The sequence below is a fragment of the Ursus americanus genome, chromosome 14 (assembly GCF_024610735.1).
Source record: "Ursus americanus isolate L20-20 chromosome 14, mUrsAme1.1.p, whole genome shotgun sequence".
Classification (NCBI taxonomy): Eukaryota; Metazoa; Chordata; class Mammalia; order Carnivora; family Ursidae; genus Ursus; species Ursus americanus.
Genome location: NC_142140.1, coordinates 72447155 through 72517316, shown reverse-complemented (window position 1 = coordinate 72517316; position 70162 = coordinate 72447155). Strand labels below are relative to the sequence as shown.

The 70162-nt window shown below is 58.6% G+C and overlaps 1 protein-coding gene across 4 annotated transcripts; it reads right to left on the bottom strand.

Annotated features, from left to right (window-relative positions):
- Window positions 1–11471: 11471 nt before the first annotated feature.
- Window positions 11472–55381, bottom strand: KCNJ12 (potassium inwardly rectifying channel subfamily J member 12). Of its 4 annotated transcripts, none has more exons than XM_045778168.2 (3): window positions 54803–55381; window positions 23059–23191; window positions 11472–16550 (listed from the first exon to the last, which is right to left on the bottom strand). In XM_045778168.2, exon 3 carries the CDS (start codon window positions 16490–16492, stop codon window positions 15203–15205), a length of 1290 nt encoding a protein of 429 aa, XP_045634124.1. In that variant the 5' UTR covers window positions 16493–16550; window positions 23059–23191; window positions 54803–55381; the 3' UTR covers window positions 11472–15202. The 4 variants fall into 4 exon arrangements, with proteins under 4 accessions (XP_045634124.1, XP_045634122.1, XP_045634123.1 ...); XM_045778166.2 differs by having other exon boundaries at window positions 23070–23191; window positions 54803–55380; XM_045778167.2 differs by lacking the exon at window positions 54803–55381 and adding an exon at window positions 25011–25285 and having other exon boundaries at window positions 23070–23191.
- Window positions 55382–70162: the final 14781 nt, after the last annotated feature.

Here is a 70162-nt window from a genome sequence, read left to right as displayed (position 1 = left end):
CTCTCTCTCTCTCTCTCTCTCTCGGCAGCATGTTTTTCTACACTGAGCATTTCCCCATAGGGTGGGGGTGTCTGTACATAGATGTGCTTGTCGTGGTGCCACGACCCACAGCCCACCCGCATTTTCCAGGCACCACCAAAGCAGTGAGGGGAGAGAGCAGAGTGGACACAGCCGCTGAGAGATGCCCAGGCCTGTGAAATAAGCCCTGGTTTGTTGTTTAAATGCACATTCCTACTGCCCGTCCGCAGGAGTACGCCCAGCTCTTCTCTGGTCCGTCTCCCCAAAGCCCAGGAGCCCAGACATGGGGTTATCTCCCTTGAGCCATTGCAGCCAAGAGCCAATCAACAGCTTCTAGAAGTTGTCGAGAGGACAGGACGGGGAAGGGAGTGATTACTACCGACAAGTTCACTTTATCCAACTCAAGGATAAAGTTTAACAAGCAGAAATCAAAATGTTCCATAAGTCAGAAGTCCTGCCAGTTAAATTTTTTCAATAATTATGCATTTTGATGAAAATACAGTCAATATAACCCTTAATTCGTAATCCATGCACATTTTCTTCCTCTTACGATGCTTGAAGTGTATCCGTTTTCAGTCTGCTCCCACATAGACAGGAGCAGAAAAAGAAGTACAGACAGGATTTCAAAAGACCCTTCTGGTTTATTCTGTATGTATACACACCCTTCTCTAGCTCAGGGAAAGGGGGGTCGGGGTTCTTTGCCCCTGGGGCCTAGGGTCCTGCCCGTGGCGCTGGGCCCAGCAGCCCCCCTGCGTTCCCAGATCCATTCCAGGAGAGATTTCTGCTGAACGGGACCGGCAGTTGCTGGAGCGGCTGCAGGTGAGCTTGGAGCAGGTCGTGAATGAGAGGGGTCCTCTGTGCTGTGGACTTTGGCTCTGAAGAAGCGGCAAGTCACTACCAGGAGGGGCTGCAGCAGATCCAGGATCCTGAGGAGCACTGGAGAAAAAGTCAGGAGGTGCTTTTATGCGTTCTTCACTCTTCTGCCTGCCTGCTTGTCTGTCCTGTGCCTCTGTCTGTCTGCCTCTATGGCGGCCTGATGACCTGTCTGTCTTGCTCTCTGTTTATCTACCTTTCTATCTTCATGTCTACCTGTCCGTCTACCTGTCGCTCAATTAATGTCTGTGTGTCTCTCTGTCTGCCTGCCTTTCTCTCCTTCTGATCATTTGTCTGCCAATCTTTCTGTTAACTGGTCTATTTGTCCATCTTTCTGTCCGTCTGTCTGCCTATACGATGTCCATGTCTGTCTATCCGTTCATCTATCCATATTATATATGTACTTGTCTCTCTACCACCTTTCTGTCTGTCTCTGTGTTTCAATGTATCTATCCATACGTCTATTTGTCTATCCTTCTACCTGTCTGTGTGTCTCTGTATTATCTTTTAGGTATTTGAATATCTATTTGCATGTCTGCCCTTGTGTCTGTCTGCCTTCCTCTCTCATTAGTACATCTATTTATCCGTCTGTCGGTGGATCTGTCTGTTCATTCATCTGTCTGTACGCCTATCTACTTGTTTATCTGTCCATAACAGTGTCCATTTTCTGTCAGTCTGTTTCTCTCTCTTTATGTCTGTCTGTCTACCTACCCACCTGTCTGTAGATGTGTCTTTCTGTCTGTCTCACTCTCTGTCTATCCATTAATCTTTCTATATGGATTTGCCGGTATGTCAATCTTTCAATCTATCTCTTTCTGTATATTTGTCTGTCTACAAGTTGTCCATCTGTCACTCTCTCAGCCTACCTCTTTACCTGTCCATTTGTCAATCTATCTGCCTATCTTTCTGTCTGTCTCTCTGTCCATCTGCCCATCCATCCACCTGCCTGCCTATTTTTCACCCTCTGTCTCTCTGTCTTTCCATCTGTATTTCTGACTACGTCTTTATCTGCCCACCTACCAATCCGTCCGTGTATCTGACTGTCTTCCACTGCCTCCTTACCTAGCTGTATGACTCCCAGTCTGTCTTTCCATCTGTCCATCTGTCTCTTTTTCTGTATGTCTACTTGTCTTTCTGTCAGTCTGCTTTTCTAGCCATATATCTATATGTGTGACTATCTTCTTCTTCCTCAGTCAGTAGACAGATGATAGATGATGGATAGACAGACATCTCTCTCTTTGAGTGGCTGTGCCTCTGTCTCTTCTCTGTCTGTCTGACTCCACGTACACGGGCATATTTGTATGTCTACCTATTTCCTGTGTTTCTATAGTTGTCTGTCTACATGTGTCTCTCTGCTCATGTTCCTGTCTATGTATTGTCCATCTGTCTTTCTGTCCGTTAACATGTCTGTCTTTCTGATTTTACCTATTCGTCCTCCTACCAGGCTGTCTTTCAGTCTATCTGTCACTTTATCTATCTTATCTCTGTTCCTGTCTGTCTCTCTGTCTCTATTTTTTCTCTGTATATCTCTGTGTATACATACGTACAAAAATCTGTTTGTCTTTTCGTCTCTGTCTGTCTGTCTTATGTATATATGTGTCTCTGTCTGAGTGTTTTTCTGTTTACCCCTTTAGTGCTGTATTTGCGAGCAGCTGTGTTTTGTGATGTATTTGCTTGAGACCCTGTGTTTACTGGAGTCGGCGTGTGTGTGTCAGACAGAGAGACAGATCTGAGCCGCTGGCGTGAGTGTGGTGAGCTGTGCTCACGGACACGCACGTGGCGCCGTGTCCGGTGATGCACGCGAGAGACTCTGTTTAGCAGAGCGAGTGTGTGAAAGCTGTGTGTGCACCTCTTCTGGGTGCATGGCCTGTGGGTGATGGCACCCGTAAGAAAGCCTTCCTGTTGGACCCTCAAGCCTGTGGAGGTCTCTGAGCTCTTCGGGCCAATGCCCCCATCTATAGATGGACCACCGAGGCTGGACTGAGGCCTGAGATGAGTTGATACGAATCCCCTCTCCCTTCAGCTCACATCTAGGTCCCTTGGGGGGGGGCGGTGGCCGTGCGCCCCACAGGGACGGTGTGGCAGGAGGAAGAGTGAAGCTGAGGACACCCTACCCCTGCCTGGACAGCCTCTGTGTGGGATCCAGCTGGTCCGCCCAAAACCACCCCATTTTACTATGTGCCCCCTGTAATTATTAGTAATGATGCCTCTCTCCATTTGTAAAAGGGTCTGGACTTGGATCGATTATAGGTCACCCCTGACTTTTAGTCCCTTTTGAAGTGTCCTGGGGGACTCTAGGCTAGAGGGGAGCCCCTGCTCCTTGGTCTCTCTTCCCAGAAGCCCAGACGTCCTGGAGGGTCCTGGCCCTGGCCGAGGTGACCGGGGCCCATTTTGCTCCTGAAGCCTCACCTCAGGGGTCAGGGGAGGAAGCCCGGGCAGCACCACCTCTCCCAACTTTGGGGCACAACGATGGCGACTGTGCAGCGGAAGCCCCGACATTCTCAGCGCCGCGCTCCCTCCCACCACGTCCTGCTGCATCGCCCATGTCTCCGGCGTCTCGTGAGCCCTCGATCCCAGCCACGCGCCGGTCAGTCCCCAGTCCCGACCTTCTAACCTGCTCTCTTCTCCGAAATCCGACACATGGACGTGTCTGTGCACAAGTTGTGTTGGTGACTGCTTTTTCTTCCCCTTTATTTTTTGTAATAAGGTATAATTGACCTACATCCATCCTTCGTTGTGAGGGGTCCCGCGAGCCGTGACGAAATGTGCATATCTGGGGCCATCGTCAAATCTGGATAGACAGCATTTCGTCACCCCTCAAAGTCGTCTCCCATCCCGCTGGAGCCCTGCCTCCTTGACACGCTCCCCTCCCCCGGGCGCTGGCAACCACTGCCGTGCTCCCCATCCCTGTAGCCTGGGCTGTTCTGGAATGCCACGTACGTAGGATCCTTCGGAGTCTGACTTCGTCGCTCAGCAGCGAGCCTTCGGGATGCCTCACGTCACACCGCGGATCAGCAGCTGTTCCCTCTCGTTGCTCAGGATGGTTCCGTCACGGGGACAGGCCGCGGCACCGTCCCTCAGGACAGGTGAGAGACATTTGGGTGCCTTCCTGGTTTTGGCAATTACAGCTAAAGCTGTTAGGTCTTTGTGTGGAAATGAGTTTTCGTTTCTCTCGAGCAGTGTGTTCAAGAGGAGTGGCTGGATCTGGTCTTAAGTGTATGTGTAACATCATGAGAAACTGCCAACCTGCCTTCCGACGTGGCCGTGCCATCCGCTGCATCTCCAGATGCCCAGGGATGCCATCCCTCTGGTGCAAGCCGCCTCCCCCTGCTCTTCCCCGTCCACCTGGCGGCTCACACCAAAATCCACAGCGTCAGCTGATGCCTCCGTGTCCCCACGGGCCCCTCAGCCCAACCGCCAGGCAGCCTCCTAAGCCTGGCCCAAGTCCCCTCCTCTGTGCCCGCCACCACCCCGGCCGCTCTGTGCCACTTCCTCCATGGCAGCTGGAGTGATCTTCTTAAGAAGACACCCATTTCTCAGGCCTTTCTTGCTCCCCACACCTGGACCCCATCGGCAGACCCCACCCCAGCCTGTCCCTCCTCCTGTTCCAACTCTGTCCCTTTGCTGTCGCTGGTCCGGCCACCCTTGCCTCCTTCTGCTCCTCCACATGGAGCCCCAGTGCAAGGTGGCCCGCACCGCGGGTGCTCACCCCCAGACAGTGGCGATGGAGAGAGGGCCCATGTGGCCTCTCCGCGTGCTGCTGGTTCGTACTCATTTCCTCCTCACACTGCTTTGTGATTATCGGCCCCCTTTTACAGGGGAGAAAACTGAGGCACAAAGGAATTAGCTCACTGGGCTGGGGGCACAGGATTAGGGAGACGTAAAGCCAGGTCGTGCCCCGGGAGTTGGACTTTAGAGCCCATTCACACGCTCTGGACGATTTCAGGACAGGTGTGAGGGTCACCTCTCCAAGGGTCCTCTCCCCTGTGCTTTGCAGCCTCCTTTTGGCATTTATCGCCTCTTAGGCCAGGCACAGAGGGAGCACCCATGCGCCGGGTGAACGAAGGCCGCACTGCACCGGCCCTGCCTCTGACGGGGTCCTGGGGAGAGGTCACCACCACCTGACCTTTCCTGCTGCTCCATGGGGCCTCCTCGCTGGACAGACAGAGGGACAGAGGTAGCAGAAGGTTCAAGAAATGACCCCAGCCCCATCCATCTTCTATGATTGGAACTGCATGGGTGGGGGCCTCATGGTCATTTGGGGCACTTGTCTCAGAACTGGGATCCAGGGGCCCCATTCTGGGAGAAGCGGGGCTCACTGACCGCCCCCCCCCCACCCCAAACAAGGCTGTTTAGCAGAGTTCATTAACGCACCTTTCATCACCTGCCCGTCCGGCCCCCGCAGCTGAGCCCAGCTCTTCTTCCAAGGGGACGGGGCAAGTGGGGCCTGGTTCTGAGCGGCTGGGGGTAGGGGTGGAGGCGTCTGTTTGTGCCGAGCCATTCCTGGGAGGGCCAGAGCCCATGGCAAGCAGCCTGTCCGTGTCTCTGAACAGTGAGGGTCTTGTGTGTCATGTGTCCCTCTGTGTGGGGCTCTGTGAGGGGCTCACCAGAGCACGTCCCTCCCAACTCACCCCTCTGACCACCAGCTTCCTGTCCTCCGCCCGCAGCCAGCGCAGCCCACCCATCCTCCAGCCTCCTGGCCTCTCTCTGCCTGCCCCTTGCAGGCTCTGCCCCCAGCACTGGCCAGCAACAAGGGCAAGTCATTCACCTCCAAACTTCAACTGTGAAACCCCCTCTCTGCCAGGCAGGACACATAGACACGGGGCCTCCCCCTGTCAGACCCTTCCCCCCGATCCAGGAAGTGCCTGTTGTCCGAGCCCAATCCAGCCGCCTGCTCCTGCAGGAAAGTCAGTCACTGCCTGCTCCCGTGGGAAACCAGCATCCTGATGTCTAGCTCCCTAGATTAATGCTCACTCTGGAATTCCGTACGGACGGACTTAAACAGCATGCGTCCTTTTGTGTCTGGATCGTTCTGTTCGACATTGTCACTGTGCGATTCTTCCGGATTGTTCCATGCATCGGGGCTGTTCTTGCTGTGGCCGCGTAATATTCCAGTCGCACTCATATGTCTGTGTGTGTGTGTGCGTGTGTGCGCGCACGCGTCTGTGGGTCTGTGCCCTGGTAGGAGGCTGCACCACCTTTCAAACCCTTTCAAACATTTTCTAGCTAGTCCGTGAGTTCACCAGACAAGTCGTTGGCACCTGCAGGAGCGGCCCCCATCTGTGTCCCCCCCACCGCCATCCTGTATGTGTGTTGCAGACCCCACCTCATCGAGCCCCTGGGCAGCGTCTTCCGGAGCCCCGAGGCAGCGAGGAGAGGTAAAAGGCCTCAGAGGTCGCATGGTTGTACCTGTTGTGAATAGCTGGGTTTGTGTCATACACCACCTGTGCAACTGGACTGCTCCAGAGCCTGGCCTGGAGCCCGGCCCTGGCCCAAAGCTGCCATCTCAGAATTCCAGCCCAACCTCTGTACCAAGCCTCAGCCAGGAGTAAGAATGGCCCCAGGCCTCAGCAATGATCTCAGCATTGATTCAGGAAGGAAAAGAAAGAGCTCTGTGGCACCTGGGCCGGCCCAGCTCTCCGGGCCGTGAGAAAGCATCATTGCTTGAAGTCAGACTGTGGACGTGGCCCAGGGCGGGGCTGTAGCCGGTAGTGTCAGGGAGGATGGAACCAGGCGCCAGGTCACCGATTTGCTCCGTTTTTGTCCAAATGGTCCATCTGCGGGAGCATCCTCCCCGCAGTGCGTCAGGGGACCCGTGGGGTCAGGGAGCCCAGTTCCCCAGACCCACAGCCAGGGGACTCTCAAGCCTTGCCCAGGTGAAGAAGAGCAAGAGGGGCCTGGGGGCCAGAGAGGAGATAAGCAGTCATCCAAGAAGCGATGACGGTGCCTGGAGCAGTAGCAGGGGGAGGGAGAAACACCGTCAGGCTAAACAAATTTTAGAGATTAAAAAGGTCAGGGTGTGACGCTAGAGCGGGCCGCGAGGAGAGAAAGGGGCATCAAAACCCTGGCGTCAGCTGCAGGACGGGCGCTGGCCCACTCCTCTGCTCCTTGAACCTCAGCCCCTCATCCCTACAACGGTCCTGAGATGCTCTCAGCATCCTTTCGAGTTCCTCGGCCCTGACTTCTCCGCTGCGTGCGTCCGGGCGCGGGCTAGCAAACTCCTCTTTGCGTTTCTCTCCCTGTTCACCTTTTGTGCGTCTCATTTGCCTGGCACCAGGTAGAGAACCTAAGAGGGCAGAAGCGAGAAGAACTTTCCTCTCCTACATTGCAGAGGGGCCTCGCTGTAGGGAAGGGCAGGCCCCCTCATCACCCCCCTGCAAGGGGGCTGAGAGCCTAGCTTGGGGGTTTCACTCCCAAACCTCCAGGGCTCCATCCCCCGGCCCTGCAGGACACCTCCCAGGATAAGGAGCAGCAGTTCTTGGAGTGGCCACCCCACGACAGCAGAGCCTTATCTGGGATGCGTTAGAGCCGCAGTTTCCGGCCTGTCCCAGGTCGGCGGCATCCGAGGGAGGCTCCCGACGCAGCCGGCAGCTCGCAGCACGCTGCCCCCCGGCTAAGAGCCGTCCCTGCATTTCCCCACGATGGGGAAGGACTCAGAAGAAGAGTAGTATTTCATGGCATGTGAAAATTATAGGAAATTCACATGTCAGTGTCCATACATGAGGTTTTGCTGGAGCACAGTCCCTAATAACTAATGGATTTTATCGGAAGCCGTTAGCGTCTATACTGTCTATGGCGGCTTCCGTCCCACGGCGGCAGCGCCTGCAGCCCCGACAAACCTCACGGCCTGCAAATTTCTGAAATATCAACTATCACGTCCTTTGCAGACAGTTTGCCTGCCCTGCCTCCCGGCACCAAGGTGGTCCCCAAACAGAAACTGCGGGGGCCTGAGCTGGGACCCCACGCCCTCAAGGGCCCGGGGATAAAGTTAAGGGCACATGCGCCTGGATGTGAAGACTGTGCATCTCCGCGTTGCTTCACCCCAAAGAGAAATTCAGGGCTCTCCTCCTTTTCGGATGGAGGCGACCAGCTGTGGCGGGGCCTGGGAGTCTGCCACGTGCAGAATGGGGGCATCGCCCCGCCCCTCGTGTTGCTGGGAGCCCCTGGCAGCGAGGCTGTGCCCATCCCCAGGGAGGTGGCAGCTGGGAAGCCACCTGGGGGGAAGGGGGGTCTTGGTCAGGGGTGCCTGGCGAGGAAACACGGCCGCTAGCCGACCACGAATGTATTTGCTCGTATTGTGATAACTGCATGTCAATGAAACGGGTTTCCTATGTGACCCTATGAGTTTTATCTCGTGCATTTTGAAATTTTACTCCATTAAATTTTATTTTATAGCACAGAAGACCGTAAAAGCCTCTGTGCGCGGGTCCGTACACCCCAAGTCTGGAGATCCGCTCGTGCAGGGATAAGGATGACAGTAGGCTCTACTGACCTCTGACTTCTGTGGTCCTTTCACAGCTGTGGGGGAGCCAAAGATTGACTGAGCCCCTACTGGGCGCCGGGTCTCGACATCCTGGGTGCTGGGCACAGCCGTGAGCCAGGCGGAACAACAGTGCCCGCTCTCCAGAGGCTGATATTCCAGGAGTGAGACGCAGCGAGGCTGCCGCATGGGCCGGAGAGAGACTGAGGGCTAGGAATGGGGGCCAGGCCCCCCACGGTCTTCCCTGCCCCTCCCCACCCCGGCCCCCACCAAGCTGCTTCCTTTTGCTTCTTCTTGTGGTCTCCCACCTCAGGGCCTTTGCTCGTGCCAGCCCCTCTCCCTGGGAATTCCTCCTCATGTACTTGGAAAGGCCGACTCATCCCATAGATCTCAGAGGAAATGTCACTTCCTTGGGGGACCCACCTCGGTCCCTCTAACCAGGCCTCCCCTTGCTTTTCCTCCCATGGCGCCCTGAGTGTGTCCCATTACCACTCAGGGATCACTCCATATTGTCATTCCTTGGTGCAGAAGGCTCTGTCCAAGCCGGGTCAGTGGAAGAAGTGAGGGCTGTAGGTTGGTGAGACCCGCGGACCCCTCTGTGCGCGGGAGGCCCACAGGACCTGTACTCCATCCACCCAACCACCCATGAGGCAAATACACAAAAAGCACATATTGTGCCGGGCGCTAGAGACCCAGCAGCGAATGAAAGAGGTGACAAGCCCCTGCCTTCGTGGCTCTCTCACACTGGGTCAGGGAAGGCTTAGGTTGGAAGGATGAGGAGGTAGATCTGAAGGGGAAGTGCTCTGGGCAGAGGAAAGCATATGCAAAGGTCCTGGGGTGAGGAGAAAAATGTAGTGTTCTCAAGGCACTAAAAGGGGGCAGGGTGCCTAGAGCAGAGGGACAGGGGGAAAGGGTGAAGAGGATGAGTTGGGTGAGGTCAGGGCAAGATGAGACAGGACGTCAGAAGCTGGAGAAGCAGTTAGGATTTTGGGATTTTAGTTTCAGTGTAGCAGGAAGCCGGGGGAGCTGCAGGCAGTGGGGTTACAAGGCCTGATTCTGGCTTTAAGACCATTCTGGTGTTGGGTGGATGGTGGCTGTAGTAGGATGGGGTATATCCTTTGAAGCCCCCACTATCCCTGGGTTGCAAACAGACAGCTCTGATCTTGGTCCTTCCACACTGAGGGAAAACCCATGTGTGATTCCCTCCGAAGTCATTGGGGACCCCACTGCAGGAGATGGACTTTTGGAAGGAGAAACTGAGTCCAGGGCAGGCCCTCTGGCTGGGCTGTCATCCTCCCGCTGGCCGAGAATCTAACCCCCGCCCTGGACCCTGGGAGGCAGAGGAGGGGTCCAGAGCGGTTCGGTGCCTGTGAGGGTAGTGGCGTCTGGGTCAAATGAAGGCCGCAGGAGCACTGGGGGACCCCAGGCCTGGGTCGGATCCCAGCTCCCTGGAGAGTCCCTTAATGTCCCTGGACTGATTTTCTCCAAAACAGGTACAGCCGGCACTTCAGGGACCTCACACGTCAAGTCAGTGAGCGCTCAATAAACGGTCATCACCGAATCCCCCACTCCCACCCCTTTCTACCTTTTTTAAAGCAGATTCCAACTTGGACTCATCTCATCCTTGGGGAGGCAGGAAAGTGCGGGCAAGCTGTGGGCTCACCGCACACACTGGTGTTGCTGCAACCGGGGAGGGGGCACCTGCTCTCCCCACGTGCGCCGGCCCCACCTCGAGGGCTCGTGTTGCGTGTGCGCGAGGCGGCTGCCGAGTCGACGTTCTTTCCCCCTCTCGTTCTTTCCACAAGGGTGTGAGCTAGCATTTATGATGAACGTCCCCTTTCTTTATAGGCACAGCGACGGAGGCCACGGCGGGAAAGGAATTCGACACAGGTCACCAAGCAAGAGAGTGGCCTGCGGTCTGACTGAGGGTCACAAGCAGGACAGGGGCGCGTCAGGGCTGCTGAGCGCCCGGGCCGTCAAGCTGGAGTCCTAGATGGTTATCAAGCGCTGACTGGGGCCCCATTCCTGTCTGTGGAACCAGTTCCCGGGGGGCGGGGGGGCCCCAGCTGGCTTCGATTTCAGTATTGGGGTACCAAGGAGGGCTCCGGGGCTAGGGGAGGGAGCTCCACCCCCAGATCAAGCTCACCACCTTCAGGGTCTGCTGTTCTCCAGGTTCAACCCAGACGAACAACCTCCAGGAAGCCATCGTGACCTGCCCCAGCCCCTCCCGACCTCCTGTCCTTCATCCCCGCAGGTCGCCACTGCCTGGGCTTCTTATCCTGTGGTCTGGAATCATCGCCTGAATCCCGCAGAATGAAGCTTCCCTGGGGTCCCTCACTGATGCAGGGGAGTTCTCCAGGGAGGGAACTGGTTGGGGGAAAGGAAAGAGTTTTCTCTCCGTGAGCCTCTGCCAGAAGGCCACTGACACCCCAGAGACTGAGCCCCTGCTACGGGTAGAAATCTCCTTTCCCCCAGATGGGCCTCGCGTGTCTTCCTCCCTGCGTGTGCTCTCGCCCCTGCCGGCGGCACCTGTCTGCCCTCCGGCCCTCATCGCCCCAGCCTCACTGGGAGAACACCCCTCCAATTCCTCCCCATCACCATGCCAGGCTGCAGGAGGGGTCCTCGGGCCCCCCTGCCCACCGCAACTTTTTGTCCTGTCACCGTGGTGAGAACCAGGGCTGCTGGCTCGCGGGGCCTCCCCGGGGGAAGGAGTCCCAGGAAAGAGCTTCTGCTCTTCTGCACACAGCACACGGCTGCGTGTAGACGTGCTCACCGAATCTTTGCAGAAGGAAAAGTGGGGATGTCCTGGGCCCAGGGAGGACAGGGCAGTGGCCCAAGGTCACATGGCTGGGGAGGTGTCGCATCCAGGGTGAGGGGGTGGGCGGGCTCACTCCAGGGCCTGTGCGGGAGAGGGTGTGCGGTCACAGGGGACTGCTGGAAGAGGGCGCTGGGGTCTGCGAGTGGGTGGGGCTCGGTCCTCTCTTGCAGGGCTCCTACCAGGACCCCCCCACCCCAGGCCCCAAGCCCCGGGTCACAGTGGGCTGAGGGAGCCCAAGAATGCCAGGCAGGGATTTGCAAACACACATCTCCACACGGTGGCACTCAAAGAGATCAAAATGCATTTAATGTGGTCTAGTCTCGTGGCCTATGTCTTTAGATATGCTATGTATTGAAAATAACATGAAAATTCTCCAGTTTCACCGTTTAAAATAGATGTGACATTCTGTGACCTCACGCAGGACAGACACCCCTGTGCAGGGGCCTCCTTCCCATCAGGCCCCCGCTCCCGCCCCCCGGCCCCGCCGGGACCCTCGGGCAGGCAGGGACCGGGGTGGGGGGAGTGGGGGGCACAGCACCAGCATGGCACGGGGGGGCGGCCACCACGTCCCAAGCAGCACACGCAGGCGCGCACGCGGACACACCGTTTCCACGGACATTCGCGTGCACACAGCCCTGCGACCTGCACACGCTCACACGTGCCCACACACACGGCCCCCAGCAGGCGGGCACCAGCCCTGCTCACAGAGCCCGGCACCGCTGCCACACAAATGCACCAGAGGCGCCCGCGTGTTCACGGGGACACACGCGCGCAGACGCCATCCGCAGGCAAGCGCTCACCCACGCGTGCGGATATTAGCTCGTGCCCGCGTGCACAAAAGCCTCACGCCAGCATACGCGTTCCACGCATTCCGGCGTGGACGTGACCAGGGAAGACGGCGGGGTTCAGCTGTGCTGATGGCCACAGCCGGTGTCCGTCCTGAGCCCTGCGTGCCCAGCCTTACAGCCGGCAAGCATCACACCAATGCCCGCATACAGAACACGCACTCACGCACGCGCCTGTGGGCAAGTACATAGAACCATGCGTGTGTGTGTACACACATACACACCACATATAGCTATCATCGGCCCAGACTCACACGCACACGGAGATCACCGTGGGCCCGCGTCTGCACGACACTCCCACGAACTGCGAACCCACACGCTCGTGCAGATTGCCGTAACTGTACCCATTTGCTTGAACACAGAGGAGATGACTGCACATGGGAGTCCACACTCTTGGTGCTCACACACTCACACTCACACACACACACCGTCGGCACGGCCCCTTTCCCACATCAGCAGCTCAGTGTCTCAGGGAGGAGGGCACCGGAGGCCACGACCTTGGCCCATTCCAACCCCCACCCCTCCTGGTTCAGGCTGGCAAGAAACTTCTCGGAAATCTCGGTGCCTGGGAGGGGAGGGTGGGAGCAGATTGGTACACACACACACACGCACACTCAACACACACGCACATACATGGGCACCCCCCCCAGCACACACTCCCCAGGGACGACGGAACCCTTGCTCTGCACACACACAGCTCCTCCCATCCACCCTCCCGTTTCAAGTGCACTAAAGAGGGAAACTATTTTGGTCTTTAGCACAAGCAATAAATAAATAAATAAATACAGGGAAGGAAAAAAAAGAGGGCAGAAGAGTTTGAAAACGCAGCATCTGCCTTTGGCGAGAGATGAAAGGCAGCTCAGGGCTGCTCTCCCGCAGGGTCTGGGGCTGAACCATCCAGCCTGGGCCTCGGAGGGGGACAGGCCTGAGAGGAGGTGCACCGAGCCAGAGGTGGCATGGGCCTTGGGGGACCCAGAGTCCCTGGGCTCTGCTCTGGATGGTGGCAGTGGAAGCCTGGCCCACCCAGCTCTGGAAGGATCTCCAGCTGCTGGGCAGAGCAGAACGCAGGCTGGTATGCCAGCCCCAAGTGACCGGGGCCACCTCATCCTTCCCCGGCTCAGCCTGACAATCTGGGTGGGGGAGGGCAGGTAAGCCCTTCCACATCAGCCTTGCCCTGCTCCCCGCCCCCCCCGCCCCTGGAGCTAAAATGGAGAAAGCCAGCCAGGCTCAAGGCTGGAAGCCAGGCCCCAGGCTGGGAAGGAGCAGAGGCCCCTCCAGCAGATCCTGAGAGGAAAGAGCTGCTTCCACCGCCTGAATCATCCCAGCCAGAAACGAGGGCGAGCTTGAGGCCTGGGCGGGACGCTGGGAGTCAGGCATCCCTCAGGGCATGGGCCCAGGGTGTCCGTGGGTGGGAACTGATAGCTCACGCCCAGACCCTCCAAGGCCTCTGACCTCAGGCCAGGTCTCCAGCTGCCCCAGGGGTGGGTGGAGGAGGAGGGGTGAAGCAAGAGCCCCACCCCGGGGCCCTGGCCTCTCCCTGCCTCCAGAGACCCACCCAGCCACTGCATGACCTTGCACTCTGCCTCAGTTTCCCCACTTGGGCCAGAGCCCTGAGTGCCTAGCTGTCTTGGAGGGCACGGGTTGGAGCGGCCTAGGCGGGCAGACTGGGGAGACACGTATGGGCTTTCTAATTAAGGACTTCTTTACAGGCCTGGTCATTTGAGAGGACAACATTCTTCGCTGTCCTGGGAAGGGCCTGGCCAGCTCCATCCCTGCCAGCGGTGTCCTCTGCCAAGAACAAGCCCACGTTGGGCAGCTCGTGGTCCAGGGGCCCGCTTCCGGGCCAGCAGAGCCAACAGCTCCAAAATTCTTCCTGGTGAGGGTGCCTGGATGCAAGTGCCACTCCCAGTCATCTCAGCTGACACTTCCACACCTCTTCTAAGATCATTCCTCTGCCATTCAGCCGGGACAGCCTGGCTGGGACCCACCTGCAGTGCCCCAGGTGCGGAGAGAGTGCCAGGACAGCCCTGCCTCTGAGACACACAGGCTGGCGGGGACTTCACGGTGGAATGGGGGGCAGCTGGGAGGATGGGCGAGTCTGATAAAAACAGAAACAACTAGGGCTGGCCCACCCGGGGTCTCTAAGGCACGACTCACACTGGGGACCCGTGGGAATGGGGCTGATCTGCTTCCTGGTCGTCTGGGAACCCGGCCTCCCTTCCCACGGAGCCATCTACTCCAACATTTTCTGAGCGTCCCTCACTGTGGAAGGGGTGGAGGCCACTGGGCAGAAAAGGAGAGAGAAGTAAAACAGGAAGCTCTGGGGGGAGCGGGCCCTCCACGGCAGGCAGGTCCCATATCCAGCCCTGAGACGCATCTCTAAGGTACAAAAGTCAAACTCAAAAAGCTCAAACTAGTTTTTTCCCAGCCCCTACCCCCACCTCTAGGACTCTGGAAAGCTTTTATTATGATCATTAACACGGTCTTGGTTTTTCTATCACAAACATCATCCAATCGGCCGTGAGCCGAAGGAACCGCGGCTGAGCCCCGTGCCTGCGCGTGTAGACTGCCCGCCCGGCACACCCGGCCTTCACAGAGGAGAGGCCTATCCAGCCTCGGGGAACCTCGCGGAGCCCCCATCGAACTGCCTGCATCTCGGCAGACCAATGCAATTCTAACTGTCTTTTTTTATAACCCCCACAAATTAAATATTTTGTCAATCACGTGTTAAATTTTTTTTTTTTTTGTAAACAGTCTTACTCAAGCTAAGGTTGAGAAAGCCCAAACCGGTGTTTCTCCCCAAGTTAAAAACCAGCGGGGCGCTCTGTAGCCGCCAGCCTTCACCCGCAGAAGCTGGGTGGCTGTCGAGCCACTTCCGGGCAGGCTGCCGCTCTGCCCAGGCAGAAGGCCCTGGCTCCTGACCCGGACCCCTAGAGGCCACCTCCCTGCCCCTGCAGCTCCTCTGGCCTCCGAGGCCAGGGGCGGCCCACTCTGGCCACCCACTCTCCCGCCAACCTTACCAGGCCACTGTGAAGAAACATAAAACATCTAAAACGCTACTGAGTCTGCAACCGGGGCACCTGGCCCGTTCTGCCGAAACCCAGGGCCCTCGCGGGACGCCGGGCCTCTCCCTGGAGGGGCGGACGCTGCACCTTGGCCCATGGTGGCTCAGATCTCCGACTCCCGTCTGTAAGGCCGCTGCTCGAGGCCGCCACCCCCACCGGCCTGGGGTCTGTCAAAGTCGTGCCGGGCCTGGGGGCTGCGGCCATCCTGGTCGCCATCTGCCTCGTCCTCCTCATCGCGGCTCAGGAAGGCCAGCTCGTTCTCGTAACAGAAGGAGTTGGCGCTGGGCAGCAGGAATTTGTTCTCCACCAGGTCCTTGGCGCTGCAGCGGGGCGTGGAGGGCACCTCATAGGTCTTGTGAAAGTGGGAGTAGTCGATCTTGTACTGGTTCTTCTCCTCGAAGAGGACGGGCTCGAAGCGGTGGCCCCACAGGATCTCGTTGGCCAGGTAGGAGCTGCGGGCCTGTGTGGTCATGGCCGTGGCCTCCACCATGCCCTCCAGGATGACCACGATCTCGAAGTCATCCGTCTCCAGGTCCTGCCGGCTGATGCCGAACAGCGGGCTGGCCTCGTCGATCTCGTGCAGGATGGTGATGGGCGACACGAGGAAGATGCGGTCCAGGCCCTTGTCGAAGCCGACGTCGATGTCGATCTGGTCCAGCGGGATGTACTCGCCCTCCTCAGTGACCCGTGGCTTGATGAGCTGGGCCCGCACGTGGGCCTCCACGATGTGGCTCTTGCGCAGGTTGCCCACGCGCCACATGAGGCAGAGCTTGCCATCGCGCAGCGCCACCACGGCGTTGTGGCTGAACAGCAGCGTCTGCGCCCGCTTCTTGGGCCGCGCCATCTTGGCCATGATGGCGCCGATCATGAAGGAGTCGATGATGCAGCCCACGATGGACTGCGCCACCACCATGAACACGGCCACCGGGCACTCCTCCGTCACACAGCGCAGCCCGTAGCCGATGGTGGTCTGCGTCTCGATGGAGAAGAGGAAGGCCGCCATGAAGCCGTGCACCTGCATCACGCAGGGCGTGCGGCCGCGGCCCTCGGCCGGCTCCAGGTCGCCGTGCGCCACGGCGATGACCCAGAAGATGACACCGAACAGCAGCCAGGAGGCGAGGAAGGCCAGCGAGAAGATGAGCAGCATGTAGCGCCAGCGGATGTCCACGCACGTGGTGAACATGTCGGCCAGGTAGCGCTGCGACTTCTCATCCATGTTGGCGAACTCGATGTTGCACTGGCCGTTCTTCTTGACGAAGCGGTTTCGGCACCGGCGCCGCGTGTGCACCTTGCCGTTGCCGAAGCCGTTGGCCCCCGACATGGTGACCAGGTGTAGCCCGTCCTCCTCCGATGACACGATACTGTAGGGGTTGGCCCTGCCGGCCGAGGTCATCCCGGGGCTGGGGGGGCCCTGGCTCGCCCCCCGGGGCCGGCTCCGCGGGGGGCGGCTCCTGCAACAGAGAAGACAGACGGGCTGGTGGAGCACCGCCCCGGCCCAGCCTTCGGCCCCCACCCAGGGCCCTCGGAGGGGCTGGAGGCCGTCTCCGCCCTAACTCCCCCCCCCCAGCCGCACTCTCCGTCCTCCCTCCTCGGCTTGGAGAACTGACACTCGATCCTCCCAGGAGCTCGGCCCCAAAACCTTGGATTCATCCGCAACCCCTCTTAGCCCCACCCCAAAGGCTGTGCTCCAGAGTATATTTACGATCCTGCCTCTTCTCCCACCCTCAGGGCCTGAGTCCCCATCATCACCCACCTGCACCAGCACGGCGGCTGCCTCGCCAGCCTCCGCGCTCCTGCCCTCACCCCAGTCCAGAGGCAGCCAAGGGGAGCCTGTCCGTCCTCTGCTCAAAGCCAGTCTCTGCCGGCACCTGCGAGGCCCGCGTGAACGGAGTCCGGGACCCCTCGGATCTCACCTCCAGGCTCCTCCATGCTCACCCTGCTGCAGCTCACAGCCTCCACGCTGTTCCTCAGGCCTGTCCCGCGCACTCTCCACCCGGACATCCTCCCACTGCCTCACCTCCTTCAGTCCTTGGCCTCCATGTCACAGGAGCATCTTCCTGCACCCATGGGAGACTGTAACCCTCACCCAGTCCTCACTGTAACCCCAACGCACCGACTGCCGACCTCCTAACAGCAGTAACAGTAACAGGAGTGACATGCGCGGGGTTGCGCGCACCTGCCGTTCCTGTGAGACCGCTGGCCACCCGAGCATCGTGAGTTTGCTGTTTTGTTCACTGCAGTCTCACTCCCACGGCCTCGAACAGAGCCCGGCCCCGAGGACACCCACTCTCAGCACCCATACACCACGCCCTCTGCCTCCCCATCAGTAGCTAGGAGGGGGTGATGAGTCAGTGCCCAGAGGGGCCGCTGACTGACCCCAGCCCAGGGGCCTCCCCATCACTGCCTTTCTCGGCTCTAAATGACAGCACATAGTGAGCGCTCAGAAGCGTCACTGTCCTTGGCCCACTCATGGGAGCACTTGGTTGGCTTGCCACGCACACGCGCACACACACACTCACGCACACCGAGCAGTCTTAGGCTTGCCCCACGGCATAATACCCACAGCTGGACAAACACTGCGCTCATGGCCCCCAGACAGGCCGGCAGCTGCCCCTCCCCCAGTGTCCCGCCAGCTCCGGGCTGGCCTGTTGGTGCCAGGCTGAGGCATCTACACGCCGGAGGCCATGGTGCCGCAGGGCCCTGTGGGCACTGAGGCCATCTGGCCATTAGCATCGGGGCTTCAAGGGCTCAGGCCCTTGGCCTGGCTCAGTGGGGCTGGGCTGGAAGGAGGGGGAGAATCCTGGCTGGCTGACCTGGCCAGGGCGCTGAGCAGTTGGGTATATTCCTCTCCACCCATGGGGACCCCATCCACCCCTAATCCCCACCTGGTCACACTAGGAGGCAGTGTTAGACAAGGCTGGGAGTCCTCGAGTGCCCAGGAGACAATGAGGCCCCAGGTAAGAAGGTCACCAGGCAGCCGGGCCAGAAGCAGAGAGGCAGGTGACTGGGCACCCACCAGAGACCCAGAACCTGGAAGTGAGACAGTCAGGAGGAGGCAACACTGGGATTTAGCCCCAGTCTGTGTGACCAGAGACAGCCAGAGCCTCGGAGGGAGCGTGACATCTGACCTCTGCTTCAAACACCTGCGAGACAGCTAAGGGAGAAGTCCACGTGACCAGCCGGGCGGCAATCCCCTGCTAGGGTCTGTCTCCGTTGCCAGGTGTTTCTGGACCCCCAGAGCGAACACAGGTCTAACACTCACGGCTCTTACTCCCCACTCCTCAAACTGCAGATAGCAGGCCAGACACAGCAGCAAATGCTCTTAGATTATCCTCTCAAAACCCCAAGAATGTGGCTACCATCATTACTTCTGCTCTAAATGGAAGTTCAGAGAGGTTAAGTGACTTCCCCAAAGCCACACAGCCAATAAGCAAGAGAGCTGAAATTCGAACCAGTCTGTCTAATGCGAGGTCTCCTGCCGTGGGGACTTGAGGCTCTGCGGAGGCCTCTTCTCACACTGCCATCCTCCCCCCACAGCCACGCCAGCTGACCACCTCACCATGGGTCTGAGGAGCTGAGGCCTGGGGCTGTAATCGTGGACGCTGCTTTTGCCCAGGCCAGGAGGCAAGGAGCCGGCGGTTGTTGGGACCCCGGGTACTGAGCCGAGAAGATGGCTCCGCCCCAGATTCCTGGACCCTCCACGCAGAGGTGGCCAGGGCCTGGGTACTTAGTTGCCACCGGACCGCACGGGGCAGGTTTATGCGGCCTGGAGGCCTTGAGGGACGTCCAGCAGGTCATGGCTGCTCCACCTGGGGCTCTGAGCAGCTCGAGGCCTGCAAGGGACAGAATCGGAAGAATCAAAGGCCGGAGAGCCCAGCCCGGAGCGCTGCTCCCATCAGCAGGGAAGCCTCGCCCCTGGCCAGCTCCCAAGCCCGTGAGGGAGCAGCAGTGACTCCTGGTGTCTCTGCCTGGGCTGGGCACCTGGGACCCACCCAGACCGTGTCACACGGGCTTGGGAAACCCCTCTTCTGTGGAGGTTCCTCCTCGAACCACACAGAGAAAATCAATAAGGTCACGTTCACACCCTGCTCCCGTTTCTCAGCTAGAAACTGAGGCTATGAGCAGAGTCACTGTCCAAAGTCACACAGAAACTAAGGATTAGAGATAGAGTTGGAGCTCCAGCTATCAGGCCAGGAGTCCACTTCCCATGGCCCCATTCTGCCGTGTGTGTACATGCGTGTGAGTGCGTGTGTGTGATGCTAGGGGTGTGGGGACCCCCTCCCAGGCTCTTAGTGAATGCATCACCACAAAGAAAGATCCAGAACAGGACCCATGAACAGAAACCCCAGCACCACAAACTTGCCAAACGTCTCAAGCACACTCCATGGCCACAAACACAGGAGTGCCAGGAAAGTCACACAGCTCTGGAGTCCTTAAAGACTCGGTTTCAGAAATGTGGGACAATATCCTCAACCAGGGATATGCACACCTGTTTGACTCTTGCTCAAGGATGCATATAGTTAGATCAGATAAGAAATGTTATTAGATTGGTTTGGTAGAGGGGCGCCTGGGTGGCACGGCGGTTAAGCATCTGCCTTTGGCTCAGGGCGTGATCCCGGCTTTATGGGATCGAGTCCCACATCAGGCTCCTCTGCTATGAGCCTGCTTCTTCCTCTCCCACTCCCCCTGCTTGCGTTCCCTCTCTCGCTGGCTGTCTCTATCTCTGTCAAATAAATAAATAAAATCTTTAAAAAAAAAAAAAAAGAGAGACTGGTTTGGTAGAAGAGGCCTCAGCAAGTAAGGAAGCCGGCTCCCCATTTCACAGATTCGAGAACTGAGGCTGAGACTTGCCCCAGGTCACAAAGCAACTTGTGGGCTTGGATGAGGCAGTAAAGACAACAGTTAGGATCGCTGCTGGCAGATGCCCAGGTTGGCCAGTGGGGATGCCAGGCATCGTCTGGAGGGGACAGGGACAGAGGCTCCAGGGGTGTGCTACCTGAGCAGACGAGGTGACTTCGACACAGGAGGTGGGGAGCGAAGCAAGTCCAGCAGGCAGAGGGGGGGCGGTGGGGGGCGCAGACCAGACACGTCCAAGAGATGGTGAAGCTGTCCCCAGCCCGGCTGTTCTTGAGCCTGCTTCCCTGTGGCCACAGCTCTGGGGACACAGACTCCCGGCCACCGGGGCGTTCAGAGCAGGACAGGGCCTGGGCTGGTAGCTTTTAGAGAGGCAGCTGCCACATGACCCAAAGGTGGGGCCCAAAAGCCACAGGGAAGTGCCTCCGGATGGAGCAGGACACCCCATGCCCTGTCCCCTGAGGCTCTGGGCACCTCAGGTTTCAGTGACATCCGGGAGGGAAAGAGGGCAAGGTGGGGGCCTACAGTCTCAGATGTCAAGAAAGCACTAACTGTAAGAGCGGGAGGGGCTCAAGCCCCCCCCCCCCCGGCCCCGCCCCAGGCCTTTCCGCTGGCCAGAGCGCCTCCAGCGGCAGGAACGCGGGGATCGATGCCCACCGTGTGTTCACCACAGGCCCGGCCGGCTTCTAAGAGCTCCAGCAATCTCACTTAATCCCTTCAACAGCCTTATGACTATTACCCCATTTTCCAGATGAAGAAACTGAAGCTCAGAAAGACTGAGTCTTTCTGCCCAGGGTCACACGGCCACTAAGCAGCAAGTTCCCAGTCTGGAGGGTGGGAGAGAAACAGACCCCCATCGGCCCCAAGCCCCAGGGCCAGACAGCAGGCCTGACGCTGCGTTCCTGCCTCAGTCCTTCAGGCCCTGGCCGGACCGTGTGGTGATAAGACACACGAACGGCCCCGAATCCAGCACTAGAAGCAGAGATAAGCCCCTCGCCGGCACCCCCGACCCAGGGCCCTTCAGCCCTTGCTTGGAACGTCCAGGGACGGGGCACTCACTAGGTCATGATCACAGCCTGCAATGAGAGAACTCGGAGATCCCGCGGGTCAGGGAGAGCCAGTGCGTGGCCTCCGTGCAGCCGCACGTCCTCCTCCCGCCCGTGCCCGCGGCAGGCATCGCTGACCCATCAGAGAAGGCCTCCCGTGTCCTGGGACAGCCTCGGAATCTTTCCCACTCCGGGAACTACCCATCAGCTTGAGCGACAGAGCTTGACGAAGCCCATCTTTAATATGCGGGCTGGGAGGCTCCACGCAGGGCTCCCTGGCTCCATGACAGAGGAACTGAGAGGCCTGGGGGTGCAGCACAGCCAGGGGAGGGGCCCTGCCGGTGGCGGGGAGCACGGGGGGGGGGGGGGGGGGCGCGAGCATGCTGGCGCACTCGGGTGGCCTGTGAGGAGGCTGAGGTTGGCTTGGAGGGAAGAAGAAGGGCTGGGAGCACCATTTGCATTCTCACAATGGGGAAGAGGATGACAGTCTCCTTTGCCCCTTCCAGGCCCAGCTCCCTTCCCCTCCCCAGGTGCAGACCGCCTTTGCCCGAGGTGCACACCACGGCCTACACACACTCGGGGTCAACACGTGCCAAGCCCGTGCTGGGCACCAGGACAGAAACAGCCACGGTACAGGAGAGGACGCGGGAGCTCCTCCTGGGCCCCGGGCCTGCCCGCTCCCTTTCCGACCACTAACAGCAGTCTTTTCGCCCAAAAGCTCTCTGGCCGCGGCACACACTCTGCTCACACGTCGGACAGGCTAGGGAATGCTGCCCCCAGAGCAGCCTTCATTGAGGGGCGACAAGCGCACTCTGGGTGCCTGCTCTCTGCTGCCTCCCCAGACCCCAGCCTCCTGTCCCACAGCACCACGTGGCCAGCGCGGGGCCTCCTCTCCTCCCCAACATCTTCCGTCCTCCTACTCCCCTCCCCCTCCCCCCTCAGCCTCCCCCTCCTCTCCCACTTCCTCCTCTCTTCCTTCTCCCTCCTGTCCTCCCCCTCCTCCTGCCCCTCCTCATAGGGTCATTTGGCAACCTGACCACTTCCCCAGTTGCCTGAGCCGGAAGCCTGGTCTCCTCTCTCTCCTTCAGCCTCCATATCCACTCCCTCACCGGGTCCTGCGTGGTTTGACTCCTGATTTCTCATAGCTGCCCCCCATTTCCTCACCTACATCCTCCCTCCGGTCCAGGCCACTCCTGTCTGGACACACCACAGGCCTCTAATGGGTTGTGCTGTGGCGCCCCTCTGCCCCATGGGGTCTGACCCCCAAATCACAGCTAAAGCGAACCTTTATAATCCTCCCCTCTGTCAGGGATCAGCTGAAGGCCACCACTTCCACAGAACCCTTTCGGATCCTCTGGCCCCGGGCTTCTCCTGGTATGGCCGGACGTCACCTTCTACCCTCCGTGAGAGCTGAGCTTGCCCAGGCCCCATCTCTGGCCAACCTCAGAGGCCCAGAGAGGCTGGTACGGGCCTGGCACAGACTCGCCGACCAGACAAAAGGGTGAGGGAGCAGGCAGCGGAGCAGCAGACGGATGAGGACGTAGGAGGTGGACGGATCGTACGTGTACGATGGGGTTGATGTACGTGCGGGGTGGTCGGGCGCGTGATGAATAAATGGGACTGACGGGTGGATGGGCGGATGGGTGGTAGCCAGAAAGATGGATGGGTTAGGTGGATAGAAAATAATTCGATGGCTTCGGTGGATGGATTCGTGGCTGGATGAAGAGACGGAGAGATGGATGGATGGGTGGGTGGGCAGGCAGACGAACAGACGGATAACTAGACAGACGGACCGTGGATGGAAGGACAGATGGGTATTTGGGTGCACGGCTGAACCGCTGCGATGGTGGTGAATGGTTGGGAAATGGGTGAATACGTGGAAGGACAGACGGCCGGATGCGTTGGGTAGGTGAGTGGACAGGTGGGTGGATGGCAGGTGGATGGGGGCAGGTGTGGCGCCAGTGGGTGGACGATGGGCGAAGGAGAGGCCGGAGAGGTGAGCGGACAGAGGAGTGTTCGGTTGCCTGGATGACTAGACGGACAGAGGCACATCGCTGACCTTCGTCTTACCTCTTGGATCCTGTCTTCTAAGTAACGGTGCTGAGCGGGCACGTGGCTGTCCTCAAGGCTGCGTCTGCAGCAGCTGCCATTTCCCAGGCCCCAGCGGGAGAGGAACCGGTCGCCAGAAGCCCCTGAAGTTGACAGAGCAAAGCCGAATTACTGTGAGGCTGCTGCTCTCACAAGGGCTCAAGAGTCTGAAATTTCCACCGAAAGCCACATTTCTGCTGCTTCCGTGGGGGTCCCGTGGGGGGTGGAAGAGGCCTCCAGTCCAACGCTCTGATACCCACACCTTCGCAGCTTTGAGTCTCTTTATAAAACCGTTCGGAACCAAAGAAGGGCAGAACAAGGTAGGTCCCCGGAGAAAACAGCAGCTGATCGTTACGGAGTGCCTGCCGATTGCCCGACACTGGTAGGCGTTGTCCAGACATCGGCTCGTGTAACCCTCACACCCGCCCCACGAGGCGGGAACTACTGCTGTTCTCATTCCAGAGAGGCAGGTAGTGTGGTAATTTTCCTAAGGTCACCGAGGAACTCAGGTCCCTAACCGATGCTCCTAGCCACCACCTGCAGAGCCTTCCCCATGCCAACCGCGGGACTCAGGTCCCTAACCGATGCTCCTAGCCACTCAGGTCCCTAACCGATGCTCCTAGCCACCACCTGCAGAGCCTTCCCCATGCCAACCGCGGGGTTCAAGAGTGGACGGACAGAAGGACAGACGGATGGCTGGCTGGCTGCATCACGGATGGGTAGGTGGACGGATTATGGGTGGGTGAGTGGGTGGGTTACCAACGGGTGGGTGGGTGTGAGGATGGGCGAGTGGGATAGATGAATAGAGAAGTAGATGGGTGGATAAACGTCTCTATGGGTGGGTGCACGTCGGTAACTCGTCAGACACTTGCCTTGGCAAACACGCATCCCATGTGGTCCCAGCACCCCATAAGCCTCAGTTTTCCTACTGTCAAAGGGGCCCCCTGCTTGTCTCCCCAGCGTGCTGTGGGAATCGGAGGACAGCGTGGCGGAAAGGCGCTCCGTGCGGTTCCAGAGGCAAGCCGGCTTGAGAGGCCCTTCTCACCTTCTCCCACCTCCCAGCCACAGAGGCCACAGGGCCCCACCCCTTCACAGCCGAGCTGGCTGCAGTCCACTGTCGCACTGGCTTTTCTGGCTGGGGTCAAGGGAACCGTGGGTGAGTCACCCCCTCATCATAAGCGTCCTGGGGCAGGTGACAGCAGTGGGTTTAGAGGCCCACAGACCTGAGTTCAAGTCCTCTGCTCATCACAAACTGTGTGACCTTGGGTGACTCACTTCCCCCTTCTGGGCCTCCGCTTACTCCATACGGGCATGTCCTGCTGGTGTCTCTTCACCTTCCAGGCTCTTACCTCAAGACTCCCCATCCTCGGCCCCCTGCTTCTCCGTCCCTCATCATTCCCTGAACAGCTGCTATGGGAATGCAGGGTCCCCCTCTTAGCCCTGGCACCCTCCAAGTAATGGGGAAATTGAGGCTCAGGGGGGCTCCATCATAGACCCACATCACACGGCTGCAAATCTCCATGGCAAGGGCTCTGCCCAAGTCCTGGATCTTTGCCCTTGCCCTTGATGGCCCTACACTGTGCCTGGCCCTGACGGCTCAGCTCCTGATGTCAGTTATTCCAACCTTCACAGCCTCGCCTTGTGGGAGCGCTGCTTCTCCCGGCTTGACAGACAGGGGAACTGGGGCTCAGAGAGGCTAAGTCACTCGCCCCGGGTCACCTGGAGTTGGAACTCCAAAAGAGGAGATGTCCCAGGGCAATGGGAGCCAAAGAAGTTTAGGGAGAAGGATGAAAGACAGCCGGCCCCACCCCCCTTCCTGTTGGTCACTTGGCCTGCCCCAGGCTCCCTCAGCCTTGTCCCTGATGCCCTAGTTCCTAACGGGGCTTTCTCCAGACCCACAAATCCAATCACGTATGTTCTCACCTGTGAGGGGGGCGAATTAGCTCCATTCTACAGGGAAACGGAAGCTCAGAGCAGAGAAGTGACTTGGCCAAGGTCACAAAACCAATGAGCGAGTGGCAGTTTGGAGACAGGAACCCAGGTCTCTGGACACCCTGTCCGGTACTCTCCCTGCCACCCTGGGGTAGCCACAGCAGCCCGTGATGTGGATTCAAACCTCTGACGTTCACCGGATGTCTTCCTGGGTCACGGGCACCGCCCTGGAGAGGACCGTTTGCAGGCGGGGCGGGGCTAGCATGTAACACGGGAGGGCCCGGAGCCAGACCGGCCGGACTGGCCCTCAGACCCCAGCCAGCGGGGGCGGGGCCTGCATGGACACTGACACTTCCCCACTCCCCCTGCCAGTGCCAGTCTGTCAGCCAAGGCTGGGGCCGAAACTGCCTGGGGACAGGGCAAGGCACTTCCCCTTCCTGAGGCCCAGCTTCCTCCTCCACAAAATGGGCTGATGACGCCTGCCCAGCGATGTGCCCATGCACTTCAGGGTGGTGAGGGAGCTGTGCTCTGGGCACAGGGCCTGGAACAGCAGGGCTCTGGGAGAAGGCAGCTGTCATCATTGCGGACCGCAGTCCTCCCTGGAGGGGTGGGGCCCGAGGGGGCCAGCGAGCCCCGATTCCCTAATCCAAGGCCTGGCTGACCCCAGCTCACAAAGGGCCCTTCCTGGGCCTTGGCCTCCTCATTTGCAAAAGACGCAGACCCCACCTACTTTAGGACGCTGTCAGGGGAGTAAAGGGAGGCCCTGTCCCAGTACAGACCCAGGGTAAGGGCCGGTCCCTCCAGGGTTCTCTGGAGGGTTCTCTCTCCGGCTCTAAGAACAGAAATGGGGATTCCTGACAGGACGGAAAGGTGGCATATGTATCCCTGGCCCTCCCATGCAGTCGTGTGTGACCCTCTCCGAATGCACCCCAATAGGCAAGGAAGCAGGAGACCCAGGAGCTGGCACAGACTGAAGTCTGGCCGCCTCCTTCCTCTGTGCCTCGATGGTGCTGGCCGGCAGGCAGAGCCCAGCAGACGCTGGCTGCAGTCACCGCCTGCAACCCTCAGGCCCCTCACGGTCCACAGCCTAGCGGTAGGGGCCAGACACACTGATCCTGGGACAGGCTGGGCCAAATGGCCACGAGAAGTGGACATCTGCCTTCTGAGCCCCAAGGTGAAGCCAGGGCGGGAGGTTCTGGCCCCCAGGATGGACGACAGGTCATGCCAGACACCGGGGAATGTTTCGCAGGGTATTTTTATCTTGAGAACATCCTTCTACAGCAGGTGGGGACAGGAGGGATACAGGGTGTCCTTGGCCCCAGGCCTCTGGGAGTAGCCGAGGACAGAGGCCCCTGGGACCTCTCTACTAGAGTGGCCATTACAGACACTGCTCCGTCCCTAATATCCCGTCCCAGGGGCACGTGGGGCCTAAAGGGTCTTAGAGGTTTCATGGGCTCCCAGCTCTGCTCCCACTGAGAGCTCTGCTCTCAGTCACTGTGTGACCCGGGGCAGGTGTCTGCCCCTCTCTGGGCCTCCCTCTTGCAGTCAACTGAAGGTCTGCTCATGCCGGGCTCAGCTACGCACCAGTGACTTGGATGGACCAGCAAATGCCTGCTCGCGTGGGGTGCCCTGCCAAGCAAGGGAGATAGTGAGCAAACCAGCAATCACAACGAGGCTGGATCAGAGCCACGGTCAGAGCCCTCGGAGCCCCGGGGAGATGTCTAACCCAGTCGGGGTGCAGGGGGCTTCCCGGAGGGAGCAGCAGGAGAAAGCCCAGCCTGAGACGAACTGCAGTGCCCGTGAGGGGCACCTAGAGTTCCACGGATCCAGGTGCACACTGGACTCTGGGGCTCTCCTCACCTCTGAGCCTCCCTGTTTCCTATCTACAACCACAAAGGCTGGCCCTTCCAAGCCAACATTCCAGGATTCCAAGGCATTTGTGGCTAGGGAGGGTGTAGAGAGACAGGTGGGGACACACTTCATCACGTACTAACAGTGCATAGGCGCTGGGGCCAAGGCGTGACACAGATAGATGAAGAAACTGAGGACCTGAGAGGCACCAGATATCATACTAACGACCCTGGACTTGATCCCAAGGGCAATGAGGTGCCAGAAGGAAATCTGAAAGTATGAGTTCTGGGGCAACATGGCCTGGGTTCAAATCCTATCTCTGTCCCTTCCTGTGTGACCTTGGGCAAGTCATATAACCTCTCCGAGCCCATTTTCTGACCTGTAAAGTGGGATTAATAATGGTATCCATCTCATGGGGTTTCATCAAGTTAATACATGGAGGTTGCCCAGCTGGAAATTTCCTGGTCCCCCACCACCTCCCATCATCACATATCTGAGCCCCGACTCACTCTAGAGAGGGTGCATAGGCCCCTGGAGGGCCTGGGTTGGACCTCACTCCAGGCAGGAAGGAATGAACAGACAGAAAGAATGGGAAGGAACCCCAGGGGGAGGCAGACAGTGAGCAAAGGCACCATGGCCTCTATTTGTCTTAAAGCTGTAATTTTTCATGCTTCAACTTAATTGGAGTCTCAGATATTTCCTAAGTACCCAGCATGTTCGCAGGACAGCAAAGATCTGAGATAAAGTGACAAGAACAGCCTGGGACAAGGAAGGCCATGAAAGACAAAGCAGGAAAATTTACCAACATAAAAATACTTACGGCGTTACTTATCAAAACTCATCGTAAGCAAAAAAGGTAAATGAAAACGTTTGTTATAAAAAAGACTGGTGTGCTTAATATATAAAAAGTTCTTATAAATCAACAACAGAAAAGGACGTGATAGGAATGAACACAGTGCTAGAAGTAGGCTCTGCCCTGAAGACCAGGTGACCCCCAACAACTGATGACTCAGGAACATCCATGCCTCAGAGCCTCAGCATGAGATGGCCTCTCGCAGTGGAATGCCTTGAGCCGCTTTCCAGAACTCAATGCATCCTTCAAGCACGAAGGGTGCCTCCTCTATAAAGCTTTCCAAGACTTCCCTGGGTCCCCTTTTGCTCCTTGCCGAGTTCTCACATGTCTTGGGCCCTGGAACAGAGTGCCTGGCTTTGGCTGAGTACCTTGCATTGCATTAGAGAATGTTCCAGGTGGCATAACACAAGCATTTGACAGAGGAGTAAATAAGGCACAGAGAGGAGCGCGGCCATGTCCAAGGTTACCCACCTATGAGCCGATTCTAGGAGCCCGGTGTCCTGCCTCTGGTCCCTCTATGCTCCAGCCACCTCTTCCCTCAGGAGCCCTCCTGCCCTGCCTTGCCCCCAGGAGGGAAAAGGCCCCACCTTGGGAGCTGCACTTCTTCATAAGAGGCTGGGCCCCACGTGGGGCCTCCCTAGAATAAAGCTGGCCAAGATAAGAGCCTGAGCCCCTGCCCCGGTCCCCCCGTGAGCCCAACACTCAGCTGGGGGGACACAGGGACAGTTGTTTCTCTTCCCCTTTTTTGCCTCCTCATTCGGTAAATTTGGCTTTATTTGGGGAACAGAAAATGCACTGGGAGGGCCTGGTGGATCTCTGAGGGGCCTGGGGTTCCTCCTGGCATGGACGAGAGGCTGAGCTTTAAGACCAGGAGTCCAGGAAAATAGAGGGGGCTTTCTAGAGGGACTGTCCCTTCACCCTCGCTCAGGTCTGGAGCGCTGCCAAGGTCCGGGGCCCTCACTTGCTCACCAGAAGCACATTTCACATTTACTCACTCACTCAGCAGGGGGCCACTAAGCCTCCACTGTGTGCAGACAGGATGCTTGGTGCCAACATTCAAGTGAAGCAAGACAGACAAAAAACACGTTGGCGGGGGGGGGGGGGAGCCCCAAGTAATTCCAGAGGCAAGGTGGGCACTATTCTAGAGGTCTTTCAGAAAATTGTGACATTTGACTTGAGAGCGGCACAAGGAGAGAATGTGGGAACAGTGTTCCTGGAAGGGGGAACAGCAAGAATGAAGACCCGGAGGCTGGACTGTTGCTCTCTGTGTTCAAGGAACCGGAGGGCGGGTGGTAGGGCCGCAGCTGAGTGCGCCAGGGAGAAGAGAGGAAGTGAGAGGGGACAGAAACAGCTCAGAAAAAGAGAGAGGACTTGGCTGGGGCCACACAGGCAGCTGGATGGATGGAGCACCTGGGGCTCTTCTTCGTCATCGGCCAGTGGCAGTAATAACCCATGTCCCAGCTGTAGTGCTCAGAGGAAATGCCTCCCATCTCCTTGCCTTGCCACCGCCAGACCCTTCGCCCAATGCCCTTTCTTCCTCATTCTCCCTTAAACTCCTATGCATCCTTCAACACCCACTTCCAAGCCCCCATGCCTTGCGCCTCCCTCTGTCTTTGATCGGACCATGCTAAGTGGCAACCACCTATCCCTCCCAGTCTCCCCACCAGGGCAGGGACCCCCTGAGGCCAGGGCCTGGATCTGACTGCCCCGAGCATGGGGCCGGGTTCTGGAAGAGACTAAGGAGGGCAATGCAGACTGAGCCTCAGAAGGCCCCTCCCGAATCTGCCACTGTGACCCAGGAGTACCCTTGAGGCCCGCACCGCAAGACCGCAGGCCCGGTGGCAGTCGACCCAAAGATCACTTCAGTCTCAACTTGTCATGGGACCTTGCCCTGTGTGGGCCTCAGTTTCCCCATCAGCCCAATGAGAGGCTTTTCTGGGTCTTGTTTTGTCTCAGGGAGAAAGCTGTGGCCTGAATGGGAGTTTCCCACTTCCTTCCCCTATTAACTGCTCACAGCAGCATGGCCCCGCGGGGAGCAGGGGCCAGGCTGTCATCATCGGAGCCCCCTCTGAGCTCTGGGCAAGCCCACAGAGCCGGACACATCAGCTTCCTCCTCCCACCTGCTGGGAAACATCCCAGTGCCTCCCCAGAACAGCTGGGTACTGAGGCACCGAGGATGCAGCGAACCCTGTCTCCCCACCACGGCCACGAAACGGAAGCAGAGGCCACAGCGCTGGACGCCCGTGTTGGTCCCCAAACCCTCCGGAGGGCTGGTCGGGGACACCAGAAGCAAAACAAAGGGGCCTGGGAGGGGGAAGCAGGGGTTGAGGGGTCTGGAGGATGATGCAGGGCGGGGGGCAGGGCTGCGTGGTCCCTGCCACACGTTAGCACGTTCCAGGAGGTCCTACCCTGGGCCCAAAAATGAAATCCAGGGCTCTCTGAACTCGATGGGAAAAACACAGGAACTTCACCTTGTCTTTCTGCAAAATGCACTGCTCCCTCTGCGACAAGTGGAGGCAGCAAAGGCCAGCAGCGTGGCGCTCGGTGCGGCCGGTCCTGGGGCCTCGGCCAGGCTCGCTATGGAAGGCGTCCTGAAGCCACAGCGCACAGATGACTGTGTCGCACATTCCACCAGCACGTGCTGCTAAATAGTCCCGTGTCTGCTTTCCTTTGTGGCCTTCTGTGGGTTCTCTCATGCGTCCAAAAATACCATCCTGAGCAAGGGGACATCAGAGGCATCCCCAGCCAGCCACTTGGGCCTGAGGTCTCCTCTGTGACACGGTGGGGTTGCCTGGGCCATTTGTCCGCTCAGTCATTCGTCCATTCCACAAGCCGGTGCAGCGAGCACCGACTCCAGAGATGCCCTTGTACAAGGGGTCGTGTGAACAGGGTGAAAAGCCCCTGTCCCCCCCGGGGGGGTTCATAACAGGCAGGAGGAGAGACAGGCATTTCAGAAGAAAGGAACAAATGAAGACGACTCAGGCGGCGCCAAGGGCTGTCCAGCCCCCGGGGAGGTGCGGCCTGGCCGCCGGGGAGAAAGCCAGGCCTCCACAGGGAGCGGCCACCACACAGGCCGGAGGCTAGAAGGAGCTACTATCCGAGGGAGGAGGGTGACCAAGAGGGAAGGGGCGAGGTGAGGTCTGAGAGGGCCTGTGACCCACCTATGATGTCCCAAGTCAAACCCAGAGTCACCTGGGAGTCCTTCTGGGGCCCACGCCAGGAACACGAACCTGAGGAATTCTCTGGAACACAGGGAGGAGTACTGACAGCATCTTCTCCCAACCATCACCTCGTCCAGTCCTGGGTGAGGAGCTGGCTCTCCTTGGCCCAGTGTCACAGTGAAACTGAAGCTCGGGCTGGGAAGGGACCCATAGCTAAAGGGCAGCTGACATTCCGCCCCCACAGCTGCCTCACCCCGACTTCACCATCACACACGCTTTTCCAGCCCCAACAAACGGGAACAGCACACCCACCATGCATCAGGCATGGCCAACATATGACTTCGTGGTACCGTTCCTCTTGACAGAGGCCAGAGACGGGCTCAGAGAGGGTAAGCAACCTGCCCAGGGTCACACAGCTGGTCCATAGCAGAAGACATGGGAACCCAGGACTTCCAGGGCCATGGGAACAGAGACCCTGGACTTGACCACAAAGCCTGGCCCTAATATCCCTAGGACAAACCACAGTCTCTCCAGGTGTCTCAGGACCACCTCCTACCGTAAGCCTTCCCTGGCCGTGTGCTGCTGTCTGCCTCTCCCTCACGGCTAACTGGTGCTGTGGGGAGCTTACTGGAGTCTGAACCCTGTTTGGCTCTGGCTGTGTGACCTGGAGCCACTGGCCCTCTCCGAGCCTGTGTCCAAGAGGATAAGGTAGGTTTGGAGACATTTGTCCTGGAACAGAGGGCGTGAGCAGCAGGTCTCTGCCCCAAGAGCAGGCAGCTGCTGAGACCCCCAGGAAAAACTTTCTCATGCCTGAAGCATTTATGTAGCACCTACTGTGTATGTCTCTCAACAACCCTGGGGGCCACTGCCTGCACATCCTGCCCCGAGAAGAAGAACCAGGGTCTGAGAGAGACCCCAGCATGCCAAAGCCACAGGCCAGCCAGTGCTGGAGGGCCGTCTCCTCCTCAGGCAAGGTAGCCTGAAGAGGTCACGTGGGTCCAGGGGCTGGCAGCTAGGAGGAGGAATGAGGCTGCTTCTTATTACTGTTCTCACACCAGCATCTGCCAGGCAAAGGGCGACGCTGGGGGGCTGGAGAATCTTCCCACACTGGGCACGGCCCTGCCGGCTCCACCTTGCCCTGCCCCCACCCGGAAGACACCTAATTCCAGGATTAATCCTTGCCTCGATTTCCACATCGGTTCAACAGACCTAGTTTTACTGCCTGCCTGGTACAGCTGTTGGGGAATTAACAGGGTTACTCTCTGCAAAGCGCCCGATTAGGGTCCAGCACACAGTAGGTGCTCATGTGTGGCCACAGCCTTGCATGGACGTAAGGCCTGGGGTATGGGTGCATGTGTTTCTAGAGGTGTCAGTGATGTGTCAACACCTGACCCCACAGAAACATATCTTGAGGGAAGGATTTGGGAGCGGGATCTTGGGAATGGGGGACAAACAGGAGGACGGCAGCAAGTCACAGGGGTGCAGCCAAACGAGTCCCTGCCAAGGGCACCTGGGCACCGGCCCGATCGTACCTAGAACTCCGGCCTTGGTTATGCCCCCAAGGGGCAAGGAAGTCCCCAGAGGGGTCGGTGGTGGTGCTGCGGGAGGCAGGGGTGCAGTGGCCTGAGGCTGTCCACCCCGCCAAGGGGTATAGGGCTGGGGAGGCGGGGGTTAGGGGGCGTCTGTCCCCAAGGCTGCACCCTCAGGCAGCTCTGGTGCCCAGAGGAGGCGCTCGTGCGGAGTCTGGGTGAGGGTGGAAGTGGGGGGTATGAAGTGAGCAGCCTGCCCTCCTGAGTCTCCTGCAGGGGTGCACGTATGTGTGCCGTGTGCGTGCTCTGTGCGCCCCTGGTCCTTCGCAGGAGCACAGGGTTGCCTGGTCCGGCTACCGCGTGTGCAGCGTGAGCACAGACACGGGCCTGCGCCTTCCCAAGGACGGATCTGTGCCTATGTTTGTGCGGGGCTTGGACACCACGGCCCAGGTCTCCGCGTGTCTGCTCTTGCACACGTGTGCAAGTATGTTTAAGCTTTACGAGGCGTGGCACGCACATGTGTGTGCGCTCAGGGTAGGTGCACACGCATGCACTATAGTCCCTCGCCCAACCCTGGTTGGCAGTGGCCATGGGATGGCAGAGATGGTCTGGTCACCTTGGCAACGGGGCAGGAGCTGGGTAAGCTGGGACAGCCTTGGTTCAAAGGAAAAAAAAAAAAAAAACCCAAACCACTGAACACAAAGAGGCTGGGAAGAGAAAAGGAGCTGGAGGGCTGGGAGGGGGCAAGGCTCAGCCCCCAAGCCCCAGGTTCTGCTCACAGCTACCCCACCCCCACTGGGTTGGAGGCCCAGTCCCGGAGCTTGCAAACCGCAGCCGGGAGCAGAGACCCAGGTCCAAGGTCCCATATCTGGCCCAGCTTGCTGAGTACCCCCAGCGTAAGACCCTTGGAGTCCTGGGAGCCCCCCTCAGAGGACGGCAAGCAGGGACGGGGTGGGAGCCCCAGGCCCTGACCGCTGGATCGGGGGGGGGGGGGGGGGGGGGGGGGGGGAGCCCACGCCCAGATCCACTCAGTGCCAGCAGAGGGCGCCGCGGACACCAGGCACTTCGCGAAGCAGGGGACACTGGGCCGTGCCTGCACAGAAGTCACCCTCTCTGGACAATTAGCGCAGTAATTGCACGCGCTGCCCCACAGCCAGGCCATTAGCCCAGATCCTGCGATGATTTATTCACGAGCTCCCATCCCCTCCTCATGCCCACGGCCAGCTCATCAGCTTCCTGGCCTATGCCGGGAGGGACGACCCACTGACGCTTCCCCGTCCTCGCTCAAAAACATGGCCTGCTATAAATATTTCATCAGACCGAGTGCATGGGGATGAAACTGCTGGTGATCTGCTCCCCGCAGGCTGCCGGGAGCTGAACCCCCCACAGGAGTGGCCTCCGGGAAGTGACCTCTGGCCCTCAGGCTGGAGATGGCCGACGTTGCCTTCACGCTGTCAGGGTGGCCCAGGCCCGAGAGCCTGTGACAGGACCTCTGCTCACATTTCCTGGGGCTTTACCCGGACTGCCTCCCTGCGTCCTGACAAGGCCCTGCAGGACAGAGTCTGCTACCATCCTCAGAGGAGGAAGCTGAGAGACGAAGGCACTTACCTAAGGCCACACGGCCTGTCAGAGGCAGAGCGGAACCGAACCCCGGCAGGCAGCCCCAGGGCCCCCAGCATCTGGCCTCCCTGAGTCCCAGAGCAGCCCTGTGACATGGGTACTCTCGGGATCCCTTATACAGATAAGGACACCAGGGCTCAGGGAAGTGACTTGCTCAGGGTCACAGAGCTGGGAATGCAAGCCAGGCAGGTGACCTTGATCGATAATGGGCTTGGATTCATGCCCTGGGTGACCCCACTGATGGGAAGGACATTGAAATCAGCCTCTTGTCATCGCCCTCACAGGGAAGGGGCCCCTCGCAGAGTCGCACAGACCGGGCCTCATCAACAGCGGGCTGAGGAATTCTGGAAACCCCGGGCCCGCTCCCAGGGCATCCCATAACCCCTGGCTTTCCTTGAGACCCCTGGAAGCAGAACTGGCTAGAACCCCAAATCCTGGCAACGGATTGGCCTCCTCTTCGGGCCTCAGTGTCCTTATCTGTAAGATGGGCCCTGACAATGCCTCCAAGGGCTGGGGTGGGCATGTGAGGCCTTGGTAGACAGCATGGGCCTGCGTGCCGTGATCCCCCAGCAAGGGGCCACTGTGCGTCCACCTTATTTGCAAAGCCCGAGGTAGTGCACCTGCTTGAATCCAGTTTGCACAAGCTCTGCAGTGGGCCAGCTCTGGGTTCAAATTCCAGCTCTACGACTCCCTGGCTGTGTATCTTGGGCACCTGGCTGCCCCTCTCTGAGCCTCGGTTTCCCTGCCTGTCGGCTGAGGACGTCACTCCTGCCCCATAGGATTGTGGGAACAAGGTCAGTCCAGGTGTTACAGCACTCATCTCTGACCTCAGCAAGCACTTGAGAGCCAACCAGCCCCTCACTCGCATTTCAATTCCAAAGTCAGGGCAGCAGGCACCCTCTGGGCAGCCCCCAGCCGGGATCTGCCTGCTGGACCCCGAGAGGCCACCACGCCAGGCCTGCCAGGGACCTAAGACAGCAAGACTGTAGCCCAGCCGGGGAGTGGAAGGAGTCCCAGGCTGGCCGCAGAGGTCCAGGGCCCAGAGACAGCAGGCTGCGCGTGCACCACGCAGGACAGCGTGGGGGAGGCGGAGCAGCCCGGAGACCCCGCCCACTCGCCCTGCCTAAACCAGAGCCAGCACGCCCTTCCCGGCTCCCGGACCCGTCCACAGCCCCTGCCTGACCCCAGCCGCGTTCCAACCGCAGCCCTGGCGCTCAGGCATGGTGAGACTTGGGCAGGTTACTTCAGCACTCCGGAGCTCGGTTTCCCCATCTATAACACGGGGGTAATAAGAGGGGATGGCTGTGGTGATGCGTGAGTACATGAAAACTTAGAACCGTGCCTGGCATAGAGAAATGCTGTTCTCACCACCACGATTCCCAGCAGCAGGATTTCTGCGCCGGGCGTTGGGGGCACGGAGGGAGGAGACCCATGGGTCCCTGCACCCACCGCACTGTGTGTTCGTGGTCTCTGTCCAGGCCTGTCAGCTCCAGGGGTCCTCAAGCACTTTCAGGCGCCCCTTCTCTATGGCCCCAACAGGGCCGGGAAAGAGTTTCTGGAAAGAAAATGACTTGACATTTTCTGACAGTTTATCTCTGGCCACACTGAACTCCCAGCAGGCCCTCCCTCCATATGCCCTTGCCCCAGCTGTCCCCCGAACCCCCAGGGTGCCCACCTTCTGGCCGACCTCGGGGTTCTCCCTTCAGGCTTCTAGGCTGGGTTTAGGGCCTCCCTCAACCCTCTGCAGACTCCGGGCTTTCTCTCTGATACAGCCCTGACCACACCAGGCACCCCCCCCCCCATACCCCCAGCCTCAAGCTGATTTTCCGATCCCTGATTCATCTCCAGAATCACCCAGCACGGGGCCAGGCACAGAGCAAGGGCTCCGTGTCTGTGTTCAGAACAATGATCTATGATGCGAGCTTATGTTCACTGAGCCCGTATTATACACCAGACCTCGTCCCCAAGGATAACATTGTTTCATTTAAGCCATACAAGAGTCCTAGAGGTAGATACTATTATTTTACAGAGGAGAAACTGAGGCCTGGGGAGATGGCCTGAGAACCCTGAAGACTTTGTGTGGGCCACAGCCCAGATCCAGACTCCCCTCTCTGCTCCAGCCCATGGGCGGCAAGAGAGGCCAGCCCTGGTGACCAGCAGTGCTCCTTAGTGGCTCCCCTGAGCAGGGAGAAGCATCCTTCTGCCGACGAAGGGCCCTCAGTACTCAGTGCAGGGGCAGGACAGAGGAGGACTAGAGTACAGGGGCTGGTTTCACACTTGTGAGACGGAACTTGCATTCCGGGCCTCAGTGGCCTCATCTGTAAAGTGGAGACAGGGAGACAAGTCTGGCGCGTGACGCGGAGTGGGCGCTTGGCAATTGGCTGTTGAAGGAAAGGGTGGAGGGGCCCTCACGGCCCCGGACCTGCTGGCCTCCCTCCGCTCAGGCCTCCACCTGCCGGTGACGTCAGCCCAGACAGGAGTCCCAGGCCCCCAGAAGGATATTAAAGGCCCCCAATACCAGATTGATGAAAGCCAGGTGTCAACACCCGTAAAGCTCTGAGGCAGGAGAAGCTTCCAAGAAACGTCCTTTCCAGAGACCCGGGAGCCCGCACTTGCCCTCCAGCTCGAGGGTGGGCGACAGGTGAGCCAGAGAACCTGGGAGTCGGGGCGACGCAGGGACCACAGTGCGGGCAGCAGTGCCAGAGGTATGGCTCGGGAGACACTAAAAGACACATGACTTAGAAGCCCAGCCTTGGCCTGGAGGCAGCCTCACCCCTCCCCAGAGAGTGGGGGGCTGGGCAAGAAGGGCAGAAGTTACTAAGGGCAGAGCATGGGGAAACGGGGGGCCCAACCCAGGTACACTACCCACACCCGCCCACGCCCCCCCCCCCATGCCATAGGTCACACCCTCCTTACTGGTCACAGCACACACCTCTCTCCCACCTGCTTACAAAACTCGGGCATGCGCCCTCTCCCGGTCAGGGCCTGTGCACACCCACAGCACAGACAGCCATGCGCCCCCATCTCCAACCCCCACACCCACCTTCGGGCTTTCCACCCGTCTCTACCGTCCACGTCTGTCTCCCTTGCCCCCAAAGCGGCCCCATCACTGTGGGTCACAACCCATCTATAGCAGCTGCCATTCGGACAGCCCGACCCTGTCTCTGTGCTGGTCCCAGGCCCCGCAGTCTGAGCCCCTGGCCTGGGCCTCACCTCGTGACGACCCTGGGTTGTGAGGAGGGAAAGCAGAGAGGAGGGTAGGGGTCCACGAAACCCCCCACTCCCAACAGTACCAGCATCCCCAGGCCGAGGGGAGCCAGGTGGCTGGGACCCCCTCCAAACCCAGCCTCCAGGCACAGCCCTGGTGGGGGGCTCCTGCCGGATCCTCAGTGCTGACAGGCTGATTAGAGGGTGGGCGATCAGCTGGGCCTGTGCCTCCTGTCTCAGCAGCTGCAGCCCAGGGGGGAGGCCGGCGGAGGGGGCTCCTATTGGGAGGCGGCCTCTATCTCCTGCCTGCCTTTCCATGCCCAATGTAGCAGGCCAAACCACCCTTCCTTGGGGAGCCCTAGCCTGCCGGACGGGGCACTGCTGGGCACACACATGTCCCTGACCCCCAAGGGGACACAGGCTGAGTCCCTACGGGGTGCAAGGCTTGTGGGAACTCCTGGACACGGGACCCTGCTAGGACCTCTACTGGGTAGCTTTTTATTCTACAGGGAAACTGAGGCTCAGAAAAGCTCTGTCGCATGCCTGGACTGCTTCCTGCAGAAGTTGCTGCAGCTCAGGAAGAGGGGATGGGAAGCTGCTCGGAACGCCCCGGTGCCCGCCGCACACCTGGCACTCTCCACAAACCGTAAGGACAGCCCAAGGAGGCGGGGACCAGATGCCTGCACCTGCCGCTCAGATGAGGAGCCCGGAGCACGGCGGCGGCCCTCCCCACCTGCCCGCCACCACCAGCCCTGCTGGGAGACCTAGGGTGCACCCTGCGGAGGGGGCGGGGAGGGGGCAGAAGGTCAGGAGAAGGTGGGAGAGTCGGAGGTGCCCAAGCCTGGAAACAGAAGGCAGGCCTGGACTGGAGACGAAACTGGGAGCTGACCGAGGGGACGGCTGAGGCCCGTGGACGGAAGGAGAGGGCACCCCAGCAAGCGGACTTCCAGGCGCTGGGGCGGGTGTGCAACCATACAGGCCTTCCCGGGGGGAAGCGAGGGCTCTGGACCCAGACGGTGCTGAAGTGAGCAGGACAAACACTGGAGGGGACCGTGGGGGACACAGATGACCCGGACCTGAACGGTTTTCACTGCCATCATAGGTATAAAGATCAGGGACAAAGGCCAAGAGGCGAAATTGGGGAAAGCAACTGCGGAGCCTGTGAGGAGTTCTGTGGTTACAGAGAGCAGAGAAATGAGCAGAAGCCGGGGGGGGGGGGGGCAAGAGAGGGGGTTTTTAATATGGGAAGATAATATAACCTTAGAAACTTAAACACAGGGCTGCCATCCGACCCAGCCATTCCACCCCTAGGTATACAGCCAAGGGGACTGAAAACTAGGGTTCATACAAAGCACACCTGTTCACAGCCGCATGACTCACAACAGCCCAAACACTCATCAGCCACTAAAGGACACAAAACATGTGCTACATTCATCAGTGGAATATCGTTCAGCCACAAACCGAACCAAGTACCGGCCCGGCAACGTGGATGAACGTCAGAAACATTTCGCCAAGTGAAAGAAAGCAGACACGAAGGCTTGTTTGATTCCGCGTACGTAAACGTCCAGAGTCAGTAAACACAGAGACGGAAAGTAGATTCGTGGTTGCCAGGGCTGGGGGGTGGGGAGCGATTACTCAATGGGCACGGGGTTTCCTCTTGCGATGAGAATGTTTTGGAACAAGATGAGGGACTAGCTGCACAACGGTGAGAGTGTACTAGATACCACTGAACGGTTCGCTTTCAACGGTTCATCTTCTGTCCTGCGAATTTTGCCTCAAAAAAAAAAATGTTTTTCGAGGAGTCCCGCAAAAGAGATTTGAACCCAACCAAAGCCTGACAGGTGCACGCCTAAGTCCTCACACCCACTCAGCGGGGCCACGGCCACGGCCCAGGGAGCAGGAAAGAAATACTTGCTGTCGTCAGAAATAATACCAGAACTCTGGTGGCCTCCTCCAGGCCATCCGCAAGGCCCCCGCCTTACTCACCCTGCTCCAGCTGTGACATCCTGTTCTCCACGCGGGTCCTTGAACCCGGGAAGCACCAGCCGCCTTTGGCCTCTCTCTCACTCCCTCCTGGCCCCTCCCTGACTCCAGGAAGCTCTCTGATCGCAGGTCCCCTTCCCTCTCGTATGTTCCGTGGTCGACGCTCAGCTGCCCACTGACATGTGAGGGAAGGGATTCGGCCTCCGAGAGTGTGTTCCAAGATGATTTTTAATTTTTTTTATTTTTAAAGATTTTATTTATTTATTTAACAGAGATAGAGACAGCCAGCGCAACAGGGAACACAAGCAGGGGGAGCGGGAGAGGAAGAAGCAGGCTCCCAGCCGAGAAGCCTGATGTGGGGCTCGATCCCAGGACCCTGGGGTCATGACCTGAGCTGAAGGCAGACGCCTAACGGCTGAGCCACCCAGGTGCCCCCCAAGACGATTTTTTAGAGAAGTTTTAGGTTCACGACAAAATTGAGGGGAAGGTACAGCGATTTCCCATCTACCCCCTGTAGCCACACACGCACGGCCACCCCACCATGAACCTCACTCTCCAGAGTGGGACGTTTGTTACAACTGACGCTCTTACACTGACGCATCATAATCACCCAGAGTGCACAGGGTACCTTCGCACTGAGTCTTGCCGTTGCCCTTTCTACGGGTTTGGACAGATGGGTGATGACATGTGTCCGTCCTCATGGTATCACACAGAATAGTTTCACTGGCCTAGAAATCCTCTGGGCTCAGCCTACTCATCGCGCCTTCTCTACCCTGGAGAAGGCAACCACTGGCGTCTTCCAGAAAGCCGTAGAGTTGGAGCCCACAGCACGTAGCTTTTTCCGACTGGCTGCTTCCGCTCAGCGATCTGACCTTCACGTTCCTCCATGTCTTCTCATGGCTTGAGAGGTCATTTCTCTTTCTTGCTGAAGAATATTCCATTGTCCGGACGGACCACTTTATTTACCATTCACCCACGGAAGAACATCTTGGTTGCTTCCAAGTCTTGGGATCATGAATAACGCTGCTGTGAACACCCGCGCAGGATTTTGTGTGGAAGCAAGTCTTCAGCTCGGGTGGGTAAATACCAAGAAGTGTGGTGTGGGAACAGCGTGTTTAGTCTTTAGGAAACCGGCAAACTGTCTTCCAAAGGGACTGTGCCATTTTGCATTCCCAGCCATACTCACATTCCTGTTTCTCCCTGTCCTCACCTGCGTCGGGGGTGGCCAGGGTCCTGAATTTGGGCCAGCGGCACAGGCGTGTAGTGGCTATCTCGTTGTTTCTGCTTCCAATTCCCCGATGACCTATGCTGCGGAGTGTCATTTCAGATGTCTCCTTACCATCCGTGTGTCTTCTTTGCTGACGTGTCTGTTCAGGTCTTTGGCCCATTTTTTCATTAGGTTGTTTGTTTCCTATTGTTGAGTTCTAAGACCCCTTTGTATATTTTGGATAACAGCCCTCTATCAAATGTGTCTTTTGTAAATATTTTTTTCCCAGTCCCTGGCTTGTCTTCTAATTCTCTTGACAGCCTTTCCCAGAGCGTAAGTTTTTACTTTCAAGGAGGTCCAGCCTGTCGATCATTTCTTTCATGGATTGTGTCATGGACGGTGTATCTAACAGGGAATCACCTGACCCAAGGTCATGTAGGTTTTCTCCTATGTTATCTGCCCGGAGTTTAATAGTTTTGTATTTGGCATTTAAATCTATGATCCAATTTGAGTCCGTTTTTGTGAAGGGTGTAAGGGCTGTGTCTAGATTCATACATATATATATATACAATTTTTTTTTTTGCTTGTGGATGTCCAGTTGTTTCATCACCATTTATTAAAAAGACTATCTTTGTTCCATTGTATTGCCTTTGCTCCTTGCAAAGACAGGTTGACATCGCTGATAGGGGGTCTATTCCTGGGTTCCGTATTCTGTTCCATTGATCCATTTGTCCAGCCTTGAGTCAATGCCACACTGTCTCGAACCCTGTAGCTTTACAGCAAGCCTGGAAGTCATGTAGTGTCAGTCCCCCAACGCCGTGCTTCAGTATCACGCTGCCCCATCTGGGACTTTCGCCTCTCCATATAACTGTAATCCGTGTGTTGATATCCATAAATTAAGTTGGTGTTTTCGCTGGGATGGCACTGAATGTACAGATCAGAGGGGGGAGAATGGACATCCTGACAATATCGAGACATGGACTATAGCTCCATTTATTTTCTTCTTCTTTGTTTTCCTTCACCAGAGTGTTGTAGTTTCCCTGTTAAAGATCTTGTATATATGTTCTTAGACTTATACCTACATACTTCATTCCGGGGGGGGCTGATATAAATGGTATTGTGGTGGGGGGGGTGTTGCTTTTCTTTCTTTTTTTTTTTTTTAAGTAGGCTCCACACCCAGCCTGAAGGCCAGTGCGGGGGTTGACCTCACGGCCCTGAGATCAAGGCCTGAACTGAGATTAAGAGTCAGACACTTAACTGACTGATCCCCCAGGCGCCCCAATGGTATTGTGTTTTTAATCTCAAATTCCACTTGTTCGTTGCTGGTGTATAAGAAAGCAACTGACCTTTGTATATTAACCTGGTATCCTGCACACTGCTAAAACTGCTTGTTTGTTCCAGTTTTTCCCTATTCTTTCAGATTTTCTTCTTTTTTTTTTTTAAAGATTTTATTTATTTATTTGACAGAGAGAGAGACAGCCAGCGAGAGAGGGAACACAAGCAGGGGGAGTGGGAGAGGACGAAGCAGGCTCATGGCGGAGGAGCCTGATGTGGGGCTCGATCCCAGAACGCCGGGATCACGCCCTGAGCCGAAGGCAGACGCTTAACCGCTGTGCCACCCAGGCGCCCCTCTTTCAGATTTTCTAAATAGACAATCACGTCATCTGTGAACAAACGAGTTTTATCTTTCTTCCCAATTTGTATATATTTTATTTCCTTTTCTCACCGAATGACATTAGCAGAGACTTCCAGTGCGACGCCAGCAGGAAGTGGTGAGAGGGGCATCCTTGCTTTGCACCTCACCTTAGTGGGAAAGCTTACCGTTTTGGTTTTTTTTTTTAAGATTTTATTTATTTGACAGAAAGAGAGGCAGCGAGAGAGGAAACACAAGTAGGGGGAGTGGGAGAGGGAGAAGCAGGCTTCCCGCTGAGCAGGGAGCTGGATGTGGGGCTCGATCCCAGACCGCTGGGATCACAACCTGAGCCGAAGGCAGACACTTAACGACTGAGCCACCCAGGCGCCCCTGCTTACAGTTTCTCATTGTTAAGCATGATGCTAGCTATAGGTTTTTTTGTAGCTAGTCTTTATCAAGTCAAGAAAGTTCCCCTCTATTCCTAGTTTGCTGAGAGTTTTTACCATGAATGGGTGTTGTCAGGGCTCTGTTTTGTCCCCTGGAGTGTCCTGGTACTTGGAGAACGTGGTGGCGTACGGGGGGTCAATAATGACTGCCTTTGCAAGAAGCAGGTGCACAGTGTAGAGAACTGTCTGGCGGAGACAGGGAGACTCGCCACAGTCATGACCTTGTGTCGCTGAGCGGCGTGGGGGCCGAGGGGACAAGGCAGGGTAACGTTCCATCCACAGGAAAGAGAGGAGGGCTCGCGGAGGGACGCGGGGCCAGGACATGGGTAGCTGCATGGGGAGCAGAGAGAAGTTCTCTTCTTTGATTTTCTCAGTGAAAGAGGAAGCCACGCTATCAGCTAAGGCTCTAGGACCTAGAAGTGGAAGGCAGGGTCCCAGAACTGAGGAGAAAGGTTCTGGAGCAGAGAGGATGGGGATAGTCTGGGCCCAGCAGCCCAAGCTCAGAAGCAGGACCTGGAGTGAGAGGGGCCTGTGAGACTAATCGGTCACCCCAAGCAACAGAGGGCTGAAGCTGGACTCAGGGCTTTGTGTCCTTTCAGTCTCTCTCCCTGTATGTCTAGGAAGGTTGGGGGCGGGCCCAGGCGACAGGTGGCAAGAGACCTCTCGGCCCTCGCCCTGCCTAGGGCCCCAGGGATGGCTCTGAAGGGCTCTCTGGAGTCTCCACCGGCTGGAAACTCACTGTGGACGGCCCTGGTACTGTGGACGGCCCTGGTGCTGCAGCCGCCTCTTGTGGGGCCGGGGGCTAGAGACCCCTCCCTGGGGTGCCTGCTCCACTCTGCAGAAACATCTACCCAGGCCACATGGGTTAATTGCACTTTCAATCCACAGTTAAATGAATGAGCGAATGAATGAATGAGTGATGAACAGCTCCCTTCATCTGCACAAGTGGCAAAGCCGCTGCTATCACATCCTGGGGCATCAAACAATATTTACGGCGGGGTCTGCAGACAGCCTGGTGCGCAAAGCCTCCACACCCACAGATGCACAAGACTCAGCCCTGAGCGGCGGGGGCGGGAGGGGGCGCCGCAGGGCTATGGGGCCGGTAAGCAGACGGGAAGCCCCGTCTCTCTCTAAGAAACCAATAAAGGGGAGGAAACCCCACCCTGAGAGCTTTAGCGAACCCTTGACCTAAATCTTTCCCCCGCGTGAGCCCCTCAACACACAGTAGGTGCTCAAGCAATGATCTTTCTATTCTAGTCTCGTGGGGCTAACAGCTCCGTGTTCTGTGGCTGAGGTCACAGGGGATAGACGGCAGCAGGTCATTCAGTGTGAGCGTCAGCTCTGCCAGTCCTTCTCCCTCTTGGGGCCCCAATTTCTCCACGTGCAAAATGGACAGAACTCTGAGAACCCTCTATCATCTAAAACTCTGGAACAGTTCTAAAACTTGGTACACACAATCACAGTTTAAACGGGGTAGACTTAGTCCCATTTCTCAGAGCAAAGGACTGAGGCTCAGAGAGGTGAAGCTGCTTGCCTCAAGACACACAGCTAGCAGACAGGGACAGCCCCATGTGAAGCCAGGCCAACCTGGCTCATGCCCAACATGGCATTTTCTGGACCCTCGGCCCAGGGCATCTCTGCCCCCCAGGGGAGAACGGAGGGCCTGTGGCATCCCGAAAAGACTTCATGCCCTTGGAGAGAAACTGAGGCGCACTCATAGGACTTCTCGGTCTGGGTGCACATGCAGTTTGGCCCTCTACGTCCCTCAGTGGCTCATCTCTCCAGCCCTACTCCCCCCGCCTGGCCAGGACACTTTGCGAATTAAATGAGATAATCTTCGGGAAAGCACTGAGCACAGCGCCCAGCACCAGAAGACACGGGGTAAACAGTCATTTGCATCAGGATTTCTGGGTGCCAAGTCTCAGTGACACGTCAGGCCACTTCCTGGGAAATAAAGACACCGGTGACAGCATGAGCTCTTTTCACCACCAGCGCAGGCGTTTTGCTAAAGCCCCCAGACGATTCTATGGCCACCAGAAGCCATGAGAGGGGGCTGAGGACACCCAGGCTCTGCAGGCCACTTGGCATGAGGCCAGGCACTGCAGCGGTCCAGCAGTGCCTGGGCCATCTCCACAGGGACACTTCCTGGTGGCCTGGAGGGGGGGAGTGGCAAGAATAAAACGCAGCCCCCTCCCTCCAGCCACTTCAAGCTCTCGGGAGGTGGGGACCCTGGGGAGCCCCCCTCGGGCTCCAGGCACAGACTGGGCTGTCAGAGCCACGAGGGGCTGCCGCATGGCCTCTCTGAGCCTCAGTGAGGCTTCCTCCTGTCCGTGGGGTTAGCCCTGAAGAGCCTCGGGGATGAGAAAAGCTCCTCACACGGCAGGGGCACCCCCCTGACTCCCAGGCACCTCAGCTGGGGGAGGAGGAAGGGCTGGAATAGAACCTCTTTGCAGGAGCGCCCAGAAAAACTACAGGGAGGTGTTTTGACGTGCAAAGCCACTCCACCTGGCTCTCGAACAAGCAAGAGACAAATAAAACAGCTGAGGCGGAAGCACCAGTCTTCACAAGCAGGACCGGCAGGGTCTGGGTGACAGGCGACACTGGTGGCCATGGCACGGGGGGGCAGGCACCCTTAACTCTACTGAGACCTGGGGGCACTGGGATGACTCGGTGGAGGGCACAGCAGTGACAGCTCTCAAAGTCACAGAGGCACAGGCCCTGGGACCCCACAGGACCATTTCTGGAACTTTTGGACAACCCAGGCGTGAGGACCTAAATATCTGGGTTTCGCTCTGGCAGTAACAGCCTGGGGCGGAGAAAGATGCACGTCAGAATGAGGCAGGCTAACAACATGGAAATTCGGCCTCACGTGGGGAAATGCCAGCTAGATTTCATAACCATTTCACTGACTGATGCAGTAACAAACGGCCTCATCTATCGCACCTACCCCATCCCGGGGCTGCATGTTTCCTCTGATTGCTCCCAACAGCCTGATGGCAGGAAGGACCATTAATATCCCCATTTTGCAGGTGAGCAAACTGAGACACAGAACAGTCGAATAAAATCACAGCTGGTAAGTAGCAGAGACCAAGCCTATAACCCCAATGCTCTAGGACTCCAAAACGCACCGCTTAACTAGAGTATTTTTCTTAAAAAAGAAAAAGTCAAGATACAGGACAGCGTATCCTGGTTGACCGTGTGTAGTGGGTTGAATGACAGCCCCCCCGAAAGATAAGTCCACCCAGAACCTGTGAATGTGACCTTCTTTAGAGAATTTTTGCAAATATAATTAAATTAAGGATCTGGAAATAAGATCATTCTAGATTAGGACGGGCCCTAAATCCAATGACAAGTGTCTTTAGAAGAGAAGACATGATAAGACCAGACCCAGGCAGCGATCGGAGGGATGTGTCTAAAAGGCACAGAACACCGAGGCTTGCTAGAGGCTACAGAAGCTGCGAGAGGCCTAGAAGAATTCTCCCTCGGAGCCCCTGGTAGGAAGCAACTCGCCGATATCTCGATGTCAGACCGTCGCCTCCAGAATTGGCGTATAATACATCGGTGTTATTTTGACCCGTTACGGGCATCACGGGGAAACCAATACAGGGTGCACTTTGCTCCCCACTGTCCCTGTGTCTGTTTTCTTTTCCAGACCTGGCCGACTGTCCCCCTTGGACCGCCGCCACTGCGTTCCTTCCACAACCCAGACACAATTTCAAGTGTATGGATTCATTCACCCCATTTCCCCTGCTGTTCCCATGTCACAGATGAGGAAACTGAGACCACTGGCTCGGGTCACAGCTCCAGAGGACCCCAGGAGCCCGTCCAGCCACAGCTGGCCCTGCGACCACCAGAAAAGGTGCTGAGTCAGGACGGGGCCCGAAGCCTGGTCACCTGGCCCTGGAGCTTCAGGGCCAGAGCACCTGCTGCAGGAGAAGGGCCAGGCCCCACAGGTGCCCATGAAGCTGTGGCTGCCAGGGTCAGCAGGGGCAAGGAAGAGGGCGGCCAGGGTCTCCTCCCTACGCCGCCCCCAGGGAGGGGCAGGACCGCTCTGCAGCTCCCCCACGGACTGCTGGGGGCACCCCCTCCAGTGGTCTTGAAGGCTCCCAGGGCCCAGGAGGGGGGCCTGGCCGCCCCAGCCAGGCAGGTGCTGCCGACAGCTTGCAGCTCAGCAGGCCAAGAAAATGGGCATGGCTGAGCGTCCGGCCCGAATGGCAGAAGGCAGGGGAGCAGAGAGAGGGAGGAAGCTGCCTGCCCTGCCTTGACCGCAGAGCCAAAGCCAAGAGGGGGTGAGAAAGTGGATGTCCAGATGTGGGCATACTATTCATGCCCACTCTGTAAATGGGGAAACTGAGGCTTGGGGCAGAAGAGCAGCAGGGGTGATTCGCCTCTCTCGGACTTAGGCTCACAGATCCTCCCCGCCAGCGGCCCCCGGTGGAACAAGGCGGGCGCTGTCCTTCAGATGCGGCTCAAGCCGGGTTATGGGAACGGCAGGGCTGGCCAAGCAGGTGGTGGACACCTGAGACGGAGCAGCTCAGACAGGAACCAGGGGTGACCGATTCCCCAGACAGCGGCCCTTCCCCCCCCCCCCCCCGCCCCGTGAGGACCATGAAGACTCAGGTGATGGCTGCAAGCACTTCCCTGCGGTGTTCAGGCTGTGCTGAGCGACAGCTGGGTGGGCGCCGCGCTCCCTGAGACCCGAGCGGTGGGGTCTACGCCGGGTCCGGGAGCTCCACTGCAGCACGGTGACTTCCCCGTGGGGGGCTGGGCTGGGGGCTGGGCCACCGGGGAGACGGAAGGGTGCAGATTCCCAGGCTTCCCCCCAGACCCTCCGAGCCAGGCTTTCTGGGGATGGAGCCAGGAGATCTGGATTCTCCCAGTGCTCCCAGAGAGTTCTGAGGAAGGAGCTACCCCATCGAGGATTCGGCACCTCTCCCAGGGCGAAAATGCACCAGTTCTGCAATTCTGGGCTCCCGGTCTCGGAGAAGCTACAACTTCACAACTCAAAGAATCCGTGACCCATGCACTCGGGTGGCTCTGTGCGTTCAAAGACTCCACGGCTAAGACTGTGATCTGGGGACTCTGTGACTCAGCCCTCAACCCAATGGCCATCAAAGGCGAGAGGACGAAATCCCTGGGTCTGGAGAGCTGGGGCAGCAGCTAGGGAATGATCCCACGGGAAAAAAACAGAAAGCAAGAAAGGAAGAAAGGAGAAAGGGAACTATAGATGTCGGCATGTTTATATAACTACCTTCGCGTGTTTGCGTAAGCACTCAGACAATCCAGAAAGTTCTCCAATAATGGTCACCTCGAGAACATAAAGCTTCGGGCTGGGGTGAGGTGGAGACAGGGTTTGAGAAGGAGAAACTCACTTTCCACGCTTACGCGGCTCGCAAACTTCACCACGAGCGTCTAACACTCAGGTAATTAAACGATTAGTGGACAAATATGACAAAGTCTACGCTGCGTTATTTGCTCGCTTGTTCCTTTCACGCTCTTCCGCCCACCCAGACATCGCCGCCGTCCCGGGCACGGGGCCCAGCATGCCGCACTCGCTCTAGAGCGTGGTGCGGCCGGCCTGAGTGGCTCGGAGACTGCCTGGCCGAGCCCACGCCCGACCCGCGAGACCCCTCGCAGAAGGGAAGGGCCGGCGAGGACAGGGGCGCCAGGGGCTGGTCCTCAGGGTGGACTGTACGGGGCATTCCCGGACCTTCCACACCCTGGCTCCACGAGGCCCCGTTTTTGAGCTCCCCACCTGCCCCCAGAGCCCCGCACCTCCAGAACCCCGACAGCACCTCCACTTCTGCCCTCCATGTGACCCGGAGAGGCCCCTCGCTCTCTGCGCCTTGCCAGGCTCGTCCCGTGAAGGGATGGGGCCAGCTCCCCTCGGGCCTCGCCAGTCCTCATCAGGTCCCCACAGGCCTGCGTGGAAGCCCAGCCTGGCCTTGGCCCGACACCAAGAGCCCAGAGGCACAGGGTCGGGGGCAGGAGGGAGGCGGCCGCTACCACCCCGAACGCCAGCTGCTGGCACTGATTTATTTTTGCTTTAAGTGCTGGAGAATTGCAGGGCTGGAGCCGCCAGCTCGGGGGGCTCGGGCTGCAGCTGGAAGGAGAGGGAGCTGGGCAGGAGGTGGGGGCTGCAGAGCCCCTCCCTGACCTCTCTTGCCCTCAGCCTCTCCATCAGACACACGCACGCACACGCACTCACACACAGCTCAGCACCTCCCCATCTCCACACGCTCCCTCCTCCCGGCCCAGCTCTCCTAAGTCAGCCTCCAAACAGCTGCAAGGAGGCTTCGGGGGACAGAGAAGCTCGACCACTACCCCCCACCTTGCTTCTAAGGAGCCGTTGCACCTCCGGCTGGGGCTGTCCCCCTCTGAGCCTCAGCTGGCCCACCCCCACGGCGGGGATGTCCTACTGCACCCTTTCCCTAGGACACCCACTCGCACGGCGGGGGCAGGTCAGAGGCTGGGGACAGTCACAGGCAATCTCGAGACAGCTCTGCGGCTCATTGGACCTGATCCGTTTTCTGTCCCAGAGGGTGGGCTGGCGGAGACGGGGCCCCGGCCTGGGCACATCTGGCCCTGGTGGAGCCAAGCAGCCTGGCCGAGGCCCGGCCCCTCGGAACCGGTCTGCTCGTCCCCAGAAGGGGTGTAAGCCCGAGCTTGGGAGAGGTGATGGGACGATCCGAGGGAACGGAAGGGGCTGTGCTGTGCCAACTACAATGCCTGTAGCTTCTTTTTACACCCGGGAAGCTGCTAAAGTTGAAAGCGGCAAATCTTAAAACATAAAAAAAAAAAAAAAAAATTAAACCTGGGTGTTGTGCTGAAAAACAGAGACGGGGCAAAGGAGGTGAAACTCACTGACGCAAAACACGAACGGCCAACGGGCGTGTGCAAATGCCTCAGTGGGCAAGGAGTGGAGACACCGTGCCCCCGGCCGCGCCCAGCCCCTGCAGCCGGGCGCCACACATCTTACGGAAGGAAGGCACGAAGATGCAGCAACGAGAAGAGAAGCGCGGGACCGAGTGGCCCTTACTCTCTGCACCCCAGTTTGCCTACATCTGCAGTGGGAATGGCTTCTGGCCCTCACACGGGGTTGGGGTGGGAGACATCCTAGGCTGGAAACAAGCCCAGGCCCTGGGACATGGCAAGGGTCAGACAAAAAGAGCTCAATGCGGAGTCGGGGCCCAAAATACAAGACAACTCCCTCCCCCTCACGAAGACAGATGGCAGGCCAAGGGCTCAGAGAAAAGGTCTGAAAGCTGGCTCTGCCCCCCCGCAAGCCCCACGATTCCGGGCCAGTGATGTCACCTCTCCGAGGCTCGGTTTCCTTATCTGCAGAATGGGACAATAATTCCGGCGACCACTGCTACGGAGCACCCACGGTATATCAAGCACCATGCTTGGCTGAACCAACGCATTCATTCCCCACGTGTTTGCTGAGCACCTACCACTCCGAGTGCTGCGGGAGGCACTGGGGACACGGCCGCGAACAAACTGAACCCAAAACTCTGCACTTCAGCTTCCATCCCAGTGGGGGAGACAGACAGTACGCAAGAGAAGCAACTAAAACATAATGTGGCAGGTGGCATTACGTTCTGCAGAGCAAAAAAGCAGGAGACGGAATGTGGGTAGAGGGAGGCCACGGTGTTATCCAGGAGAGGCCTCATGGAGGAGGTGGCATTTGGACAGGACCTGAAGGCAGTGAGGGAGGAAGCTGTATGGAGATCTGGGGAAGAGTGTTGTAAGCAGAGGGAGCGGCAAGTGCAAAGGCCCTGGGGCAGGAGCAGGCCTCACATGTTGGAGGCGCAGCAAGGAGAAAGGCAGGTGGCTTGAGGAGAGGAAGGCCATGGTGGGAAGACAGGGCAGTACTGAAGACCAGACTGTGCGGGGTCCTGTGGACCACAGAGACGAGTGCGGCTTTTATTCTGAGCTGGGGCCTGGAGGGAAAGGACCACGGGAGGATCCCAAGCCCAAGGCGCAGCCAAAAGCACCCAGACTGTGTCAAGCACACAGTAGGTGTTCAAGAAGCCATGGCCACTCTGAAGCCTTAAGTCTGTGTTCTCTAGCTCCTCTCCAAGCCTGAGTCCTCCAAAGAGATCCAGACCACAGGTGAGGGAAGGACGGGGGAGGCTGCAGCTAGCTGCCCAAGGGGGTGGGAGAGCTCAGTCTAACCTGGTTGAAGGGGACGGGTCCCTGGCAGGAGCCAGGAGGCTGCTCGCACTGGCTCTGGGAGAGCATTAATGCTGGGCCAGGGCAGACCTGCCCCTGGGATCACTGCGGAGGCTCCCCCTTCTACCTGGCTGTGCAAACGGCACTCCGTGTGGTGTTACAGGGCTGAAGGCCAATGTGGGCGCTGGCCCAGGGGTCCCCAAGGTCCCCTCGGCCTCACACTGCTTCCGAAGCTGCCACTTCCGCAGACAGCAGGGAGACCTGAACTGTGGCACATGGGTGGGGGTGGGGGGAGAGGAAGGGGGAGGGGTACACGGCAGGAGCAGAAGGCCTGCGTCTGAGGCCCTCTCCTGCTGCAGCCCTCCCGGGGCCTCAGTTTCCCCACATGTCCAAGGAAAGGCTGCCCTGGAATGACAGAATCCCAAGGCTCTGGCACCACAAATGCTCACATTCCCCTTCTTCATGGAGTCCCCTTTCCACACCCCTATTTCCGCTCAGATCGCCCCTCCACCCAGAAGCTCCCATTCCTACTCTCCCCTCCCAAGTGTTGTCAGGAGCCTCCCCAGCTGAGGGTTTGATCCCACTTCACAGATGATAAACTGAACACTAAGAGAAGTGACTCAGCCACAGTCACACCGCAGGCCTCACTCACCTTGGCTGTCTGCCCCAAAGCCTCCTCCCAAACAGTGCGATTCTCGAGGGAAGGGGCCGGGTCTCCATCTATTCAACACCAGTTTATTAAGCACCTTCTGTATGCCAGCGGCCGCACTGGGGCCTCCGCTGAGGCTGCCAGTGTCTCCCCGTCCAGAGCTCGCGGCCTGCCAGAGCTCACGGCACCACCGAGTTCCCACTGCGGCCTCTGCGGCCAGAGAAAGCAGCCCACACACAGACCCGCCGAGCACTTCCTAAGCACCTACTGCAGGCCCGGGCCTTCACCGGGTGCCAGGGAGACAGCGGGAGACATCCCAGGCCACGGGGACGGCAGGCGGGCAACGCGCGGCCAGCCGGGCACACGGACACAGCCGGGCAGGGTTTCTGGAGTGAAGGAAGGTGCAGCTCTGTCCCTGGGAGAGCACCAGGGCTCAGGATGTGAGGGACATGGGTTCCAGTCCCTCCCGGTGCGTCCCTGGGCCTCACATCTCCCGTCTGTACAATGGAGCTAATGCCTCCCTCTGACTGGCAGACCATTAGGAAATTAAATCAGGTGGCAGAGTGCTGGGCCCTCAGCCAGTGCCCAGCGAGGGCTCCGGTCCCGCCTGCGGCCCCAGCTCCTCTGGAAAATCCGCCGGCCTCAGCCCAGCACCACCCCCCACCCCACCCCACCCCCAGGGCTCCTCTGAAGCTTCCAACCTCCGTGCCCTGCCTGCGGCCCAGTTTCCAGCCGGCTTGCTTTCTTTCATCTTCGGCCTGTGCTGTCTTCCTATCACGCAGCCCGCAGCCCCGGCGCAGCCGGCCTGTGGGACTGAGCCCACACCCACCACACCTTCGTGCGCCGGCCCAGCCTCCATCCCTCCTGCTGCCCCCGAGCCACCTCCCTCTCGGCCTCCTCTCGGTGCCAGCCTGTGGCAGGGCTCCAGTTGCAGGCCCCAGGGGAGGGGCAGGTGTGCCCATGTGTCACTCATGGCGAAGCCCTGGCGGGGGCCCAGCAACACACACCAGGTGCACCTGTCAGAAGGCAGGTCCGGCCCCGAGCCAGGCCTGGGAGCAGCAAGACTAAGAGTGGGCATCAGGTGGGCTCCGAGGGGGCACCGGCAGCCTGCAGCCCGGGGCTGGGCGAGGGCCACAGAGGTTGCCAGGAGTGACGACACAGTTGCTTCTGCCCCAGACATGCGCCAAGGCCTCCGGGTGCCATGCCTGGTGCTGCCAACCGTGGCCCGGGGCACCGGAGGGCTGGCCGGGCCGGAGGAGAGCGCCCGCAGGCGGAGTCAGGCCCAGCACTGCATAACCGCAGGGCACTGCTGTCGCCGGTACTGTTACTCCTCTCCTCACTGCTGTCCCCACTATTTCCCTGCCGCAGGGTCACCAGTGTTCCCCTGTTCGGCTTCGGGAAGACACTGTGGCCCTGGGTCAAGAGGCCTGACAGGGGCAGCCCCCTGGCTTGCGAAGAGCAAGATGGAGGGGTCTGCTCAAACCCCGGACTCGCTGTGTGGCTTTGGGCAAGACCCTGGCCCTCTCTGGGAGTATCTTCCTCCCAGCACAGCACAGCGCACTGAACATCCCTCCACCAGGCACCGACCCGCATCCCATCTCCCTCCTGAGCCACCTGGAAGCCCTCAGGCAGTCTGATGTGGCAGCTGGGTGCAGTGGGGAGGGGGGTCCAGGGACAGGCCAATAAAGTCAGCACTGTGCCAACCCCTAGCATTTACAGAGTACCCCCTATTCAGCGGCGCCCCGCGGAGAAGGGAGATCTTGGCTGCTGCCTGGCACACAGGAGCACCCGTGCTGGTCCCCGGGAGTGCTGAAGCAAGGTCTCCCCTTGGCCCCCTACTCTCCCTGAGGAGTCTTGACCCCACCTGAAGGGAGCCCTTCCAAGGTCCCCTTCTTTGAGCTGGCCGACCTCCAGTCCCCTGGCTGGAGGGAAGGGACCACCAGAAACCCGACGGCAGACTTCTCTGAGGATTCTCTCTGGGGTCCCGGAGTGAGGACAGAGGTGATTTTCTCAGAACAGAGGAGAGTGTATTCCACCAAAATAAATGACCACAAGCCTCCCGTGGGCCCAGGGCTGGGATCTTCTCCCTGGCCTTCTCGGGCCCTCTGGCAGCGGCCCACAGAGGAGGCTCCAGCGAGGGGCCACCAAAAAGCAACCCAGCACAAAGTGAGCCTGGGGTCGCAGCTAGGTAGCTGGAGGGGCCTTGCTTTGGCACCTCAGGGAGGAGTGAGGGGTAGGCCGGAGGCTAACGCCTTCTGGGTTCTACCCTCGAGGAGGCGGCTGCTGATTTCAGCGGCGGCATGTGGGCGCCTCCACGCTCCTGGGAGACGGAGCCTGTGAACCTGGGTTCCGGAAGGTGGATATGGGGGCCAGGGGGTCCCCGGCTTTTTATCCCAGGGCTCCCACCTGGGCAGAGGGAGCAAAGGATAAAGTAGAAACAGTCACAGGCCGTGCAGTGCTCCTAGACGGGTACACCCCCTCGGAAATGGGTAACAGGGTGGCCCCAAGTCCCAGCAACTCCTGGCTGTGAGGAGGCAGGAGAACCTCCCAGAACAGAAGACCATCTCCAAAGAAACACTTTGCTGTGACCTCCCATTTCAAACACAGGTTTTAAAATATTCACATGACCAGTGCACACTCGGTCAGAACAGACAGCACAGACATGCGCTGGGGCCTCAACTCCCATCTGAACCCTCACCCCCCCCCCAGCAGATCCCCACCCCAGGTGCCACTCCACCGAACCCCCTGGCTCCCTACCCGACTTCCCCACAGGGCATCCAGAGCAGAGGTGAGCACGTAGGGGGGAGTCCTGCCCTGAAACCCTGGGGGCTTCTCAGTGGAGGGGTCAGCCCCTCCGCGATCAAGGCCGACTTCTAAAGGCAAAAAGGTGCGGCTGGAGTTGCCGGCTCGCTGGCTAGCAGAAAACACCATTTCCAGAATATTTTTACTCCATTAGAGCACAGGAGGTGGGAAAGAGAAAAGGCTCCAAGGACCCGGAGATCTGGGGCCTGGGGGCATTTTCGGGGCGCTCGTAGGCTGCGCCCCCCTCTGCACCCCCACTCTCATCCCGGGGTCTCAGGGAAGGTCACGCGTAGGACTGATGCCCCGCGCCAAAGTGCCTCCCCACGCTCCCTCCCGAGCCCCCATGTGCTAGTCAGCCAGAGGGGGGCCGAGGGCGCCTCAAAGTTTCCCGGAGCGCCCCCAGGACGAAGGTTAGCGAGGAGCAAAGTTCCCCGGTGGCAGGAGCCGGAGACATGGCTGGGGAAGAAAAGCTCGCAGTCAGCATTTCCTCCGATGGCTCACCAAGGGAGGAAAAAAAAAAAACAGAAAGCCAGAGGAAGAAAAAAACCTCCCGCCCCACCTTCCCTGTTGCAGCACCACCTCGTGCTCGCTTCGGGCCGGGGAGAGGCCTCCGGGGAGCTGGAGTCGGGCCCCCGGGGGGCCGGGCGCCCGGCGGCCGCGCACTTACCTCGGTCAGCGCCCCGGGCGCGGCGCGCTCCGCGTCCTCCGAGCTCCGGGCGGCCGTTCCTGGCCCCGGCAGCCGCCGCGCTGGCTGCATCGCCGCCGCCGCCTCAGGGCAGCCCCCGGGGGCGCTCCATGCCGAGGGGCGCGTGGGTCTGGGACGCCGATCTCCCCAGTTCAGCCGCGGGTCGGGGGCGCGCGCCTGGACGGCGCCCCCGGCCGCGGGGCGCTAGCTCTGGCCGGCGCGGCTGGCGTCCGTCCCTCCGTCCGGCTGGGAGAGCGGCCGGCCCACCCCCTCCCCCGCCGGCTGTTATCTGATCCCGGGCAGGGCCGGGCGCGCTCCCCTATACGCCCCGGCGCCCCGCGCCTCCCCGCCCGCTCCGGCCGCGCCAGCCCCTCGCCCCCGGCTACCGTTCCCAGGGAGGCGGTGGCAGCGGCAAGGCCCGGGGAAGGCGGGTAGAGAGGAATGGAGGGCGAGGAGGCGGCTGGAGGCAGAGGCTCGGCGCGCACCCAGCTCCGCGCCCCGCTGCCACCAGAACCCGGCTCGGCAACTCCTGTAACTCTCCGCCCGAGAGCACGCCCGCCCCGCGCCGCGCCGCCGCTGCCCCCGCCCACCCGGGCCCTAGCCTGGCCCAGAGCGCCCCCAGCCCCGGGCCGCCCCCCACACACACACCGCCAGCCACTTGCGCAATGGGGCGCGCGCGCGCACACACAGACACACACACACAGAGGCATGTCCTCCAGGGACACGCGCACACACAGGTGCACGGCCAGCGCTCACACAGGCAAGGGAATCTTGCACACCCGCGTGCACACGGCCGGGTCCACAAGCTCAGGCGCCGGCGCACGAGCATGCAAAATGCATGTCCTGACACGCGTGGTGTTTGCAGGTGCACAGGTGCGTGCACACTCACACGTGTGCATGCAGGGCGGGATCTGCACGGGTGCATATGTGCACACAGACCCTGGCTTGTACATCATTCCCATGGAACCCTTTCTCTTTGCACACCAGGCATGCACACTCGTATACATACATCATTTCCCCCTCTTTAATAGCATCTCTCTCCTCCCCATCTTGTGCTCTGTTTGGCTTCTCCCATCTCCTGCTTTCTCCTCCGTGCTCCTCCCCCCTACTCTCTCTCTCCGTCTCTCTCCCTCTCTCTCTCTTTCTCTCTCTCTCTCTGCTGACTTGACCCCCATGTGACCCTCTTCTCTTGCCACCCCTGCAAGGCTCAGGCTTTCTTCCTAGCCTGTCCCCACTCGCCCTACCCTCCCAGCCTCCTGGGGCCTATTGTCTGGGCCTCAGATCTCTCAGCCTCCCGCCAGGCCCAGGCCTTTCATCCTGGCAGACGGACCTGCCCGGCTGGGCCTTGGCCCAGGAAGACCCCATTTTATCACCAGTCTGACCCCTTGCTCAGCCTTGGGGCCACAGAATTGGGCCAAGGAGGCAGGTCTGTGCCCAGAGCACAAGCCTCAAAGGGCTCCCTGGCCCCCTTGGCTTCCAGCTTCCCCTTTAATGTGAAATATAATTATGTGTCTGCACAGCAGGGAGACTGGCTGCAGGATTCTAACCAAGGAGGACGGCTCTCTGGCCACCGCCCAGATTGCTGGCGGCTCAGGCAGCGCGGTCTGCAGGCCCCACTGGCCCCCGGCTCACGGCCCCAGGCTCCGGGCCCCTGGTGGCGGGCAGGGGCTGCCTGGCCTAAGCCACCCAGAGAACTCACGGACTTCAGGCCGTCCAGGGTTTGAATTCCACCAACTCTACTGACCGCTGTGGAGGCGGGTCATTTCACCTCTCTGGGCCTTGCTGTCCCGGTCATGTCATCAAACGCGGATAATAGCCATTCCTACCTCATGGGGCTGCAGCGAGGATTACATGGCTATAAAGTCGACCCCGAGCCCTCGGTGCAGCTTCCGGCCGGGTAAAACGGCTAACATCGCCGCGCAGTCGAGATGCCTGAGGCTCTGTGCTGAGGACCCAGCTCGCATGGCTTCGTTGTCACTACAATGCTGGGGTGCATACGCTCGCTGGCCATATTTTTCAGATGAAGGAGCTGAGGCACAGAGGGGTCACTTGTCTGTCAGAGCTGTTGAAGGGAGAGCCAGGCCTCAGAGCCAGACCTGTCCCCAGAACAAGAGCCGTTGCCCCCTTGCCTTGACGGCTGCTGAGGGCTGCCCTGGCCCCACTCCGCCCTCACTTGGACGCAGTGTCCTGGTTTTCACCTCCTCGTCAGAGACCAGCCCTCCAGAGGACCAAAAGCGCTCGGGAAACTTCTCTTCTTTCTCCCTTGAAGTGACCCAGGAGGGAAGAGATTCAGCTCCCCACTGTCCCTGCCCAGTTTCCCGGAGGAGAGAGGCCATAGTGCCACCCTAGGAGGAATGGGCCCCAAGGCACTCCTCCCGAGAGGCCCCACCGTGGGTCCCCAGAGGAGCCGGGGTGCCCCTCAGCTGGGAGACAGTTTCAGCACAAGGTCTCGGCGGAATGGACAGGAATGCCTTCAGGCACCACTGTGTCTAGGGTTCTGGCAGTTCCTGGGACAAGGTTACCATCCCCGCATCCTCACCCCTGGAGTGCTCCCTACAGCGTCCCCACCTAGATGCTCACCAAGCGGGGTCTTGTCTCTGGACCCCGAGCCTCCCGCAGAGCCATTATCAGGCCCATTTCACAGAGACAGCAAATGTTTTTTGCCCAGGGTCATCCAGGAAAGAATGTCCGGCAAAGGTGAAAGCCTGACTCCCCAGGCCACGGCTCTTAGGGTCCATAACCCACCCTCTCCACCAACCTGCTGGGCTGGAATTCAGGTCTTTTTTTTTTTTTTTTTAAGATTTTATTTATTTATTTGACAGAGAGAGAGACAGCCAGCGAGAGAGGGAACACAAGCAGGGGGAGCGGGAGAGGAAGAAGCAGGCTCACAGTGGAGAAGCCTGATGTGGGGCTCGATCCCATAACGCTGGGATCACGCCCTGAGCCAAAGGCAGACGCTTAACCGCTGTGCCACCCAGGCGCCCCTGGAATTCAGGTCTTAATCATATCCTAGAAGCAGCTGTTATGCCCCCTGACACCCAGGCCTTTGCTGGGCAACGTGGGGCACCAGCCTCCCTACGGTGCGGGACGGAGGCACAGAGGAACAGGCGTATGGGGGTGAATCCCGAACCAGCTCCTACCTCCTTCCCTGTCTGTGAGCAGAGCGGGGCTGGCCCTAACAGGGCACCGCCCGTAGCCCGGGCAGTGGGCTGGGCAGTGCGGGGCGGGTGGGGGGGGCTCATGACATGCCTCCCTCTAGGGTTGAAGGGAGCCAAACAGCACTGCGCAGAGGGACTGTGGGCACGTCCCTTGCTGAGGTCTCCGTAAAACAACCCCCTTCCACGTGGCCGTGAGAGAAGCCAGTGAGATGAATGGGAGCTGGGTGTGCTGCACACGGAAGGAGTTGCAGCAACATGGCCAATACCCTCGGAGTGCGCCCCGCTCTGCCTCATTGGAAATTCTCTCTTTCTGGCAGGTGGGGCAGTCCCTCCCAGCCCTGGGCATGCCACACGGTAGCCGTCCAACAAATATTTGCTCATCTGGGCATCCTGGGAGCCCCAGGCCAGGAGGCCGAGGTGCCCCTTGGCCCATTTGGAATCACTCCTTTCTTTGAGGAAGGGGAAGCCCGCAGAGGTGAGGTTGACTCCAAGGCCATAAAGCCATGGGAGTGGGTGGCGGGAGCAGCCCCGCCGGCTGGGGTTGGCTGGTCTGAGTGTGCGGCTCAGAGCGGCCAGCTCTCGTAATAGTCACGTCTTAATCTAACGACAATGACGCATTTGCGTCAGGCACACATTGATCATTGATTGAGATGTGAAAACCAGACTGTCCCTCACCGCTGCAGCTGCACCATTGCTCCCCAGAATCCTCCCAGCATCTCTGCCTCCTGAGGGCTGCCTCCTCCCGGGAGCCTGCCCGGCTTTCTCCCGCCACACCCAGACCTTGGCCCAGCCCCTACTCCCGAGTCAGGAGACCCTTGAAACAAAATGGACTCGCTGCCTGGCCAGTTTCACCCCTCCCAAAGCGGGTGTGAGGCCCAAAGTCCCAGAGGCCCAGGACCTGCCATCCCGCCTCACCCACGCCCCTCAGCCTCCCTGTCCCAGATACGCTGGCCAGCCATCCAAGCTCTTGGGTGCCGCCAGCTTGATTCTGTCGCTGGGCTCCCTCCCCAGACTACTCTTCTCTCAGGGGAAGCTGAGGCAGCACCTCCTGGAGAGCCCGCCAGAGCCCTCGCCTCTGCTTTACTACCGTCCCCCACTTTACCTCCCTCCTGCCTGGCCGCGCTCTGAGACACCTTGTGTACTACGGGCCTCCTCCCAGGTGTGTCAGTTCCTGGGGACAGGGACAATGTCTGCTAGGCGTGTTCGCAGCCCAGGGCCCGGCACACAGTGGGTGTGAAGTAAATGTCTGCAGAATGAGAGCGAACGGACAGAGGATGGAGAGACCCAGACGATCGCAGGGTGGCTCTCAGCAGAAGCCTTGCCTCCTCCTCCAGGCAGGGGGCCAGGGACCCAGGCTCATCCTGCCTCTCCCGGCAAGCCCCGAGAAGGGAGAGAGACCCGTGCCTAGCTGGTCCGGGATTTTCTTGTCTTGTGGGATGCGCAAGGCCCTGGCTGGAGGTCAGGAGGCACAGGATCGCCCTCTGCCGAAGCCGTGGGAGAAGGAAAGGCCCCCGAGCCGTCAGGCACGGAGCAGCAGGGCAGAGCCAGGACCTGGGAGTCCTGCCTTCAGCCCAGGGGCTGCCCTCAGTGCCATTTCCCCTAAGACATCACCGTGACCCTAACAATGATGGGGACAATGGCTGCCACTGGCTAAACCTTAGCCTGGGCCATGCTTGGGGTTAAATGCCCACATGCATGGACTATGAAGGACCACGTCTTTATTACCCCATTGGTGGGCAGACAGATGCCCCCCCCCCAGTCCGTAGATGCAGAAATGATGCCCAGACGGGTCCCAGCGAGGGATTGCCTGGGGTGGCTGTGAGCTGCTCTGCCGGAGGTGTGCAGGCCAAGGCTGGTGGCCCTTTGGGGGGGGGGGGCGGCCACGGGTGACGGTGCCTGCCGGAGAGGTCGAGGAAGTGACTCCCCCGCGCCCTCGCAGTCCCCAGGCACCCGCAGGCCCCGGGCTGACCCTGCAGCATTGATTTGAGGAAAGCAGAACTTCAGGAACGGACGGCGGCCCTGGAAACAGGACACTGAGTCCCTCCCCGCCGTCAGGAAGCAGGCATTGATCCGCTCGGCCTGCTGGCTTCTTCCCTCCTGCACAGCCTCGACACTCGCCCTGGCCACCCCGGCCCCTCCTCTCTGCCTCCCACGGAGCTGCAGCTGTCGGGAGGATGCCCTAATGAAGGCCCGGGAGACAGCGCCCGCGACTCCGGGCCGCGCTCCTCCCGCATCTTCCGGGCATCGGGCCGTTTCCGGCCTGGCGACGAGACTTTAGAGGCATCAGCGGTCCACGTCCTCCCACGGTTTGGGCCCCTCTTCTGGGAACCGTTCTCTTCGGGAACCCGCCCACCACGCACTCATGCCCTATACTCCCTACCACGTGCTCCTCGGAGGCTGGGACCATCCCCGGGGCCCAACGGGAGCAAGTGACCCCCCCCACCCCCACCCCCGGCTGGGAGCTTTACTGTGATTGGTTGAGGACAGACATGTGACCAAAGTCACCCAATGAGAAGTGGCCCTAGGACTTTGGCTGGATAAGCCAGAAAAGGAGGTCCAGTACCCAGGGGCTCCTTAGGACCACTGTGCCCTGCAGGGAGGAGCGAGCTGAAGGGAGACACCCCCCCCCCCCCAGAGGAAAGTAGAGTTGAGCGATTAAGAGAAAAGATTCCAGACATGCTCCTCTGGGCCCTTCAGCTCCATCCCTGGACTTTTGAGTTCTGAATTGTTTTTGAAATAATCCCTTTTCTAACTTGAGAGATTTTTGAGATGGATTCTAATACTCTTCTCCATGGTCCGAAAGGGCTGCTGATGGAGATGGGGGGTTCAAAGACCAGCAAGGCCTCCCAAATGTCCCTCAAGCCTTCTGAACCTTTCCTCCTCTCTAAGGTGGGGTGCTTGAGAGCCACCTGGCAGAACCACGTGGGGGATAAGCAGACAGGTGCAGGAGGACTGTTTGCTCCCTCCCCTCTCTGAACAGGGACAGGAAGGCAGGCGAGGCCTGCAGGCCCCAGTATGACAAGAATAAAGGGCAATAAAGGGAGGGAGGGAGGGAGGGAAGTCGCTTCAGCCTCTCAGAGCTAAAAATAGCTTCCCCCAAGGAGGCCTCCCTGCTGGGATAATCCGGCCAATTACCCTGCCCCCTCCGCCCTGGTGGGCACTGCCTCCCTCTTCCCTGTGCCCCCTCATGTCAGTCCCCACATGGGGCCATCACTGCCTGCCCCCATGACCAGCCCCCTTGCCCTCAGCAAGGGTGCAGGGCTTGAGCACCGGGACTCACTTTCTTCTCCGAATTGGGCCTGACTCCGAAACCGAAAGAGACCTGTCAGGCCTGACGGAGGAAAGCTCACCGGCCTGACACTGTCTCCCCTCTCCATCCTGAGACAAGAGGGGTCAAGAGGCAGAAGAGGGTCTGGTACATGAACTTACTCATGTGAAGAAAAATCACAGATACTTTTGCATTCGCAAAGCAAAAAATCTGGTGAAACTGCCGGTGGGGAGCCCTCCTAGGAGGGGGCCTTGTTCCTCATTCACTTTCACGTGGAGGCAAATGTCTGTCCCTGCTTCCTGAGCCCTCCAGACTCGGGCCCACCTGGAGGGGTGCCTGCCCCGCAGCAGAGGTGAGCTTCCATCCTGAAGAACGAGAGTCGTTTGCACACATGTGACACGTGGGCTCATTGGACGACATTGGGTCTGTTTTGTTCAACTGTTGTCCAGAAAGCATTTATTGCTTCAACAATTTTTTTAAGTTCAATTATCTCATCAGCTTAATAAAGCCTGACAACCCAGCCACAGGGTGGACAACCTTCCTGGTGTCCTGAGGTCCTTTCCCGGGAATCAGCCGGGCCCAGACGGGCCTATTTAAAGAGCACCCACAACCTGGGCTTTTCTCAGGGATGGGGCGGGGAGGGGTGCTGAGACTGCATATTCCCAGAGCCCCAGCTCTTGCCTCCTCCCCCTGAGCCTCAGTTTCCTCAGCTGTAGAAAGGGCATGACGCTGGCCTAGTACCATGTCTAGCACCTACGAGGTCCCCCGGTCATCCACCGGACGAGACACGGATGGTGTAGATCTCGGAGGGGACAGCTCCCCGAAAGGGCCCAGCACAGCAACAGACAGACAGCAGGTGCCCAGGGGAAAGACCTCCTCCCCGAACGCCCCAGGTCTCACGTCTCCTCTAGGGGCCCACAGCCTCCCGGGCTTTCCCATCACAGCTCTTCTGGACCCTCGTGCCTCACCAATCCTGCCTCAGATTGTGAGCTCCTTGAGGGCAGAAGGGGTTCCTCTCCGCTCCCTCCCCAAGCACGTCCCTCCTCTGGCTCTCAAGTCTCCCTCTCTATCCGCATCGGCACCGCGTCCCTGCCTACAACCGAGACCCCGACATTTCGACCGCAATCTGGTGATAGCTGGCCAAGTGAGGAAGATACATCCCTTAATCCCGGGGATTCCATATCTAGGAACTGAGCCCACTGATTTGCTGGCACACAGGTGCCAAGATGTGTGTCCAGAGTTCCTCACCTTGCAAGAGGGACAGGCTGCTTGGCATCCCCAGGGAAGGAAAATGAACCTAGCACGTGCATGTGGTGGGGCAGTGTGCGGCCATGGGAAAGCAAGGCCCAGGCCCCGTGAGGACAGGGGGCTGGGGTTGGCCACATGAGAGCACTCAGCTCCAGAAATACTTGTCGAATGAATCTGATGGGGAGAGTTCTTTAAGACAGAGTGGGAAAGCGTGATGTAGAAGAGAGGGGATGGATGCCATCACTGGGACTTTTTTTTTTTAGTAGATACACACACACACACACACACACACACACACACACACACACACAGGTGTTTGGTAGAATGTTCTGGAAAAAGACTCCAGAAACTGACATTGGGAGGAGACCTGGGGGTTGGGGAGGCAGGAAGGAGGTGAACCGTTCTCCGTAAGTCTGTTGTATCTTACACCATGCTCAAATATTCCAATGTGCCTCCCCAAAGTCATTAATTTTTAAAAGAGTCCAAAGCTGAGGGAAAAGGGAGACTTCCCCCTTCTGGGGTTCCCCATCGCCCTGGGAGGCTGGTCCAGAAAGCTGTCCTGAACGACTCCCTTCAGTTTCTCCCTGCTGCCCAGTTCCTCCCTGCTCCGGACTCCCCGTGGAGCTGCCCGACCCCATCCTGTCTGTGGTGATTAATAAACACTCCGTGATGACCTGAATCTCACAGAAGCTCCTCGGGGACAGCCTCGCCTGGCGTCCAAGGACCGGGAGGACTTGCTGGAATGAGAGGCCTACCTGGTTCCCCCGGGAGGTGTAGAGGGTCCTGCCACCACGCCTGCGCCCGCGCTGTTTCCTTGGCCCGGAGCGCCCTCCCTGCTCCCATTTTGGCCGATTTAAATCCTCACCATAGGTCTGGTGCTGTTCTCGCTCACGGAATTTGGTCCCATAGCTGGAGGAAAGTCTCCCCTGGGCAGGCCCAACCATAGCACAGGGGCAATTAGTAACGACTCCATTTAAAATCCATTAACTTGCCTAGGGATGGGGATGATAAATATAGAGGCAATTGTAAATCCGGACAGCCCAGCCTAGCCCCAGGGAAGGTCCGTCCTGATCACAGACGATTCAGCAGCGACCCTTCAAATGAGCCAAACATCTATGAACCCCCTAGCATACGCCAGACCTTCTACCGGGTGGGGGGTGGACAGCCCAAGCTCTGGAGTCAGACAGACTTGGGTTCAAATCCTGACACCAACACTCTCGTGCTGTGTGACTTTGAGCAAACTACTGAACTTCTCTGTGCTTGATTCCCTGCACGATGGGGACCACACTCGTGCCTGCCTTGCAGGGCCGTGAGAAGGATCAGACGTGCGGAAAGCTCTCCGCCAGTGTCTAGCACAGTGCCAGGCCTCCATGAAGAGCACGGCTGGTCATTTGTCACCCTTAGTCACTAATGTGGCTTTATTGGTGTCGCCGCTGTTAGTCTTCCTGGGAGGGAATGCGGGAGCAGATGACGTGAGGAGGGACTCCCCGTCCATGTATGTGACAGGGGGAAGCGTCACTATTTTTGCCAACCTCCCCCTGAAACGTAGCGCTTCCTTTAACTGGACGTTGAGGCCACAAACCCTGATATCAGCAGCACCTTGGGGGGTTTTGCCCCCAAGGAAAGTCACAGATGTGTTCGAATCCCTCTCCTGGGCTTCCAGACCTTTCCGAATATCATTTATGCTCATCTCTGGCCTGAAAGTATGGTTGGGATTAAATGGGCCATTCAGCCTTATCATCAAGCATTTGTAAAGAAGCACATACGTACCAATCATGGAAGCTTTTTTTAACTATTGTGATAACTGGCCCCTTTGGGGTCCGGTGTGCTCTTGGATGCATGGAAGACCTGAGTTCTGAGGAAGGGTCCAAGACACAGAAAAGGGCCAGAGGGCCCCAGAGGGATGACCCCAGGGTGGCGCTAGTCCCACCGACCCATGGCCTCCTCCTGCAGGGACCCCAGGACCCCAGGTCTGGACCCGTCAGCACCTGCGGTGGGTCCCCACACCCGCCCTTCCTCACTTGGGGCCTTGCACGTCCGTCTGCACAAGCTCTGGTGTCTTACAACCCTTCGGGGGGTCAGACCAAGAAGGGGATGTGTCAGATCTGAGCCAGGGATCTGGAAAAGGGTGTGATAGTTGGAGGCGCCTCCACCCCCGTGTGCCCGAGAGGCCACCTACATTCACCCCAGGAGCCTTGATTTCCACATCTGCCTGGGGGGGGTCCTGTCCCTGCCATCTCCAGGCCTTAATCCCTCCCCAGAATCCTGGCTAAGCCTTGCACCGCCTCGGGCAGCCCCAGAGGCCCTGGCAGGCCTGCCATCTCTGACCTCTGAAACTGTCACTCAGAAGACGGGGAGGAGGTGACAAGAAGAGCATCAGGGAGGGGGCTGGAAGGGCAGGGCATCACAGCGGGAGGTCATCCACAGCAAGGGGCTCTCCCCGGGCCGGAGGGGTCTCATGGAGAAAGCGGCCACTTCTCGCAGGTCTGAAGTTGGTAGCTCAGCTGAACCCGGTGGCAGGGAACCCCCAGGCTCTGGAGGAGGACCAAAGACCTCAGGGTGTTTCAGCTCATCCCCGGAACTGACTCACTGAAGTCTCCAGGTGTCCTCTCTACCCACATCTCCATACCCCTTAGAGCATTTTTTGCCATTTTACAGATGAAGAAAACTGAGTCACAGAACTCTCTAGTCCAAGGTCACATAGCCATGAAGTGGCTGACTCAGAGTAGGCGCGCATAACCGCGGCACTGTGCTCCCTTCCCGGGGGTAAGCAGTTTCTGGGTTCAAGTTTGTCCTAGATCTCTGGGCCCTAACGGTCCAGCATGGCAGTAAGCAGGGGAGCAGGGCAGGCATTCAGGGCGGCGGGAGCAAGAAGGACAGGAGCTGGTGGTAGGAACCAGGGGTGGGTGTGGCCAGTGGAACCGAGGTCTCTTGGAGGCCAAAGCTCAGCCTCTCTCCGCACTGGTGCAGAAGAAAAACTAACTCCTCCTACCATTCCAGCAGCTCAAAGCCAAACACAGCTGCCCTGGAAGGTAGTGAGCACCACGTCACAAGAGGTGTCCAAGTACCAGAACGCCTCTGTCCCTGGGTGGCAGGCCCAGGATGTCTGGTCAGGGGCTCTGGTCAGCTTGTCCTGCGTGTGTGAAGGGGGGTGCCAGAGAGCGGGCCCGTCCAGGCATGGCCCCGAGGTCAGTGCCCGGAGCTGGGGCACCATTGTCCCGGGATCCCTCCTGGGCCTTCGGCCTAGCCAGGGCTTAGGCACAAAATGGGTGCAGTGAGGGAAGCAAGATGGGGAATTCGGGGCTTTGTGTCAGCACATAGCTCTTGCTGGGTGAGGCAGGCGCCGCCCCTCCTGCCCAGGCCCCCCATCCCAGGGCGGGCCCCTCTCAGCCTCTCCCATCTCAGGGGCTCTGCAGGGTGAACACACTGCTACACCCCAGCATTACTGGGGGGCAGTGGCGGGTTGAGAAAGGATTTTTATCATTTTGCTTTTGAAAAACCTCAGCTGATGCCGGGGTCTGCTGTGCACATCCTTAGGGCTTTCTGCCGGGAAAAAGCTTGGACCACAGCCTGCTTCCAAATGGACAAGGTAAAGTTGCCCGAAGTGACGTTGGCAGTGCTGTGGGCTCAGTGTGGCTGTGTCGCCACTTCCTGGCACGTGCTCTGGCACGCATCTCAGTGGCACTCTGCCTGCGGAACTGGGAGCCCGGGTTTGGGGTGGCAGGTCCCAAGCCGGGTGCTGACGGAGGAGCTGTCTGCCGGCTTGCCCCCCATGAGCCCTTGGGCTCCTAATGCCAGCTCTGGCCTGGGGCCTGGTACAGCGGAGTCTCCACAGGGGCCACCAGGGGTGGAGGGGTGGGGGAGGGGAGGAGGACTCAGCCGCTAAAGGGCCCAGGAGAGGGGCTGCTCCACTGGGGAGAAAGACAAACGTGCCCCTTGCTCACACATCACAGTGTGGGGAGCCTGTTAAAACTCTCCCATGCCTCCCCGCTGAGCCACAGGCTCAAGGCCCCCCAGTACCTCTCACCTCATCCCCCATCCCTCTCCTCAGCCTCCTTGCTATTCCTCAAACACACCAGGTCCTGCCCACCCCAGGGTGTTGGCACTCGCCTCTCTCTTTGCCAGAATGCTCTTCCCCCGTATCTCTGCAACATTCGCTTTTTCACTAACCTTGGGTCTTTATTCAAAGATCTCTTCTTAGGGATATGCTTTTCTGCACACCTTATTTTAAATTGTACCCCTCTCTAGTCCATTGACCCTTTCCCAGATTTACTTTTCTCACTATCAGTTATCCTCACTCGATAGGGTCTGTAATTTACCTATTTGTTATGTGAATTGTCTCTCCCTGCAGACAGGAATGTCTGCTTCACGCACTGCTGTCTCCCCAGCACATAGAGCGGTGCCCGGCAAAATAAATCTTTGTTTGAAGAATAGAATCTTCCGAGCAAAACTTCAAGGTAGGCCTCTGCTTTCCCATTTCAAAGAGAAGGGAACTGGGGTGCCTGGGTGGCTCAGTCGGTTAGGCGTCTGACTCTCGATCTCAGCTCAGATCTTGATCTCAGGGTCCTGAGTTTGGGCCCCATGTTGGTCTCCGCGCAGGGTGTGAAGCCTACTTAAAGAGAAGGGAACTGAGGCTCAGAGCAGGGACCTGCCTAGGGCCCGCCGTAGGGACGCGGCAGAGCTGGTTGGAATCACCATCAATAGAAGCTACCTACCCTACCATGTGCCAAGCACTTAACACTCATCTCTCACTGGGGGTGAGGACACCCAATTTCCCCCATCAGGCACCAAGACCCGGAGCAGTGAGGCCTGGGTCTGCAGGGCTGGCTGGGCATAGGCCTGAGGTTCATGCTGCTGGCTGGAACGGGCTCCCTGTGTCTGCAATGAGTCATGCCAGCCTGCCTACCACCCACACTCCCTGCCCCATAGCGGGGCTGCCAGGTGCCAGTGGTGTGTGGACGACTGTGGGTGAGCTGCTCTTGTCCTCACTTCTCTGGGGCCAAATAAACATCAGATTGGACCCAACAGATCTTCACAGAAACCTCCTTCTCCAGAGGCCAGCTGGCGGGATCTTCAGAGATGCCCAGAGATACCTGCTCATGTTGTGGGGACCCCATCCTGAGCAACAAGGGAGCCCTGAAGGCTACGCTGATCTGGGTACAAATCTGGCTTCAACCTCTCCTCAGCTGTGAGGTCTTAGTAAGTCATTTCACATTCCTGAAACTCAGGTTTTCCATCTGTAAAATGGGGACATAAGTGCTTCCCTCCTAAGGTGGTGATAGGAATGAAATGAGATTGACTATGCGATGTGCAGACAGATCACGCCAGGGGCCCTCGGGACATGCTGGTTGTTTCGCATCGGCGGCAGCAGCAGCAGCATCACACAAGCCATCCGTCCGCAATCGACTGATCCAACTATCCATTCATGCATCGCCTCATTTCCCATCTACCCACCCATCTGTCCATTGATCCACCCACCCATCCATCCATCCATGTATCATCCTTCCATCATCCTTCCATCATCCTCCCATCCATCATCCTTCCATCCATCCATCATCCATCCATCCATCCATCATCATCTTTCCATCCATCCCTCATCCATCCATCCATCCATCCATCCATCATCCATCCATCCATCCATCATCCATCCATCTATCATCATTCTTCCATCCATCCCTCATCCTTCCATCCCTCATCCTTCCATCCATCCATCCATCATCCATCATCCTTCCATCCATCCATCATCCATCCATCCATCATCCATCCATCCATCCATCATCCATCCATCCATCCATCCATCCATCCATCATCCATCATCCTTCCATCCATCCATCATCCATCCATCCATCCATCATCCATCATCCTTCCATCCATCCATCCATCCATCCATCCATCCATCCATCATCCATCCGTCATCCATCATCCTTCCATCCATCCATCCATCCATCCATCCATCCATCATCCATCCATCCATCCATCATCCTTCCATCCATCCATCCATCCATCCATCATCCATCATCCTTCCATCCATCCATCCATCCATCCATCATCCATCCATCCATCCATCATCCATCCATCCATCCATCATCCTTCCATCCATCCATCCATCCATCATCCATCCATCCATCCATCATCCATCCATCCATCCATCATCCTTCCATCCATCCATCCATCCATCCATCATCCATCATCCTTCCATCCATCCATCCATCCATCCATCATCCATCCATCCATCCATCCATCATCCATCATCCTTCCATCCATCCATCCATCCATCATCCATCCATCCATCCATCATCCTTCCATCCATCCATCCATCCATCCATCCATCATCCATCATCCTTCCATCCATCCATCCATCCATCCATCATCCATCCATCCATCATCCATCATCCTTCCATCCATCCATCATCCATCCATCCATCCATCATCCATCCATCCATCCATCCATCCATCCATCCATCATCCTTCCATCCAACCATCATCCAGCCATCCAGCCATCCATCATCATCCTTCCATCCATCTGCCTCTTCACTCATCCTCCTGACTGTTTCCTTTCTTTACTATTTATAGCATCAACATTCTCCCTTATCTCTCACCTCCAGAGATTTTTCTAGCATCTGACCCCACCGTCCCAGTACAAACCCTCTCTCTGCCTCCTGCTGCTGACAGAGTCAGACCCCAACTTCAGACTTAGTTGGGTCTTCACCCTCTACACCAGACCCAGCAGAGTCCTCAGGGTTCCTGTGCTGGAAGAGGAGGGAAGCTGCCACCCTCACCCCTTCCGACTCCTCTCCAGCCAAGCCTAGACTGGCAGCATTGGAGTAGGGTGCCCTGTAGGTGACCAGGCAATCATTCATTCATTCAGGGCATATGTGTTGGGCACCCAACATGTGCCAGTCACTGCGCCAGCTGCGGAGACAGAGCAGTCAACAAAACAGACAGAATCCTTGCCCTTGTGCAGCTGGGGTCCTAGCGCAGGAGATAGAATAAACAAGCTAAGTGAGGAATTAGAATATTAGGTGTTATGGAGAAAAATAAACCAGGGTGAGGGGGTGGGCTGGAGAGGTGCAATTTTTGGTTGGGCCACAAACATTTCACTGAGAAAAGACCTGAGGCAGATGAAGAAGGAACCACGAGGATATCTGGAAAAAGAGTGGTCCAGGCAGCGACAACAGCACATGCAAAGGCCCTGAGGTAGTACTTATCTAGTGAGTTCCAAGAGAAGCCCATGTAATTAAGCAGAGAAACCAAAGGCAAGAGGGATGGAGGCTCATGTCAGGGGGTCATGGGGAGACTTGAGGCCTTTGGAAGACTTTGCCTTTGTCTCTTAGAGAGAGGCAGACGTGGGAAGGTTTTGAGCAGAGGGTGACCTGAACTGACTCAGGTTTCAAAAGGGAGACAGGAGAGGCCTCTGGAGGAAAAAAGTGAGCCTGCCCAGCAAGCCCCCTTTGCTCCTCCCCCAAGACCCTGGGGTGGCTGGTACCTGTAATTGTGGATTAATTCTAGAAGAGGTCTTCCTCCCCAACCTGACTAAAGGGACCTAAGGGCAGAGCCTATTTCTGTCCCATTGTCCCCAGCACTCAGCATGAGGTCTGGTGCACAGTAGGAGCTGGGGAAACAGTGACTAACATCCAGAAGGGAGGGACGGGGGGGAGGGAGGAAGGG

Excerpts from the sequence above, each read along its gene's own strand:
- KCNJ12 (XM_045778168.2), bottom strand. The coding sequence starts at position 16,492 with ATGACCTCGGCCGGCAGGGCCAACCCCTACAGTATCGTGTCATCGGAG.